Consider the following 72,089-nt stretch of genomic DNA (forward strand, 5'->3'; position numbering starts at 1 on the left):
TGTACTATATTCTGGAACATCAAGGCCCTGGAATGCTAAAATTGGTACTTATGATGGAGCAGTCAGGAATCGCTTAGAGGATACCAAGGGAAAGATGGCAAAACCCCAAAGAGCAGGAGAAAAATTATGCTCAAAAAAAATCTATCTTTATGAAAACAGGCCAGTGTCCCTCTATTCACTACAACTAGATCCACTGCTTGAAAATAGTCTCCTTATGGTGTCATCTGCGGCTTAAAAATTGCAAGATCCTATGAGTGATGTCTGCACACTGCATTCTGGTCTAGGAGACTAGTCCCAGCTAATCTTCTGCTCCATCTCAAATTCACCCGCTACTTTTTTACTGCATGTAAGGCGCTTTATCTCTAGTTTGTGCCTTCCCTTCCCAATGTCTTGGTAAACACCTTGTTAAGGATCTGTTTCATCTACTTTTATATCATGTATAATATCGGGCTCTGCCTTCCTTTGTCCCTTCCAGGAGAAATAATTTATGCCTCCCTCTCTCCCCTGACCAAAGGTTAACTCACCCTCTTCCCTAGCTAATTTTGACCAGCTGCAGCCTCCTCCTGAGTTCAGAGCTGCCAATTAAACTGTCCTAGGTTAGCCAGGTGTTGTTGTGCCAGGGATGAGTCCCAACTGTGCGGGTACCTTCAAGCCACAGAGTTTTCCTGTCCCAGAGCATTGATCTTGATTTTGCACCTGGGCTTCTGTTTTGGTTTCTTTCTTTAGTTCTCCAACGAATCACCTCGTGGCCCAGAATCACCCTGCTCCTCTCCAGCTGCCTGGAGTCACACAGGTGCCACACACCCTGCCCACCACACATTTAACCTTGTAAACTTGCTTTGACCTTGTAAGCAGGCACACTTGCCTAAACCTGCCGGAGCCGGACGCAGTGTTGCTCAGCTTCCCTGTAGCTGCCTCCTGACCCTGGGTAAGTGTCTTTGCGAGCTGCCGAACTATTTCCAGCTTCTAAAGTTTCGTTTTCCCAGGGTATTCATAGACTTTGCACCTGTGTACTGTTTAGCAGAAAGTAAAACTTTTGTCTCCCTAAGAACGTTTTAAATTCAGATTGCCTTGGAGACAGAATAGACAGAATGCCTTGAAATTTCCTGAGTGTCCATGACTTAGTGCTTTGAAGCTAAGAGAACACCTGAAGCGTGAATCCTTAGTATACTTCAAAACATGCAAAGACCACTGACGGTAAGGGGCTTGAGGATAATCTGGAAAAATCTGCTACTGCGTATTGATATCAATGTTGGAAATTTTAGGAGGAAAAACATTATTGATCACACTTAGTCTGCTAATATGGGTGAGAGAATCAATACAGAAAGAAACTCTAAGTGTTCTGAAATTCCACATAAATTGGGTATCTGCTTAAATGATATACATGTCCCAGATGACTGCATTGTTACTGCTTCATGTTTTCAAGAGGAAGGACTATAGTAGGTATCTGATGTAATTTCTATTTATTTACATTTGTTTTTATGATAATAAAAAGCGTTCTTGTGGAAGACTTGAGAATAAAGTCTATGAGCAAAATGAGAAAACCATTTCCTATAATCACATCACCTGATGAGAATTGTTATTGTCCATCTTTCTCTCACTTCTCATCTTTACACACATCATTTTATACCAAAATGCTTTTTGGTATCTCGCTTTTTCAATTGGCAAAAATCATAAACGTATTCTCCTACCAATAAATATGTATTTATTATCCCTTTAAATGACCATATGAAGTTCCTCGGATTGATTCCCCGTAATACAACTAATTTCCCATCAATGAATTTGATAGGGATTTATCTTTTTGCTGTTCTTAAAATGTTGCAAAAATATCCTTTGGTCTACATGTTTGAGCTCTTGTTCTTTAGTGTAAATATGCAAAAGTAGATGGCTAGCACAAAGAATAGGTAGTTTTCAATTTTTAAATATTTATTGCCAAATTGCCCTCAAAATGTTTTCTTCAGATCTCATTGTAGTTCTTTTGATTAGTTTCATTTCACCTTTGTCAAGGTGACAGGTGAAAAAAAATTGTGTAGTGGGTTCTTTTGTTTATTTAGTGGATATTTATTGAACATTTGCTATGTATCAGAAACTGTCTGATTAGGGTTATGGGAACAGAGTAAAACAAGGCAGAAAATTTCCTTTCTTTCATGAAAATATACTTGTGGTGGATGGTACTAATATGCAAACAAACAGAAAAATCTTAGCTGGTGAGATGTGCTAGCCTAAGAACTGGGGCAGCCAGTGATTGGGGAACTACATTGGGAAGGTGGTTGTGATTCCGAGAGGTGATATTTACACTGAGATCTGAATGAGAGAAGGGCACACAATGTTTCTACAGAGGAAGGTTCCCGGTGGACAGAATCGCTAGCATCAAAGTGCACAGGGAATTTTATAGCACCACTGTCCACAATAGTCAAGAGGTGGAAACCGCCCTAACATCCATGGATGGACGACTGGATAAACAAAAGTGGTCTATCTACACTGTGAAATATTATTCAGCATGGCAAAAAATTGAAGGCCTGATACATGCTGCCACATAGATGAAGAACCTTGGAAGCATGCCGCTAAGTGAAGGAAGCTGGGCACAAAAGTTCACTTATTGTAAGATTCCTACTTGTGTGAACTATCCTGAATAGATAGATTTATAGAGATACAGAGTAGATTAATTGTTGTGAGGGTCTGGGGGGGCTGGAGAGTGATAAATTAACTGGTGTGGAGTTTCCTTTGAGTGCAATGAAAATGTTTTGGAAGGTTTTGGTCTACAAAGGGTGGTTATTGAGGATATTGTTAATGTACTAAATACTACTAAATTGTACATTTTAAAATGGTTAATTGTATGTTTTGTGACTATTACCTTAATTTATAAGCATGTGGTAAGTATAGGCTTGCTCCTTTTAAGAACAGAAGGGCCAGGAGTGGGTATATATGGGAATGGTAGGGAGGTAGTTGAGAAAGTTCTGTACTTCCTTCAGGGTGGAAGATTTTAGCTTTTACCCCTTGTCAAATGGCTGTGAATGTTTGGTTACATCCTGTGGGTGAAAGGGCTTCCTACCCCTTTCCCGGTGGTGGACAGGTCTTCGTTGTCCTCCTGGAAAGCAATGGATGTGTGCTGGGCCCTGGGGCAGGACAGTTTGCTGCCCTCCGGTGGTAGCTATGGCATCTGCCTCATGAACAAGAAAGGTCTGGAGAAATGGGCGTGCTTGGGCTCCCCCCATCCCCTGTCAGAGAGCATTTGTGCAGTGGGGGTGGGAGCGTCTGTGTGTCTCCCCTGTCTTGCTCTAGGCTTGCTTATGCAAAAGGAACTACCTAGGGAGTGTGCACTTCTCATGAGTCTGAAGATCCCAGCTATTCTCTACTGGCACCTGACCTTTAAGAATTTCTTAAAATCTTAGCTAATTTCTTTCTACCTACTTACTTCTGGTAGCTGCTTCTTTTTCCTATGTCTGAAAAAGGTGAAACAGTTGTTATGTCTTGTATCTGTTGGACATGATTAATTCTCTTTGGGATTTAGTTCACTTGGTTTTCTGGTATGTTCAGCTCCAAAGAAGTTATGATTTTGTTGATTATCTAAATTTTATTTCTTGTTAGATTGGAAGTGCTATTTACTCAGGGCTTTCTAAGTTAAAGTAGAATTATGTACATAATATGTGATTATATTTCTTACATAGCACAATAAAGTATTATAATTACTTATATTTTATATATAGTTTGTGCATAGTCAAATAAGTCCAAATTTTTTTATGGTTTCTGCATATCACATTTTTAGGACAGAAAACATGTCATACAAATGTATGTCATATATACATTTACATACATTTCTCACAAAATGCTAAATTAATATTCACCTGTATGTTTTATAATATATATATATATATATATATTTTTAGAGACAGAGTCTCATTTTGTCACCCTTGGTAGAGTGCTGGGGAGTCACAGCTCACAGCAACCTCCAGCTCTTTGGCTTAGGCTGTTCTCTTTCCTCAGCCTCCCGATTAGCTGGGACTACAGGCGCCCCCAACAATGCCCAGCTATTTTTTGTTGTTGTTGCAGTTTGGCTAGGGCCTGGTTTGAACCCGCCACCCTTGGTATATAGGGTCGGCGCCCTACTCACTGAGCCACAGGCACCGCCCTGTTTTATAATATTTCATAGATTTTATTTTCATATTTAATCTATTTGGAATTTACAATAAGATTTAAAGTAATAATCTTATTTTCTTCCTCCAAATGATTAGATGAAAGCCTACTGTTTTCTTTTTTATTTGAAATGGTGCCTTTATTATATGTTTATTTTGGTTCATTTATATATTCCTTTGCAATCCATTGATCCAATCCAGTTTTTCTCCCCCACAATGCAACTAAGTTTTAATGACTGTAGCTTTATAAAGCGTTCTAACCAATGAGATAATTTCCCCTTCATTCCCCTTCCCCTTCATCTTTTTGATTATTTTATTTTTGTGGTTTTTTTTTTGGCCGGGGATGGGTTTGAACCCGCCACCTCAGGCATATGGGACCGGCGCCCTACTCCTTGAGCCACAGGAGCCACCCTTCATCTTTAAGAAAAAATTCTAGTTTATTCCTGCAATTTTTCTTCTAAGTAATCATCTTTCAGGTTCTTCCAGAGATCTCACTGGAATTTTTTTGAGGTTATATTAAATCTTTGAGCAGTTTGGTGAAGAAATAACCTATCTAAACAATATCTTCCCATTTGTAAAGTTTAGTAAACTTTTTATTATAACTTTCAACAGAATTTTAAGAATATTTGTGTCTATATAATTTGGGGGGGCTTATAAACAAGATCTATGCCCCTTATTTTCCAACTAATTATTGTTAGAATATAAGAAAATATTAATAAGAATTCACATACCTAACTCTGCTTATATGCCAAATATGATGGCAAACAATTTTGCATACTTATATCACATAATTCTGGCAACAATCCTATGAGTTAGGTAGAATTAGTTCTATTTTACACATAAAGAAAGAAAAGTTTAAAAAGCTCAAATTGTTTGGGGTGGCACCTGTGGCTCAAGGAGTAAGGTGCTGGCCCCATATACCAGGGGTGACGGATTCAAGCCCGGCCCTGGCCAAAACTGCAAAAAAAAAAAAAAAAAAGAAAAAGTCAAATTGTTTTATCTGATTTTAGAGACAAGTATATGACATATTTTGAATTTGAAAGAATAGTCTGATTTTAGTATGGTACTTTTAATTTCTACCTTATTTTAATATTTTAAACAATGATGATGGTTGTGATGATCATCAACTATGATGATGATCGTTTTAAATGATGATCCTGCATTTAAAAAAATATACATATCTGAAAGTAACACTAATTTAATGTGATTATTACTAATGAGATTCTTTTTACTTCTGTCTCTGATTTCATTGGCTAGTACTTTTAGCATTATATTAAGTACTAGAGGTAATAATAGGTAATCTTTGCTTTTTATTGTGAATGTTCTTGTTTTGTCACTAGCTAGTTGTTTAAGATAGGTTTTAAAAATATTAATGCTATTATTATTATTAATTCATCATGACTAGCAATAAGTCAAGAAGAGATCGTTAATGTTTGTCCCATGTCTATTAGAAAATCATATTTTTTGGTGTTTGAGTGACTATTTTTATGATTTACTAAATTTCCTAATATTGAAAAAACTATTATATTTCTAGAATAACTACCATTTAGTTATCACCAATTAAAAAATATACTGGTGAATTTAATACTTATTTTTAGCTTTGTTTCCCAATCGTTTATAAGTGATTAATTTTGTTGCACTTTTTGTTTGCTAATTTGATGGATTTAATATCAGAATAATTTTTAATTTTTTAAATATTTTTTAATGCTCTGGAACCAATTAGACACTTGATCTTAGCCAAAAAGCCAAGAAGCAATATGTTCTGGAACCAATTAACTACTATAGAAATTATCTGTCAAAAATTTTAAAGACCAAGTGAATTGTTTTTGAAGAATAGTTCTTCCTCAGCATTTTCAACTTCTTGAAAATTTATTGTTACATTTAGGTATTTTAATTCTTCTTGGCTTACATATGATAATTTATAGTTCCCAGAATATTATACATTATTAAGGTTTTTACAACATTGAAGTTTATTTACATTTTATAAAATATTTTCCAGATGATTTTAAAATCTGCAGTTCTGTTATATTTCATTTCTCATTTCTTTCTTATTCTACCTGATAAATCTTTCCAGAATTTGACTTTTTTTCTTTTTTTTTTTTGAGACAGTCTCAAGCCATTGCCCTGGGTAGAGTGCCATGGTGTCACAGCTCACAGCAACCTCCAATTCTTGGGCTTACGCAATTCTCTTGCCTTAGCCTCCCAAGTAGCTGGGACTGTAGGCACCAGCTGCAACCCCTGGCTATTTTTGTTGTTTTTGTTGTTGTAGTTGTCATTGTTGTTTGGCAGGCCTGGGCTGGATTCAAACCTACCAGCTCCAATGTAGGTGGCTAGTCACCTAGCTGCTGAGCTATAGGCACCAAGCCAGAATTTGACTTTTTCAATGTGCATTTTTCAAACATCCAGCTCTGAGATTTATTTATCAGTTCTACTGTTGTTGCTTTCCTGAGCCTCAGCTTACTCAGCTGTAAGTTGAAGGTAATAGTATTGACCTCATAGTGTTGTCTTCGGGTTTTGATGGGACTTGAAATACACAAAGCTCTTCCCATCCTATATCACATAGAAATCAAAAAATAGCCAATATGATCACTAGATTCTGCTTTTAAATATATTTATCTCCTCTTCCTCATTTCTATAGGTTTATTTACGGCTCTTATTTAAAAGCCTTGAGTTTCAGGTGAATTGAAGACACCTTTTTTTTTCTTTTTTCTTAGTGTAGATTTACTCTAACCCCGTAAGTTTATCTCTAAGGGTTGATATTAAAGTTCAAAATTGTCTATAACAAAGCATTGATTTCTTCTCATCTCAATAATTATATAGAATAATGGTTTCAAGAGATTTTTGTTTTGTTTTGTCCTATATTTTAATTTATGTATTGGGGTTTTTGTTTTTGTGTTTTGGTGTTTTTTGAGACTGGGTCTCACTCTGTTGTTGGGGCTACAGTGCAGTGATGTCATCATAGTTCAGGATAACCTCCAATTTCTGGGCTCAAGTGATCTTCCTGCCTCAGTCTTCTCAGACTATAGCTGTGTTCCACCATTCCTGGCAAAGGATTTTTTTTTTTTTTTGTAGAAATGGTGTCTTGCGATAGCCCAAGGAGGTCTTAAATCCTGTGCTCAAGCAATCTTCCTGCCTTGGCCTGCCAAATTGCCAGAATTACAGGTGTGAGCCATGGCACCTATATTAAGGAATAGGCCCTATTCTATTTTCACTACTAGGCATTTATTGAGGTTTTATTTGTAATGTTTCAAAATGAATGGAAAAAAATCTTCATTCTTTGAATGGCATCAAGTATCATATATAAGGATAGTAATAAATGATTATTATAAAATTGAATATTCTTATGCCCTTAAGTTAAAAAAAGGGGGAGGGTAAATTCTGATAGCTGAAGGAGTAACTAAGTCTGCCTGGAGTGAGGTTTGGAAAATTATTTAGAAAAATAAAGGTTTCACAGAAGAGATTTGGGTATGAACAAGGAATAGACTTGTAAATGAGATAGGATAAGATGGAAATGGACAAAAAATAATATTAACATAATATTCCCTCCCAAAGATGTAATACGTTTTTCTCTCTACATTCATAGATTTTTAATTTTTTTTATTAAATCATAGCTGTGTACATTGATATGATCTTGGGGCATCATTCACTAGCTTCACAGAGCGTTTGACACACTTTCATCACACTGGTTAACATAGCCTTCCTGGCCTTCTCTCAGTTACTGTGCCAAGACACTTACATTCCACATTTACCAAGTTTCACATATACACTTGTAAGATGCCCCGCTTGTATAATCCCACCAATCCCCTTCCCATTACCCACCTCCCCTCTCCCTCCCATTCCTTTCCCCCTTCCCCCTATTCTTAGGTTATAACTGGGTTATAGCTTTCATGTGAGAGCCCTAAATTAGTTTCATAGTAGGGCTGAGTACATTGGGTACTTTTTCTTCCATTCTTGAGATACCTTACTAAGAAGAATATGTTCCAGCTCCATCCATGTAAACATGAAAGAGGTAAAGTCTCCATCTTTCTTTAAGGCTGCATAATATTCCATGGTGTACATATACCACAATTTATTAATCCATTCGTGGATCGATGGGCACTTGGGCTTTTTCCATGACTTAGCAATTATGAATTGGGCTGCAATAAACATTCTGGTACAAATATCTTTGTTATGATGTGATTTTTGGTCTTCTGGGTATATGCCCAGCAGAGGGATTACAGGATTGAATGGCAGATATATTTTTAGATGTCTAAGTGTTCTCCATATCTCTTTCCAAAAGGAATGTATTAATTTGCATTACCACCAGCAGTGTAGAAGTGTTCCCTTTTCTCCACATCCATGCCAACATCTCTGGTCTTGGGATTTTGTGATATGGGCTAATCTTACTGGAGTTAGATGATATCTCAAAGTAGTTTTGATTTGCATTTCTCTGATGATTAAAGATGATGAGCATTTTTTCATATGTCTGTAGGCCGTGTGCCTGTCTTCTTCAGAGAAGTTTCTCTTCAAATCCCTTGCCCAGCCTGCGATGGGATCACTTGTTCTTTTCTTGCTTATACGTTTGAGTTCTCTGGGGATTCTGGTTATTAAACCTTTGTTGGAGACATAACCTGCAAATATCTTCTCCCATTCTAAGGGCTGTCTGCTTGCTTTACTTACTGTGTTCTTGGCTATGCAGAAGCTTTTTAGTTTGATCAAGTCCCAGTAGTGTATTTTTGAAGCTGCTTCAATTGCCTGGGGGGTCCTCCTCATAAAATACTCGCCCAGCCCGATTTCTTCAAGGGTTTTCCCTGCACTCTCCTCTAGTATTTTTATAGTTTCATGTCTTAAGTTTAAATCTTTGATCCAGTTAGAGTCTATCTTAGTTAATGGTGAAAGGTGTGGGTCCAGTTTCAGTCTTCTACAAGTTGCCAGCCAGTTCACCCAGCACCATTTGTTAAATAGGGAATCTTTTCCCCACTGAATGTTTTTAATTGGCTTGTCAAAGATCAAATAACGGTAAGTAGCTGGATTCATCTCTTCGTTCTCTATTCTGTTCCAGACATCCACTTCTCTGTTTTTGTGCCAGTACCATGCTGTTTTGATCACTATTGATTTATAATATAGTCTGAGGTCTGGTAGTGTGATTCCTCCTGCTTTGTTTTTATTTCTGAGTAATGTCTTGGCTATTTGAGGTTTTTTCTGATTCCATATAAAATGAAGTATTATTTTATCAAGATCTTTAAAGTATGACAGTGGAGCTTTAGTAGGGATTGCATTAAAATTGTATATTGCTTCGGGTAGTATGGACTTTTAAACAATGTTGATTCTTCCCAGCCATGATCATAGTATGTTTTTCCATTTGTTAACATTTTCAGCTATTACTTTTCTTAGAGTTTCACAGTTCCCTTTGTTAGATAAACTCCCAAGTATTTCATCTTCTTTGACACTACTGTGAATGGAATAGAGTCCTTAACTGTTTTTTCAGCTTGACTATTGTTGGTATATATAAAGGCTACCGATTTATGAATGTTGATTTTGTAACCTGAGATGCTGCTGTATTCCTTGATCACTTCTATGAGTTTTGTAGTAGAATCCCTGGTGTTTTCCAGATATACAATCATATCATCTGCAAAGAGCAAAAGTTTGATCTCTTCTGACCCTATATGGATACCCTTGATTGCCTTTTCTTCCCTAATTGTGGTGGCTTGAACTTCCATTACAATGTTAAAGAGCAGTGGAGATAATGGGCAGCCTTGTCTGGTTCCTGATCTGAGTGGAAATGATTTCCATTTAACTCCATTCAATACGATATTGGCTGTGGGTTTGCTGTAGATGGCCTCTATCAGTTTAAGATATGTCCCTTCTATACCAATTTTCTTAAGTGTTCTGATCATGAAAGGATGCTGGATATTATCAAAAGCTTTTTCTGCATCAATTGAGAGAATCATATGGCCTTTGGTTTTTAATTTGTTTATGTGCTGAATTATACGTATAGATTTACATATATTGAACCAGCCTTGAGACCCTGGGATAAAACTGACTTGGTCATGATGCATAATTTGTTTGATGTGTTGCTGGATTCTGTTTGTTAGGATCTTGTTGAATATTTTTGCATCTATATTCATTAGTGATATTGGTCTATAATTTTCTTTTCTTGTTGGTACTTTTCCTGGTTTGGGCATCAGGGTGATGTTTGCTTCATGGAACGTGTTTGGTAGTCTTCCTTCTTTTTCTACATTTTGGAACAGGTTGAGTAATATAGGTACTAATTCCTCTTTAAAGGTTTGGTAGAATGCTGATATGAAGCCATCTTGTCCCGGGCTTTTCTTTTTAGGGAGATTTTGTATGGTTGATGTTATTTGCGAACTTGATATGGGCCTGTTCAACATTTCCACTTGATTCTGGCTAAGTCTTGGAAGGTGGCGTGCTTCCAAGTATTGGTCAATTTCCTTCAGATTTCCATATTTCTGAGAATAAAGTTTCTTGTAATATTCATTAAGGATTTTTTGAATTTCTGAGGAGTCTGTTGTTATTTTGTCTTTGTCGTTTCTGATTGACGAAATTAGAGATTTTACTCTTTTTTCCTGGTTAGGTTAGCCAAAGGTTTATCTAGTTTATTGACCTTTTCAAAAAAACAACTTTTTGATTTATTAATCTATTGTATAATTCTTTTGTTTTCAATTTCATTTAATTCTGCTCTAATTTTGGTGATTTCTTTTCTTCTACTGGGTTTGGGGTTGGAATGTTCTTCCTTTTCCAGTTGCTTGAGATGTCCCATTAAGTTGTTAACTTCCTCTGCATCCGTTCTCTTGAGGAAGGCTTGCAGTGCTATAAATTTCCCTCTTAGGACTGCCTTTGCAGTGTCCCAGAGGTTCTGATAATTTGTGTCTTCATTGTCATTTTGTTCCAAAAAATTGGCAATTTCCTTCTTAATCTTATCTCTGACCCAGCTATCATTCAGCATAAGGTTATTTAACTTCCATGTTTTTGTATCAGTATGCAGATTCCTGTTGTTACTGAGTTCAACTTTTTTTCCATGGTGGTCTGAGAGGATGCAAGGAATAATTTCTATTTCTTTAAATTTACTGAGGTTAGACTTGTGACCTAGGATATGATCAATTTTGGAGTATGTTCCGTGGGCTGATGAGAAGTATGTGTATTCAGTTTTGTATGAATGTTGTAGTATGAATGCATGAAGTATGTGTATTCAGTTTTGTATGAAATGTTCTGTAGATGTCTGCTAAATCCAAATGTTGTATGATTAGGTTTAAATCTAAAATTTCTTTGCTCAGCTTCTTATTGGAGGATTGATCCAACACTGCCTAAGAAGTGTTGAAATCTCCAACTATTATGGAGCTGGAGGAAATCAAGTTGCTCATGTCTGTTAGAGTTTCTCTTATAAATTGAGGTGCATTCTGGATTGGTGCATAGATATTAATAATTGAAATCTCATCATATTGAGTATTGCCCTTAACAAATATGAAGTAACCATTTTTATCCTTCCTTACTTTTGTTGGTTTAAAGCCTATTGTATCTGCAATTAGAATTGCAACACCTGCTTTTTTCTGATTACCATTTGCCTGAAAGATGGACGACCATTCTTTCACCCTGAGTCTATATTTATCTTTTAAGGTAAGATGTGACTCTTATATGCAGCAAATATCTGGCCTGAGTTTTTGTATCCAGTCAGCTAACCTGTGCCTCTTTAGAGGACAGTTTAAGCCGTTCACATTAATGGAGAATATTGATAAGTCTGGTAAAATTTTGGGTATCGAGTTTTTTGAAAGTCCAGTGGACATTTTTAATCCTTTCACTACTGTGGAAGTTGGAGTTTGATTCACAAGTTTCCGAGTGAGTTTACTTTTGTGACACAGGATTTGGCTGGTCATTATGGAGGATAGGTCTGAGAATATCCTGAAGAGCTGGTTTGGTTATGGCAAATTTCTTTAGCATATGAATGTTATTAAAGTATTTAATTTCTCCATCATAAATGTAACTCAGCTTAGCTGGATACAGGGTCCTGGGTTGAAAATTATTTTGCTTTAGGAGATTAAAAGTCAATGACCACCCTCTTCTGGCTTGAAAAAGTTTCAGCAGAGAGATCTTCTGTCATTCTAATATTGTTTCATTTTTAGGTAATGGATTTCTTATGTCTGGCTGCTTTCACAATTTTCTCCTTCATATTAACTTTAGTGAAGTTAATTATGGTATGCCTGAGGGATATCCTATTCAGATTGAGTCATGCTGGGGTTCTGAAACTGTCTGCTATCTGAATTTCAGAATCTGTTGGCATGTCTGGAAAATTCTCTTTCATAATTTCATGGAGAAGGGCCTCTGTGCCTTGCGAGGCCACTTCATCGGTTTCAGGGATTCCAATGAGGTGGATATTAGCCTTCTTTGAATTATTCCAGAGCTCTCTGAGAGAGTGATCTGTTTTTGCTCTCCATTTTTCTTCCTCTTTGGGATCAAAGGCTTTGTCTTCAATGTCAGAAGTCCTTTCTTCTGATTGCTCCACTCTGTTACTGAGGGCTTCTACTGTATTTTTCAGATCTTTGAGGGCTGCAAATTCTTGCTTCAGTGTGTCAAAATCTTTGGTGGTTTTGTCTTTAAATTTGTTAAATTCTTGAGACAACTTTCGAATTTCTCCTCAAATTTCTAATTCCAAATTTTCCTCCATTCTCTTAATCTTGTTTGCGATCCAAATTCTGAATTTGATTTCTGACATCTCGGCCAGCTGTTTGTGAATGGGATCTTCAGTTCCATCTGCCATATCTTTCTTTGGGGGTGGGGTGATCTATTTTGGTTATTTATGTTACCAGAGTTCTTCTGCTGATTCCGCCCCATGATTGTTTTACACCGTTTGATTTTTCCCTGAGCTTTGTCAAGGACCTGTACAGTGCTATGGCCTGAGAATCTGGGGACCTGTTTGGTTTGGTGGGGCTAAGTGGTTCTGTCTTGTTTTCAGCTGGTCTCTTTTCAACCTTAGTGAAACAGTTACTCTGGGTTGAAGTTTCAGCTGTGGAGAAATACCAGCAATTAAGTCACCCTACACCCCACAGGCAACAGTTGGAAAAGGAAAATCAAACCTTCCTACAAACACACACCCAGGGCACCACCTGAATATTCCTTGGGCGATTGGCTCTGTTCAAAAAGTCAAAATCATTTGTCTCAGTCAGCACCTGTCTCAGGTGGAAGAGTTTAAAAGGTCTGTGGCAATTGGATTGCAGGGGTCTGGTGACTACTCGGCTAGGCCACTGCGCTCTGCCTCTATCTAGCAGGGGGAGGTGAGGCCCGACAACTTCGGGCACATGACGGAGGCTGGTGGGTGTTCACTCAGTTCCAATCCCACCCCTGATTGATTTTACTGACTGAATAGAACAGAACAACTTTGCAGGAATTTGTTTCTGTCCCTGCTAAATTACCCTGCAGAAGAGAAGCTGTTTTGAGTTCCCAGAGCCTGTGCCTCAGGCCCTGTCTTTGCTCCTGCAGGTTTGTATTCAGTTAGCTGTCAGTTCTAGCCACCTGTTTTCCTTTGTCTATAGGGTGATGATCCCCTGAGGGCTGGGTGTGTCTTAGGCTCAGTAAAGTGGTCCGCTGGGTCAGCCCCACCCTGGGAACTTTCCGGTTCTGCTCGTGTGTTTCTAGTCCCCGCGTTCCACCCAGGCAGGTACTGCCTCAGGCAAACCCTTTGCTCACTGTGTTTCCATCCCAGATCTGTTCCATGGTGGTTGCCACCTGAGTAGATGCCCAGCCTCCTCTGGTTGCCCAGGGAGACAGGGGGTGTGGCTTCAGAATATCTGGGAGTGAGCCCTATTGTTGCCAAAAGAGGGCTGCTGTTCTGCGCCTTGGGGCACTGCTGCTCCAGTGTGGTTCCCTCTCAGCCCTCTGTCCTCTCCTCACTCCCATTCCACAGAGTCAGCACTGACCAGCTGTATTTTAGGCCCTGTCCACATCCCTCGAGAAATCACCCAAGAATCTAGACTCCTGGGGGGCAGGCCTCCAGACCTCAGAGTGAGAGTGGAGGGGAGTGCTGGGAGCTCAGAGTTGCAGGTAGAGAATATGTTCAGTTTTATACAGTTTTATGCCTGGCAGGAAAATGCTGTGGCACCCTATTAGGGGAGGTAGGTCCAGTTTTTAGAGGGTCTCTCCCGTGGAGTGTAGTGGGAGGACCTTTGAACTCTGCTCATTTGTTTGTGGGACACTCCAAGCTGTTATCATGGGGGAGGGGACTCCCATCTGCTTGGTGATGGAATTTGTACCTTTTGCATGTATCCTTGGGGTAGCAGCTCGCCTCAGCAGGGTTGATGTGCATTCTTCAACCTTTTCTCTTAATGCAGCTCTAATCCACCAGGTTACTTCTAAATTTCTGTCCTTTAACTCTCCTTCAGTCAGCCATCTTCCACAATAGGAAATTTCAATTATGGCTGTTTTTTTATACGGGATCCTTTTGTTTTTCCCCCTCTGTGTAGCACTTTACTTGGATACATTGTTAAGAATTGCAAAGCAGGGCGGCGCCTGTGGCTCAAGGAGTAGGGCGCCAGTCCCATATGCCGGAGGTGGCGGGTTCAAACCCAGCCCCGGCCAAAAAAAAAAAAAAAAAAAAAGCAGTATCACCAATACGACACTCTGGTCTCTACCCTTTGTTTAATGGGAGTTACTGAATTTTAATAAATATTATTCGACATATTGTTTAAAAAAGGTTATGTTCAAAATGATAAATACATGCACATGTGTACTTACTCAAACACGTGGAGACTTCTTGTGAGCATTATTTTACCCAGCTTTGTTTTTGTAAGGAAAAAATGAAAGGTATGACTCATATTTTCTTTGGGGGAGAAGTTTTAGAATTAAACTTCACATGATATGCAAAATAAATGAGCTCCAACAAACTGTTCTGCAGTGGGAGTTCTGCTTTCATGATGTAAACTCATTTGTCAAAATAATAGATGCCATGTCTATGTGGATGACCTATATGGCATCTCATTAACTTGGTTTGATTAGAGAGAGAATCTATTTAGTTGAGTCTGAGGAAGATTCTCTATAAAATTGAGGGTCTCAAAGTGGGGGAGAAGCCAAAACTAAACAGTAAGATTATAAATTCATTTTTCAAACAACTTTTGATGCGCAAAGCCACAGAAGAAATCAGAATTATCTCTGGACATCTTTGTGCTATGATAACAACCACTTATCTGTGTATAAATTGCTGGAACATTGCAGTGTGCAACATGTTTAATAATACCATGTGAGAAGTTGCTCATAAGAGCTGATTATATCTGTTAATTTCCTGGTTATTTTAGGAGCCAACTTAATAAGTATTTATTGTTATAGAACAATAGGAATAAAATCAATCATTGATGTATGCCTATAAATATTTATCTGTTCTAATTATTAGGGCTAACTTGAATTGCATCTTCTCCTTGCCAAATGGCAGTTGAATTCATTGTAGAGATGTTCACATCTTTGACTCATTAAAAATGATGACAATGGGCCTGTTTTCAGTTGTCTCTATTGGTTGCCATAGTTTCCTAGGATCCAGTGATTCCCAGTTTCCATGGGCACACCACTGGGCAGGGCTGAAATGCTTCCTCTTATGATGCAAAGGTAAATCTGGGAACATCGTCTGTCTAAAATTGCATTTATGAAGGTTTCAAGATGGAGGCATTAAAAAATAAAATAAAAGCAACTTCTCTTGGTCAAACAAGGTACAAGAATAAATAAATGGTAGCTAATTGCAGGCAAGTAGCCACAGCCATAACAATAAGATTCATTTATAAAGTAAAGAGAAAATGAGGAGAATAAGAAAGGAAGAGAGACACAGGGAAGGAGAGTGTGGAGCTAAGGAGCTCCAGACGTTGTTAGGTGATTTGTATCATCGAGTTAAACATAACTTTTAAAACATGGTCTAATTAGAGGTGCTTTAACAGTTAAAGTACTGATTTTATTCTTTCATTTTATATTGACTCCAGCTTTTAGCACCACGTTACTTTTTGTTGAGTGTGTTTCAGTGAAAAATAAACTCTCCTACACAAAGAATTTTGTAATCCTGAAGGCTGTTTCCTTTATTGTTAAATCAAGCTCAGTTCTGCAAGTTCCCAAGTTAACATTTTTTGTTTTGTGTGTAGATTTCCTTTGCCTTTTCTTTTCCTGTTTCTTATTTTGTGTGCTTTTCCTTTGATTTGTTTCTAGCGCTCACCAACCTACTTTTTCCACAGTCTTTACTGCAGCTGTCTTTTTTTTCTTAAATTATTACCTGACATATGCTTTTGGTTCCTGGTTGGATGTTTTATACTTTTGTGTCCTCTTTGCTGCCTGATATGAATTGCAGAGATAATTTACTAAGCTGTTTTGATTTTTATTGGACCTGACTATTCAATGTATATATTGCTGCCCCTGAAGTTCACCAAGAAATACCTGGTTTGTTCATTACTTGCTACCGTCTGTATTGTTTGATTGAAGGAGAGATCTATCCTTCTTCTACTCATCCTATGTTCATGAAGGAGGTCCCTGTAACAAAAGACAAATTAACAAGACAGAGCATAAAATTTATTTAATATAAGTTTTGAGTGACATTGGAGCCTTCATAAGGAAATAGATAGACCTTTGTATTTTTGTGATAGATTTGATGAAGAAGTTGATAGTCTTGGAGAAATATGATGAAATTACCTAGTATTAATGTAGTGAGAATTGGTGAGGGGGCATAGCAAGCCTGTTTGTTCAGATTCTTCTCTGTGACCTTGTTGTGTTAATAATGTTTTAAACTAAATTGGTTGGCAAATCCATTGGTTTTGAATTTATTGGGGACAATTTTCAAGTAGTTAAGCAAATCTTTCAGAATGTGCATTACTCTGAAGTAAAAAAAAAAATACTCAGTTTACCAGCAAATCAAATTCAGTAGTTATATTAAAATAATAATATTCCATGAACAATTGTATGACTATAAGGCTGAGTCATATAGAAAATCTATTGGGGGAAAAAATGAAATCTATTGAAAATATAATACACTATGTTCTTGGATAAATGAAAAAAAATCATTTCAGGATTGCTAAAACAGCATTTGGCAATACTTGTCATAGATTTCAGATGACAAAAAATTAAAAAATAAAAAAATAGAAAAAATTAGAATAAAATTTTTTATTACAATTAAGAAATGTATATGTTGTATAGTTATATCAATCTGTATAATCAAAATAAATCTGATCTACAACCAAAGTCAGAAACAAGAGAACACTCACAATCACTACTATTTTTAACATGTTTATTAAGGTGTAATTTCTTTTGTAATAAAAAAACTAGATGCATTTAATGCATATGATTAGATAAATTTTGGTATATGTTTACACTGTGAAACCATTACTACATATAAAATAATGCATATATTCATCCCCCCTGAAATTTTTCTGTAGCACTTGGTAATCCTTAACATCTTCCCTGGCCCATTCCTCAACCATCACTAAAGAGAAGAGCACTACTATAGAATTCTAGAAAATGCAAACTAATCTTTGGTAGATGAGGATTATTGCCACTATTTTTCATTTTAGTTCTGGAAAACAGTAGCAAGTATTATGAAATATGAGAAAGAAACAAGGGGTAAAAATGTTTGAAATCAATAGCTTTCTTATATAGAAACATTAATTAGAACATTTAGCTGAAAGAAAAACTATTGCTAATAGCAATTAAAAATTAAAATATTTAGATATGAACAAAAATTATGAAAAACATGGGAAATTGCCTTAAACCTACAAAAAGTGCAAATTTAGTCTAAAAAATAATCTATATATTCATGCAATCACCATGAAAATATCAACAGTTTTTTCTAAAACCTAAAACAATGTTAAAATCTATTTTGAAAAATAAATAACAAGACCAACTGGAAAAATTCTGAGAAAATATAGAGAATAATTCTATAAGATGTGAAAAGATAATGACTATACTAGATATTGTGGAAGAAATATAGAGATAAAAAAATAAAATACAGAGTTTATTACTTGGGATAAGCTAGGTAGTAACAAATTAACGCTGAAATATTAGAGGTCTGGCCAGGCACGGTGGCTCCCACTTGTAATCCTAGCACTCTGGGAGGCTGAGGTGGGTAGACTACTTGAGTTCAAGAGTTAGAGACCAATCTAAGTAAGAGCAAGACCCCATGTCTAAAAAAATTGCTGGACATTGTGGTTGGTGCCTGTGTAGTCTTAGCTATGCAGTAGGCTGAGGCAAGAGGATCTCTTGAGCCTAAGAGTTTGAGGCTGCTGTGAGTTATGACTCCATAGCACTCTATCCAAGGCAACAAAAAAAAAAAAAAAAAGAAAGAAAGAAATCTTTGAGATTTAATATAATGGTGGTTGATCAATGAAATGCTGCCAGAGGCCCAAAGCTATGTAGTCACTCAGGGGCCTGATCTAATGTTGACTCCCACTCATGCTGCCACCATGAGCTCCAACCTAGAGCCTTTCCTCTGTCTTCCCAGTAGTTTAAGAGAGCTTGGAGGATCACACATGGTTATTTCCCCTGTCTCAGCCTAGAAATGTAGTACTTACCTCAAAAATGGCCTTACCTCAGCAGGGGACACTGAGAAGCACTGGCTTCTGTGTACCCAAGAAATACTAGAAATGTCTATGATGGAAAGTTCAGACACAGTCCCCTGTACACATGGGAATATAGTTTTCAGTATAAGTGCCTCTTCAGACTCATCAGGAAAGAGGACTATTACTCAATGGTCTGGTTGTAAAGTGTTACATGCTAGTGTTGAATGAGAAGCAACAGGCAAGATCCCACCCTCCCTCTTATACCAATATAAATTCCAAATGGAAAAACATTTGAGAAGAAATGAAATCCTAGAAGGAAGAAGGGATAAATCTGAAGTTTGGATGACAACAAACTTAGAGAAAAACAAGTAGTTAACTAAAAATACGAACAACCCAAAGAAAATGATGAGATGTTTCAAATTCGGAATATATAAATTTTTAAATTCTTTATTAAATAACTGTGTACATTAATGCATTTATGAGGTACAATGTGCTGAATTGATATACAATGTGGAATGCTTACCACATAACCGTCTCTAAATTTGGAATTTAAAAGCAATTTTAAAAGGCAATTTCAAATTCATTCATGAGTCATTACAAATAAAAAGTCATTTTGTTCTATCCGCAAAATGCAAAATTTATTCCACATGGTAGTATTTGGCTAGTGAGTACAGAAGACGCAGTGGAATTGGCCACGTCCCTATTGACTGCCTCCTTGAGTTGACCTAATTTTCATAGACTGGACATGCACCACATGTATGTATCAGTGCAGTAGACCGAGTTCCTTACATTGACCACCTCTCCATGTTGACCAGTTTGTTGGGTTGTCGACTTATGGAAGTTCTACTGTATTTCTTTTCAAAAAGGGAACCAAAGCTTTTCTTTTAAAAAACTGACCAAACACAAATGTTCTGCTTTTATTATAATATAAGAAAGCATCTGAGAAAACAAAAGTAAGATAAATGCACCTTAATTTTTAAAGTCTTCATTTTTGAAATCATTAAATGGTAATGTCTATGTTTTTATGTGTAGAAGTCATATGATCTTCATTGTGATGAAAAGAACTTCTTGAGTCTACATAGAATCTTATCCAGTCAAGTTTCTTTTACTTTAAACTCAATAATCTGATAGGACAAATGTTGCAGACAAATAATATCCATAAAATGGTGAAAGTAGCTGTTCACCTACACCCAAAGTCTACCCCTTCCTGGCTCTTAGGCAAATTCTGTAGGTTGAGTTTTAAGTTTCCTCTAGCATGGGGTGGAACACACATGCTACCTTGCAGGAGTTGTGAATGCTGTCAAATGTTAGAAACACATACATGAAGGGGCTTTACAAATTATGATCACTAAACATCTAAGGAGATGGTGCTGATACTCCTTTAATGTTAGTAGGATGTTGCTCCAGAGATGTGTATAGGCTATGGATATGGAGTATTAGGCATTAAAGTTTTGCCTCAACCATGCTAGTTCCAGACTTGGTTATTCTACAGGAAAAGAGATTGAACAACTACTTAGTAAGAAACCAGAAGTGCAGTGTCCTTGGAGAAGTTAGAAATCTGAGTTCAGAAGGCTCAGATGAAAGCATCCCTGGCAGCAAGGTATTCATTCACAAATCACCTCCACACCCATGAAAACTCCAGGCATGGATCCAGGGAGGAATAAAACTCCATCAGAATTTAGTTGCTATTTATTTTGTTTAACTTTTTAACCCTCTGCTATTTAATTCCAGTTTTAACTATAGCGGAGACAACAAAAACTCAAAATAAATTAAATTAAAAAAAATTCTGCATATATACATACATTTCTATTACCAACAGCGTAACAAGAAAGAGATAATGGCACTAATTACCTTTCACTGTAGTTGTCACATCATGTTTAGCTTTCTGTATTGCAATGAACTTCTGTTCAGTAACTCTGGAAAATAAAGCGATCCCATCCACTTTAACATCTTTGACATCTTTTGAGCAAATGATGAGTGATATTTTGGGTGACTGTTGGGGTAATTACAAATATAGTGATAATATATGCAAATCTCATGTAAGGGAAATTATAGGTCACTGCTGTTTGTATCATGCCATTTCTGTGGTGATAAATTGCTGTTAATTAACAGATTTTTAGTAGCCTTAATTTTGATAATTCTAGGCTATCTAAATAGTATTTTAAAACACAAATTATATTATTTAGTTTTTCCAACAAGATGGTAGCACTGGATTCCTCAGTCATAATCCTTGTAAATATTTGAGAGAATATATGTGTGTGTGTGTGCGCGCGCGTGCATTTGGCAAAATCATAACTATTATGGAGTAAACGAGATTATTCATGAGTCTTGGGAAGATGAGCGATTTCCTTTTCTCTGACCAGCATACATATTTCATTCCCTGAAAGCTTTCCTCCTGAATTCTTCTGCATAAATATTGTTCTTCTTATATGCTTCCTGTCCCCTGGGGAGAAATGAAATCAAAAACCAATGAGAGGAAGTTAAGGCATATTGAAAAACATAACAAATTCTCAAAAATTAAAACCTGACTGTATAGTCCACATAGATGCCGGTTTTCCCCCACTCATTTTCTCACTGAAAGTTGGACAATAACTTTGCAACTACTCTAGGAAGTGGATGAGACTGCCTCAGTCTCCAGCCAGCATTAAATACCCATGCATGAAGGCTTTATTACTATCAAGGGCCCTGCAACAACATGGAGTCTTCCTGTGTTGCTGCTATTTGTTTATAAAAATGAAATTCTATGTTCACTGTTTTAAGTGAGGAAGTAAAATAAATTACAGGTGGCCTTCCACATCTGTGGGTGCTCTATCCTTGGATTTGACCACTTGCATGTGAATCAAAAATATTTGGAAAAAAATAACAGCAATAAAAATACAAATTTCAGAAACAATATAGTATAACAGGTACCTATATAACATTTACATTGTATTAGGCATTGGAAGTAATCTAAAGCTGATTTAAAGTACATGAGAGGATGTGGCTATATAAATACAATGCCATTTTATATCAGGGACTAGCGCAACTATGGATTTTGGTTTCCACGGGGGTCCTGGAATGAATATCCTAGGATACCCAGGGACTGTTGCATATACCACTGATAGTTTTATTTGATTGGATGTAGCTTTTACAGTAATTATTTTATTTTTGTGGCATTTAAGTTCATATTTTTTCTTGTTTGAATATAACTATTGAAATAATTTTTAGTGTTTATGGGGGGAAAATTCTTAGTCTTCAAGCTCAATAATCGAGGTTCAATTGCTTTGTTCCTAAGCAATTAAGCCCCAAAGCAAAAATGTACAAAACTCCTTTGTAGAATAATACATGTGAAAAGGAAAGCTACCTCATATAAATATAGTCAACTGCATTTGCAATGTTACTCATCAAAAGGCATTTTAGTGCTTACGGAAGCTATATTTCAGTGAAATACTAATTTTTCAAAGTTGAAAACTTTCTGAAATCCATAAAGATGACCCAGTTGGGCTATAAACTCAATTGGTTTCAATGCTCACAGTTATTTCCTCCTTATGGCAAAGAGACTGAAGTTGTTTAGGGGAAGATTTAACTTCTGTATCATTTATCTAAAATATGATGAATGCCTTTACATTCCAAGAGTAGAGATGGAAGGGTCTCCACTAATTGTTTACCTCTGTTTTTCGACTCATGCTCGCTTATTGTGTGTGTTTTTCAATTTTGTGTACTTTTTGTTTTACAGGAGCCTAGCATACTTTCACTAATACTTTAAATAAAATATTCAAAGAAATTTGAATCTCTGGATTCACATTCTTCGGATAAACATCCTTATAGTTTCATTGATAATTTATATCTTTGAAGTCTTATCTAAATTTTAAGTAGGGATGTTGTTTCTCCCTAACTTTTCCTATTGTGAAAAAGTTTGCTAGAGAACTTCCTTTCTCCCTAAACTGAATTTGAAGTTGATTGATCCAGGCTTGAATTTTTAAAAATTTTGATTCTTTGTGCCATTGTAATTTATAGTGTAAATATAGAATGACTTAAAGTGTTTTAACTCGTGTAAGGCAAATGACTGTCTGTAAGGGAGAACGTGATGTTTACAAAACAACTGTTTTTTTTTTTCTTTCTTAAAAACTGTCTTCAAAAGAAAGAAATGTATCCTGACCTAATTGAGTGTCCTCATCCCATTTGTGAAAGCATGTCTACAAATCATGATCAGATTATTTAATGAATCATGTAATTGAAGGAAATAAATCTGGGCATCATTTTTCAGCTTTAACTAGATAGTCATTTAGAATAGCACACAAAGCAAAAGTCAAGGAAAAGTCAAGACTCTTTAAAGAATGTTTGTAGACAAATGCCTTAATGGAAAGTTGAATTTCAGGCTAGATTTTTGCTAAATAATCATACAGAGGAATATGGAAAATTTGAGTATGAATATCACAATTTAATACATTTTTGATGTAGTTCTATTTATTTTAAATATTCTTAAGATTTGTATTAGTGGGGAAATATGAATCCACAGTTCCATCTGCCTAAAAGGCTAAAGCTCTATTTACCATCAAGATTAACAGATGAGATTTGAGTACATCAATAAAAAAGGTGAAATGTAGAAGATAATGCTTCTCAAATATTAGCAACATAATCATCACTATAGTGGCTTTTCTACAATGTAGATTTCTGGGTTCCAGCCAGTGGATGTTATTCACTGGATCTAGAAACTTGGAATTTTCAATTATTTTCCCAGGTGATTCTGGTGAAGGTGACTCTTAGACTACTCTTCAGAGACACTGCTCTAAGATAAGAATAATTTGTTATTTGTATGCATAGGGCTGTCTGAAAAGTATCCAGCCACATACCAGGGAAAATAGAGACAAAGATGGCTGGATGCTTTCCAAAGAGTCTTTGTATATAATGCCTACTGAAAAAATGAATGGTGGAAGAAATAAAGAAGTTTTGCCTCTTTTATATCCTTAATGTGCTCTTTGCCTCCATCTCCAGAGCAGAGCACGTGAATTGGAATGACCACCTCTCATACCTGAGACCCTGATGCTTAGTTATCTTCTTTTTTTTTTTTTTTTTTCATTAACGACAAGGACCGTGACCTTTTTTTTTTTTTTTTTTTTTTTTTTTTTTTTTTAATTTGGCCGGGGCTGGGTTTGAACCCGCCACCTCTGGCATATGGGACCGGCGCCCTACCCGCTGAGCCACAGGCGCCGCCCAGCTTAGTTATCTTCAAGAGTAGATAAGCCCTGGCAAGCAGTGGCTATGATTCATCTCCTCAAAAGCTTTACTTCTCACTCAGTCTAGTTGGATTCTGTAGGATGGTGTCTTTAATTCAAGTCTCTTGCTATTAAAGAAAACTATGTTTTATAGGCATCTGATAGGACCTATCTTCCAACATTCGAAAATTCTGCTTATTTGAATGATGAAGGGAAATCAGAGCAGGTGCCCTGATGACTGGAGCCTTGAGGAATCAATGGTGAGCAGTATTCTGACCTCCTTTAGTCAAATGTGACCTGGATGTGAAAAGTCCTAGATACATATACATAGATTCCAGGAAGCAGCTGAATTTTTCTTAACAGTTCCATTAGGCATTAATCTGAGACATCTTGTAGTACATTGCTAAGGCAAAGCATTTCTTCTCTGAGTAGACAATTCCCATTGTGATGACCACAGAGATGTTCCCATCAGAGAATTCAGAGTGGATCATATAGTAAAAATATTCTACAGAGCCATCCTTCCTCTGTCGTGTGAACAGATGGAAGGGTTATCAGGGATGTCTTGTTTGTCCTCCTAAAGATGCAGGGAAAACAGGGTCGTCAGCTACTGTACTTTGTGAGAACCAGTTCTTTCGGGCTTTGGATTCTGTAGGACCTTGTGTCAAAGGAGGGAAGCTGAAGGAAGAGGAGAGGGCAGAAATTGTTGTTTCTGTATCAGCCAAAGCCGGGGCTCTGGCTTCGGTCCTCCACCTTGTCTTCATAAGCCTGGTCACGAGGAGATAAATGGGAAAAAAGACAACAGAACTTTATATCTACAATTCTCATAAACCTGACAGGGAAAGCACATTCTAAAGATGTACTATATCTTGTTCAAAGTTACCCATCAAGTTCACGTCAGATCCTAGAATAGAAAACTCAAAAACTTTTGCTTCTGGGACCAAGATTCCAGCTATCAAAAAGGCTCATGACCCTGTGAACTCAATGAGAGAATTCAATAGAAACTCTAGTTCTCATTCGAAAGACCATTTAGTAGAGGTATGGACTAGAGATTTTAATAGTTGAAAACTGTTGTATCTTGGATTGAAAAATTGATTTACAGTAGATTTTAATGCTTCTGGCAAAAGGTTTTTGGCATTTTATATCTTACTGTTTGTCACTCTTTCGTACTGACACGACTGTAAATCTTGATTATAGCTCCATTTCCAGTTAATACAGACTTTGTGCATGTAATCTTTCTTTTTCCTCTAAAAATTGAGAATACATTAAAACTAATCTTAAAGTTTCTATAAGGCCAAAATATCAAAAGTAATGATGATATATCCTGTGTGGCCAAGGACAAAATGGTGTTGAGAGATAACAATCAAATTTGAGGAAGGCACACTGAATATAAAGGAATATGTGGTTTCATGCAAGATTGATCTTTCATCTCTGGTTAACATGGTTCCTATATTCTTTTCCTACTCTGGAAGAAAGTACTATTTTTTATTAAATGTTTTATTTTGAGATAATTATCGTCGCATGCAATTCTAAGAAATAATAGATACTATGTGAGCTTTACCTACTTTCTCACAATGCGACATCTTGTAAAACTACAGGACTCACTGGGATATTGCCATTGATACAGCCATGGTGTGAAACGTTTCCATCACCACAAGGATGCCCTACATTACCCTTGTACAGGCACATTCATCTTCCTCTTGTCCACTCCCAGCACTTAACCACAGGAAATCACTTATCTTTTACTCATTTATGTAATTTGATCATTTCAAAAATGTTACATAAATGTGGTCATTTATCATGTAAACTGTTGAAGCTGCCTTTTTTCATGAAGCATAATTTTTGGGAAATTCATCCAAGTTGTTCTATTTATCAATAGTTTGTTTTTGAGTAGTATTCTGTGCTATAATTGTCAACCAGGATGCTCAACCATTCACCCATTGAAAGGTATCTGGGCTATGTCCAGAGTTTGGTTATTATAAATAAAGCTATTTAAGTATTTGTGTACAGGGTTTTGTTTTTTTTAATTTTTTTTTGCATAAACACAAGTTTTTATTTCTTTGCTAGTTGCATATTCAGTTTTTAAAAGAAGTACCAAACTGTTTCCCAAAGTTTTTGAATCATTTTACATTACCACCAACAATGTGTATGTGTCCAGTTTGTCTTTATTTTGAGAAGGGCCTGAGACTTCAGGCTCTGCACTAGGCTCTAGTGATATCCCCTTTGCTGGAAAGGGTGGAAAGTCATGCCTTGCTACTGCTCCCCACATGGCCTCCACTGACCACAATGGGCATGGGAAGGAGTGGGGTGGCCTGCTCACACCAGGCAGTGATCAAAGTCCTCCCTTCCCATCAGGCCTCCTCTGCTACCACCCCTGTGGTTAGGGGGACAAACAGCTCATCATTGTTGGGCAGGGCTGGAAGTCTGGACTCTCCACTCAGTGTTTTCTGATACCACCCTGGCTTCATTGTAGCACTTCATTATTGCTCAAGGAGGGAAGAATTGGCCTTTTCTGACATGAGTACAGATTGAAACACAGTTTTTGTGGTGTCTGGCTGAAATGGAACAGCGATTGTCTTGAAGTTTTCTGTCTTGTTAGATTGTCCCTTGCCTGGTTGGCCTTTTTCAGCTCCCTGACTGAGACCTATGAGACAAAAAGAAAACCCAGAGAACTCACTGCTGTCACTTTTCTTGGGTTCCTGAGATCTCTAGGCAGAGGATAGCTTCTCTTCACCTTTCAGAGTTTTCTTATGTTTGTTTTCTACACAGGGTATAAGGTTTTTAGTTGTATTTTGCCAGCAAAATAAGGAAAAAATGCATATACTCCATTTCCCTGAAGTAAAAAGTCTGCATATATTTTTAACAAACATGTTAGTTCAACTTCCTGTAAGATCATAAAGTAATTAGATTCATTCACCCAATCAACAAGCATTTTTGAGCTGCAAGTCTGTGGCAGGGACTAGACTAGGTGATAGAATGTAAGGGTAAGATGCAGTCCAGGCCTCATAAAGTTCACAGTCTAGTAGAAGAACAAGAAATACTAAAAAAGAATAAAGAAAACAAAACATAAATCAATTAAAATAACATAAGAATTAAGAATTGTAGTAACAGTGACATGCATAAGACATCATTTTTTTATGAGATTCTCTCAAAAGTCTAAACTCCCACCTTTTACCCCTTCTACCCAAGTAGTCCTGAGATAAACTGATGCATGGAGAAGGTGAGGTCAACGGCATTTTCTTAGACCTCCTTCCAGAAGATTAAATAGAAAAAATTAACATAAAAATAGCCCTTACAATTTTAAATCACATTATGGCATGTGGAAGCTAAAAATGCCCCTTCCAGGCAACATTTCAATGTCTGGAACAACCTCCAAATTACCGAGGGTGGCTGACAAGAGCTGCTGTTTAGTTTCTCTTCGGTGCTTTCTGATGCAGGTGGAAGTGGGCATCACTATTTGCCCTCTGTGAACCTCAAGCACTTATTTAATCTGTCAATTTTGTGTTTTAGAGTATTCTGAAATTGATTACTAAAATATTATTATAGTTTGCAAAGCAGAAATACTGTAGTTTTCAATCTCCAGGTTGTGGTTGTCTGCTTTTTTTGTTTGCTTGTTTTTGAATGATCATTTAATCCCAGTATGATGTCCTCCAATTCTACCCCATCCTTCAAGACCATCCCATTCCTCCTCATCCATCTCTCCCCTTTCTGCTATCTTTTGTTATCATAAACCAGGATCCACCCCTGGTGATAGTGGCCTGGTTCTTGCTTACTGTCACATACTTACTAACTTATGTGTTTCCTATTAATTTTCCTACTCCTGCACATTCTACTTTTGGTATCTCTGCAAATTGGTACCTAACTCAGCGCAATTTTTTTTTTAAATACTTGTTTTCTTTTGTTTCCGGAGTCTCTATTTCCATTCTTCAAATTCAGAAAATTTTATTTCTTTACAATTTAGAGCAGTTTATCTTCAAGTGACATTTCTGTGAGTTTGTTACAGAATGAGAGCCTCTAATTGGGTAGGTCATAATGGGCACCCTGTCCAATATCTGCCCCATTTGCTAATTCCATACATAACAACCTTGACAAATGAGATAAGGTATTATAGAAGCAATGCTTTCTCTCTGCTTTTCCCAATGTTTTGGCAGATTACAGTTTTAATGTCTCTTTTCTTTGGAAAATATGTGAGGTCTGAGTATTTTTCTGTCTCTTAACACATAACATTTATACCCAATTAAATGCGCAGCAAGCAGACACAATAAAAGGAAGAGCTGATAGCTTCAAGGGGGAGACATGAGAAGGAAAAGAGCACAAAAAGGAGTTCTGACTAGTCAATTGTCGAAGTGCATCTCTAAACTAAAGTGGCACTACTCAAGAAGAAGCTTTGGCTACTTGGAGGGTCTTCCTAGAATTTTTGTTCTCATGAAGATCACTCCAGATAAGTATAGATTTCAATAGAATGAATAACTTTGCATCTGAATGGTCACTTGATGAAAATGAATTTGTTTTGCGTATCTATTCTTATTAAGTTAACATAAAATAATACTTAGGGTATTCTGAAAACTAAGTTAGAAAGATTAAAAATCTATGTTTATGTTAAAAAGAACAGTGTGCTGTATTTTACAGTGTTTTCTTAATGTCAAAAATAGTTCAGCTCTGGATATATTAACAAATGGAAGAACATACCATGCTCATGGCTGGGAAGAATCAATATTGTTAAAATGTCTATACTTCCCAAAGTAATTTACCGATTTAATGCCATCCTTGTTAAAATACCAATGTCGTATTTTCAAGACTTGGAAAAAATAATTCTTCATTTTGTATGGAACCAGAAAAACCCCATATAGCTAAGGCAATTCTTAGTAATAAAAACAAAGCCAGGGGCATCAGCATATCATACTTCAGGCTGTACTACAAGGCCATAGTGGTCAAAACAGCATGGTACTGGCACAAAGAAATAGAGACATAGACATTTGGAATTGAACAGAAAACCAGGAAATGTTTTGACACATTGAGACAAGAGGTTGCAGCCCTCAAAGATCTAAGAAACACAGAAGAATCCCTCAGTAACAGAATGGAGCAAGCAGAAGATAGGATTTCTGACATTGAAGACAAAGCTTTCGAATGCTCCCAAACTCTCAAAGAGGAAGAGAAATGGAGAGCAAAAACAGATCACTCTCTCAGAGAGCTCTGGGATAATACGAAGAAAACCAATATTCATCTTATAGGTATCCCCGAAAGTGATGAAGTGGCTTCACAAGGCACAGAGTCTCTTCTCCATAAGATTATGAAGGAGAACTTTCCAGACATGCCAAGAGATTCTGAAATTTAGATAGTAGACGGTTTCAGAACTCCAGCACGACTCAACCCCCCAGACACATCATAATCAACTTCACTAAAGTTAATATGAAGGAGAAAATCCTGAAAGCAGTCAGATGAAAGGAAACCATCACCTACCAGGGCAAGAATATTAGAATAACTGCAGATCTCTCTGCTGAAACCTTTCAAGCTAGAAGAGGATGGTCATCAACTTTCAAACTCCTAAAACAAAATAACTTTCAACCGAGGATCCTGTACCCAGCTAAACTGAGTTTCATTTATGATGGAGAAATTAAATACTTCAATGACATTGACATGTTGAAGAAATTTGCTGTAACTAAACCAGCTCTCCAGGATATTCTCAGACCTATCCTTCATAAAGACCAGCATAATCCTCCACCACAAAAGTAAACCCACCCAGAAATTTTTGATCAAATTCTAACTTCCACAGTTGCAAAAGGATTAAAAATGTACACCGGACTCTCAAAAGGCTTATCAATATTCTCAATTAATGTGAATGGTTTAAATTGTCCTCTAAAGAGGCAAAGGTTGGCTGACTGTATACAAAAACTCAAGCCAGATATCTGCTGCATACAAGAATCACATCTTACATTAAAAAACAAATTTAGACTCAAGGTGAAGGGATGGTTATCTATACTCCAGGAAAATGGAAAGCAGAAAAAAGCAGGCATTGAAATACTATTTGCAGATGCAATAGGCTTTAAACCAACTGAAATAAGGAAGGATAAGGATGGACACTGCATATTTGTTAAAGGTAATACTCAATATGATGAGATTTCAATTATTAATATTTATGCACCCAACCAGAATGCACCTCAATTTATAAGAGAAACTCTAACAGACATGAGCAACTTGATTTCCTCCAGTTCCATAGTAGTTGGAGATTTTAACACCCCTTTAGCAGTGCTGGATAGATGCTCCAAAAAGAAGCTAAGCAAAGAAATTTTAGATTTAAACTTAACCATTCAACATTTGGACTTAAGAGACATCTATAGAACATTTCATCCCAACAAAACTGAATACACATTCTTCTCATCAGCCCATGGAACATACTCTAAAATCGACCACATCCTAGGCCACAAATATAACCTCAGCAAATTAAAAAAAATAGAAATTATTCCTTGCATCTTCTCAGATCATCATGGAATAAAAGTTGAACTCAATAACAACAGGAACCTGCATACCCATACAAAAACATGGAAGCTAAACAACCTTATGCTGAAGTATGATAGATGGGTTATAGATGAGATTAAGAAGGAAATCACCAGATTTTTGGAACAAAACAACAATCAGGACATGAATTACCAGAACCTCTGGTATACTGCAAAGGCAGTCCTAAGAGGGAAATTTACAGAACTGCAAGCCTTCCTCAAGAAAACGGAAAGAGAAGAAGTTAATAACTTAATGGGACATCTCAAGCAACTCGAGAAGGAAGAACACTCCAACTCCAAACCCAGCTGAATAAAGAAATAACAAAAATCAGAGCAGAATTAAATGAAATTGAAAACAAAAGAATTATACAACAGATCAATAAACCAAAAAGTTGGTTTTTTGAAAAGATCAATAAAATAAATAAACCTTTGCCCAACCTAACCAGGAAAAAAAAGTAAAATCTCTAATTTCATCAGTCAGAAATGGTAATGATGAAATAACAACAGACCTCTCAGAAATTCAAAAGATCCTTAATGAATACTACAAGAAACTCTACTCTCAGAAATATGAAAATCTGAAAGAAATTGACCAATACTTGGAAGTACACCACCTACCAAGACTTAGCCAGAATGAAGTGGAAATGTTGAACAGGCCTGTATCAAGTTCTGAAATAGCATCAACTATACAAAATCTCCCAAAAAGAAAAGCCCAGGATCAGATGGCTTTATGTCAGAATTCTACCAAACCTTTAAAGAAGAACTAGTGCCTATATTACTAAACCTCTTCCAAAATAGAGAAAAAGAAGGAATATTGCCCAACACATTCCATGAAGCAAACATCGCCTTGATCCCCAAACCAGAGAAAGACCAACAAGAAAAGAAAATTATAGACCAATATCACTAATGAATATTGATGCTAAAATACTCAATAAGATCCTAACAGAATCCAACAACAAATGTTTTTCATATGTTTGCTAGTTATTAGTCTGCCTTCTTTAGAGAAGGTTCTATTCATGTCTCTTGCCCATTGATATATGGGATTGTTGGCTTTTTTCATGTGGATTAATTTGAGTTCTCTAAAGAGCCTAGTTATCAAGCTTTTGCCTGGTTCAAAATATACAAATACCCTTTCCCATTGTGTAGGCTGTCTATTTGCTTTGGTTATTATCTCCTTATCTTTAAGGAAAATCCCACTTTGTTTATTTTTGTTGTTGCAATTGCCCCAGAAGTCTTCTTCATAAAGTCTTTCCCCAGGTCGATACCTTCCAGTGTTTTTCCTATGCTTTGAAGATTTTTATCATTCCACACCTAAAATTTAGGTCTTTTATCCATCTTGAATCCATTTTTGTGAGTGGCCATCAACCCACGAATAGACTCGCAAATTGTGGTACATGTATACCATGGAATATTATGCAGCCTTAAAGAAAGATGGAGACTTTACCTCTTTCATGTTTACATGGATGGAGCTGGAACATATTCTTCTTAGCAAAGTATCTCAGGAATGGAAGAAAAAGTATCCAATGTACTCAGCCCTACTATGAAGCTAAATTATAGCTTTCACATGAAGGCTATAACCCAACTATAGCACAAGACTATAGACTATGAGGAAAGGGCCAAGGAAGGGAAAGGGAGGGGGAGGTTAGGGTGGAGCAAGGGTGATGTGTGAGGCCACACCTACAGTGCATCTTAGAATGGGTACAGGTGAAACTTACTAAAGGCAGAATACAAATGTCTGCATATAATAACTAAGAAAATGCCATGAAGGCTACATTGAACAGTTTGATGAGAATATTTCAGGTTGTATGTGAAACCAGTACATTGTACCCCTTGATTGCACTAAGGTGCACAGCTATGATTTAACAATAAAAAAAAAGAAAAGAAAAAAAAGAAAACCAGGAAATGAAACTAATACCTTACAGCTACCTAATCTTCAATAAACCAAACAAGAACATACACTGGGGAAAAGACTCCCTATTCAATAAATGATGCTGGGAGAACTGGATATCCACATGTAGAAGACTGAAACTGGACCCACACCTTTCCCCACTCACAAAAATGGATTCAAGATGGATAAAAGACCTAAATTTTAGGTGTGGAATGATAAAAATCTTCAAAGCATAGGAAAAACACTGGAAGGTATCGACCTGGGGAAAGACTTTATGAAGAAGACTTCTGGGGCAATTGCAACAACAAAAATAAACAAAGTGGGATTTTCTTTAAAGATAAGCAGATAATAACCAAAGCAAATAAACAGCTTACACAATGGGAAAGGGTATTTGTATATTTTGAACCAGGCAAAAGCTTGATAACTAGGCTCTTTAGAGAACTCAAATTAATCCGCATGAAAAAAGCCAACGACCCCATATATCAATGGGCAAGAGACATGAATAGAACTTTCCCTAAGAAGGCAGACTAATAACTAGCAAACATGTGAAAAAATGGTCATTGTCCCTAATTATTAGAGAAATGCAAATCAAAACCACCCTGAGATACCATCTAACCCCAGTGAGAATGGCCCACATCACAAAATCTTACAACTGCTGATGCTGGCGTGGGTGTGGAGAGAAAGGAACACTTTTACACTGCTGGTGGTACTGCAAACTCCTACAACCTTTCTGGAAGGAAGGTATGGAGAAACCTCAAAGAACTCAAGCTAGACCCCATTTGATCCTGCAATCCCGTTACTGGGCATCTACCCACAAGGAAAAAAATCCTTTTACCACAAGGGCACTTGCACTAGACTGTTTATTGCAGCTCAATTTACAATTGCCAAATTGTGGAAACAGCCTAAATGCCCACAACCCAGGAACAGATTAACACGCTGTGGTGTATGTATGCCATGGAATACTGTTTAGCCATTAAAAGATGGAGATTTTAATCCTTTGTATTAACTTGGATGGAAGTGGAACACATTATTCTTAGTAAAGCATCACAAGAATGAAGAAGCATGAATCCTATGTACTCAATTTTGATATGAGGACAATTAATGACCTAGTACATGGTGGGGGGAGTGGGAGAAGGAATTGCTGAGAGAGGAAAGGGGTGTGGAGGTGGGGATCTCAGTCTGTGACATTCCTTTTGCGGGCAAGACACAATTATAAGAGGGACTTTACCTAACAAGTACAATCAGTGTAACCTGGTTTCTTGTACCCTCAAAGAATCCGTGACAATTAAAAAAAAAAGTAGTTCAGCTCTGCAATGAGGCACTATGATCACATTTGCTTTAACATGACATGTAAGCTAAAGAAATGGAGTCCTCAGTATTGTTGCTAACAGAATGATGGGTCTTCTAGTCTGAGCCCTTAGTTTATTGTATCTTTTCTATTTTGTGATGGCTTCCATTTTGATTTGAGTTTTTAGGTCTGTTCCAGTTATTTTTCTAATTTCTTTATCCCTACTATTATTCCTCCTTAGGTCTTTAAAAAAATATAAAGCCTAAAAATATAAAAGCCTAATGGTTCATATGCAACAGAAGTGGAATTCTTGCTCATTTCCCAAGTAGGAGTTAATGGTTAGTAGGTGGCTTTTATTTCAAATGGTGATTTAGGAATCTGGGCTTCCTTCTAGGTTTTGGCACTTTCATTGGCTAGAAACTGGTTAAAAATGGCAGCTAGCTAAGAGTTATGTATCCATTCTTAAAGCCACTGCCCCAAAATGATGCACATAATTCATACTTGCATCTTGAGATAACTAAGTCACTTGACCCTGCCTGACTACAAAAGAAACTTGGAAATAAATCCCAGCTATGTGTCTCACACATTATCCAACTACAGTAGAAAGAGGAAACATTGGTCTTTGCCACATTACTGTACATTTTTTCTTTTTAAAACATAACCAACCCTGCCTCTGGGATTAGTCTTTCAGGCATATTCCTCTAGTAGAAGGTCGCTAGGATTTTCTCTCCCCAAACTTTAGTGCAAATCAGAGATCTTGCTTGGTAAATCATCTGATTCCTTTCAGAACTATGGTTTCATTTTATCTCTCGATAAAAATGCCCAAGGGGATGTTATATCAAAGATGTCTAGTTTTACTTTTATCACATTTTTTGAGACTCCTCTGAACATTTTGTTTGAGAAGTGCCTGTGGAATCACACTCATGAAGGATTTGAAAATTAGTTGTATAACACAAAGTCAATTTTTGTTGCTCATGGAACTGATTCTGTCAATAATTAATAGTTTCTTAATAAAAATAATAGTTATGTACCTCATACTGTATAAGGTGCTAACGAAAATATAAAGGCTTCTTATCAAATCCTCTGAAAATTCTTGGTACTTAGTCAGAATATGTGAAAATATTGGAAGAAAAAACAAAAACATACAGAAAGTGATTCCATCAATAGGCCTAGCATGAAAATTTCTTTCAGACTTATTAAGGCAACACACTCACTGACCTCGTGTTACATATCGGGTGTTAAGACTCACAAGTATGTCACAGGAATATGTCAGCTCTGGGAGGTGTAGCCTTGGAATAATAAGGCTGTGAAAAGATTTGACTCTACTCAGTTGACTGAAAATGCCTCAAGAGTCAAATAGCAGCACAGTCAACACAGTAAAAGTGATTCTCAAATGCTGACCTTACAAACAGCCTCCACGATTGACAGTAAATATTTGCAGATAAATGTTTTAGACATTTGTTATATTCAAAACTTCAAACTGGGATACAGACATCTTGAGTGACAACATTTTAGGTAAATACCTATTTCCTAAAAAACTTTTAAAGGTGACTCAGTATACCCTTAGTCACCAAAAAAGACTACCTCATGAGATGACTAAAAGAGGTTTAATTCTTAGTGACCTAACAGTGAACTCATCTCCATTATTATAATTTGAAAAATTATTTATTAATGTAGTATAGTAATATAGAAAAGAAGAACCAGTGTTGTTATAGGTTCTTTTGTTCTGTAATAAAGTGGAATTCACATGACAAATCATTAACCATTGAACGTATACAGTTCAGTGGCATTCGGTACATTAACAGTGTTGTACAACTGCCACCTCTCTCTGGTTTCAAAAACTTCATTGCCTCAGAAGAACATCGTATAACCATCATATAATCAATCCTCATATTTCTCTTCCCTAGGCCCCTTCAGCCACCAGTCCGCCTTCCTGCTCGATGGATTTACCTATTCTAGACATTTCATATCGAAGGAAGCATACACTATGCAATCATTTGTGCCTAGTTTTTCTCAGTATGTTTTCAAAGTTCCTACGAATTATAGCATGTGTCAGTACTTCCATTCATTTTTGTGGCTAAGTGATATTCCATTATATATATAAATACACCACAATTTGTTTATCCATTCACCTGTTTATGGTATGGTTTTATTATTGAGGCTTTGTTGAGTCCATACAGCATGATCCTTAAATACTTATTCTGTGCAGAGCAATCTAATTTTACTTTATAAGTGCACATATACATACAGAAGAGAGAAGAAGGAATGAAGAAGAGAGAGAAGAAGAACAGGAGAGAGAGAAAGTGAGAGGAAAATATCTTCAAATGATATATTTCAAATTTCTGAAATTAATAATCACATATTAATTTTATATTTGAAATAATTATCCATAAGTACATTACAATGTCAACTCTACAATGGAAGCCTCTTATTGCCTAGGTGCAGGTTTCCAGGCTTTAGTGTGGGAAAGTGAAATCAATCAGAGCCTTATCTCTGTCTCACTGAGTTGAGGAGACAAAGACCAGACCAGAGGACAGAGAAGCTGTTGCAGCTACAATTTGTACAGCAGAATGCCAAAGTGAAAGGATCTACAAGGAAGGAGATCTCTGCAGATTGGCAGACAGACAACCAGGAGTCTTTGGCTGAATACTGATCTACACAATGTGACAAAGAATGAGCTGACAACAAGGGAAAAACAAAACACTAGAAAGGACTGGCTAGGACAATTTCTAAAACTCACAAAGATGTGAAAATTGTGTGCATCCTCAGTAACAGAGTGAAATAAGTTCATAAACCATGAGGCATCAAGTAGTGACATCATCAAAAAAATGTTGCCTTAGAAGTCAGAGTATGTTAGCCCTAAGCTAAAGATTGTTCCAGATCCCCACTCAAATGAAGAATAAATGAAAGCCTGCAAAAGAGCCAACAGATTTCAAGGACCAAAACCAAAACAAAACAAACAACAACATCAGCAAAACCCTCAACAGAATTTAAAGTAACATTATACAGCCAACAAAAATGTAAAATTAACACTGGATAACATCCAGTGTTAAATAATTTTTTGTGGTTTTCTTTGTGTTTATTTTGCTTTGGGTTTGCCTACTGGCATCTTTGGATTAATTTTTAGAAACTAATATTTGAGAATATTTTAACTATTATATCTTTACTTTTTCTGAGTATTTTCTCTTCATCCCTGCATGTATGTTAGATAAACTGATATTGTTTTTTATGTCACTGAGACTATTCAGCTTATTTGAGACTTTTTTTCCTGCACTTAAATTTGCATTGAAAAATTGATTCACCTTCAATTTCACTGATACTTTTTCTTTTGGTGTCTTTAACTGTGCTTAATACGTTTTTCACTTTAGATGATTTATTTTTCAGTTTTATAATTTTTGTATTTTAAATATAATTTCTAGTTCAATGTTGAGATCCCTCATCTGTTCACTTTGCATGTTCATCTTTTCGTTTAAATCCTTGAACATATCCATAAAAGTTTTTTTAAATGCCTTTGTTTACTAATTCCAATAATGGAGTTATCTCTAATTTTTTTTTCTATTGACTAATATTTTCTCTCTACTTTTAGGTCACATTTTCAGTCTCTTTGTTGTCTCATTTTTAAAATTAATATCAGCTGTATCCTGTGCAAGCTACATTGTTGAGACTCATCATGTTATCGTCATTTAATAGTGTTGAGTCTCCTTCTGGATGTCAGTAAATTTATTGGGGAGTCACTTTGAACTTGTGAAGGTATGCTTAAGGTTTTTTTTTTTTATTGTTGGGGATTCATTGCGGGTACAATAAGCCAGTTACGCTGATTGCAATTGTTAGGTAAAGTCCCTCTTGCAATCATGTCTTGCCCCCATAAAGTGTGACACACACTAAGGCCCCACCCCCCTCCCTCCATCCCTCTTTCTGCTTCCACCCCCATAACTTTAATTGTCATTAATTGTCCTTGCTTAAGGTTTTTTTAGGGCAGTTCTAGGGTAGCATTTCCTCTAAGGTTAAAGGAGCTCTATTTATAAGCTGTATTCTTATTTGTATGTTAATTGAATGCTGGGGATGTTCACCAAGGTTTCTCTACTATGGCTGGTCTGAATTCCACATCTCACAGCATTATGAAAGCTCTAGAATCTGTTTTCAGCTCCTCAATCACAATAGTTGTTTGAGCCTTACCTCATGCAGTACTGTCTGCATGTACATGCATAGCTTAATATTTGGTCTAGACTCGGGGAGACCCTTTTTCAGATTTCTGTGCAATTGCTTTCCCTTCAATTTTCTGTCTAACAAATTCCAGCCTTCTCATCCCAGCTGAGCTCTGAATTCTATATCCTCTGCCTAGTTAGACCTTTCTTTTATATTGGAACTCTCTTTCTCTGTGTTATGATTTTGAGAGTACCCTGAGGCAGAAAGCTAGGATGAATATTGTGCTCAACCCACAAGTTTTCCTGTTCTCAGAGATCACAACCAGGTATCATCCATTGTGCAGCTGCTGAAAATAGTCGCTTTTCATAGTTTTGTCAAGTTTTGCAAAAACTCACAGTTTTAGATATGATACCCTTGACTATTATAGCCAAAATTGGAGTTTTTAGGACATGCTGCATATTTGTCTTAAATGTCAATACAGAAAAAATTGGAAATAACTTTCATTACAAATAAACCTCAGAAGGTAGGAATATGCTGTAAGATTAGAGTATAAAGAGAAATAGTCCCTTTAAGTTTCTAGACGATAATTTTCCTTGTAGATTTTTTAATTGAGAAATATTCTTTTTAGGATAGTAAAATGAAAGAGTCTGTAAACTAGTGCTTTAAAAATATACAACCTCAGGCATAATTTTTGCTTTATTCGATGTACTGAATGCCTTGGAGATCAATGAGTGCTTTTGTAGCATCTGTTGAAAAATGGTATGTTATGCTCGAGTCATACCGAAGACATTGGAGCAGTATTTTTAGTATTCTTCCACAACTTGATGAGAAACAATAACAACAACAATATAATATGCATGTTAGGATAGATGGATGGTTTAAAGAGTTTGAAAATATTGACATAAGCTGTCTTTGAATGTGTTTAGCGAAGCAAGGTCTTCTAAAAGTTTTAAAGTTAGAACACTGAGCTGGTGTATAGATTCTCCTCACAGTGTGCTGAGCCAAGACCAGATGTGCTTATGGAACAAGTTTCCTTAATGTGCATTGCATGGAAAATAATTCTCAGAATGTAGGTCTTTGTTTCATGAAGCACCCATTGCAATTACTGTAATTAATATAAAATCAGAGCCAGATTTGGCAATATGATAACAAATCAGATTCGATAAACTCTGCTTTTGGCTGGGACCTACCCCAAGTGCATGACAATTGGAGCTTTATAAGAACTTTACATTTTTTTCTCTATCATCTGTTCGTTTCTTTAACCCAGTATTTGTTCCTTTTCCTGATGCTTCATCTCCAGGGGAACAATTTTATGTCATTTTAATAGATACAAATCTCATTAGAAAGGCTGAAAATATATGCATGTGACATGTAAAAGACTAATAGGAGATTTTGACTTTAGATTTCCTTCAGTCACACTGAGAAATACCTTCAAGCTCATTTATTTGTCATGAGGTGACAGTTTTGTATTTGAGGAAATTGGGTCATGCCTTTCAGTACATCATCAACATAAAGCCGCTACCTAATAAATATTCTCTAGTTCCTGATAACTGACAAAACATATCTACATGACTTTCACGGTGGGAGGATGAAGAGTCCTTTGTGCCCTGCCAGTTTTCTCAGGCAATTTCTTCTTCTACATCATAAAATTGTTCAGTGAAAACAATGTCCCCTGGTTGAGAAGCATGCGCAGAGCTATTAATCAGCCTTTTAGTTTTTCTTTACTTACTTTTGTTGATTAATTTCATGTAAGATGATGTTCTGTGAGGTCTCACTCAGAACTTACTTCGGAGCAAGGATTATGCAGAAGTGGGGTTATTGGTCATGTGGGTTTGCAGGAGAACAGCATTTCAGGCTGAGGAAGCAGCAAGTGTGAAGGCCGTGAACCTTGCAATCAAATAAATATTATTGGTCTTTGATGATGCATCATTCAGTCATTCCTTTTTTCTTTCTCTTATACATTCACTTGTTTAACAACTCTTAAGCACTTACTATTTGTAAGGCGTTGTGTGAAGCATAAGGAGAAACTAAGATGAGCCTGCATACAACCATTTTATATAATCTTTTAGACTCAAAAATAAGTAAAACATAGCTAAAAAATATTTACAATATGAATAGGTCACTTGTTTATTCTGCTCCAACCACACAGACTCTTTGCTATTCCAGGAACCCACCATGCACAATTGTACTTCATGCCTGTACTTATTCCCTCTGTCCAAAATGTTTTTTTTTCCAGAATGTCACACGGTTATTACCTTGACTATCTTCAGGATGTCATTAAAAAAAAAAAAATCTTCTCAGTAAAGCCTTTGTTGGTCACCCTGTCTGAAATATCACCCCCACAATATATATTCTGAAAATTTTCTGCTTTATTACTATTATTTTATAATCAGCACTTATCTAATGTACTATAATTTATATTTATTTTGTTTTTTGTCCATCTTCTTCACTAGAAGTTAAGCTTTATGAGGGTAGAATTATTATTATTATTATTAGGTCTTTTCGGTTTATTTCTGTTTCTCCAATGCCTAGAACAATTCCTGAACATACGATAGAGACTCTATAAGTACTTAAGGTCAAATACATAAATGTATTAAGTGAAAAGGGCAAAATGAAGGACAAGGGGTACCATACTCCATGATTATGTGAAACAGGAAAAATAAGCATGTATGAGCTTGTGTGTACATAAAACATCTCTGAAAGGGATCACGAGGAAACAAATTATTGGTTAAATAAAGTCCAAGGAGCAGGGTGGCTGGGGAGGGAGATTGTTCATCGTATGTTTTAAAACACATTTAACTTTGAACCGTGTGAATTAATCATCCCTTCCAAATATCAGTTAAAAAATCAAAATAATTTCAAAAAGTGTAAGGTAGAAAGAAACAAGTTCAAAGAAAGAAGCAGATGAAGTGTTAAGTGACTTCAGTAGAAGGAAACACAACAGTGGAGTTGGCCTTGAGGGATGGGTGGTATATGGGCTAGTGGGTGACACTGAAGGAGGCACATGGGGTGAGAGCAGCAGTCATCATCCAGGTGCAGAGCACACACAGCACCACAGTGGCCCAGACAGGGCTCAACTGGAATCAAGCACATGTTGACAGATCGCTTAGAACAGAGTTATGGAGGCCTCAGCTGCCGGGTTACAAAATTTAGGCTTGAAATTGTCAAATAATTTGACTCTTAATAATGGTAAAATGATGGAAATCCTGGAATTCTACAATATTATTAAGCAAAAGATGAATGAAAGTAAATATAAATTACCTTAAAGACAGAGCTAGGTAAGGGATAGTGAGAGGAGAGGAGAAAAGAGCCAAAATCAGATACTTAATACACATCGTTTGTCCCGATTTGTATTTTTCTGACAAAAATTATGATAGCTATTCATTGTGAAAGTATTCAAACAATATGGTATAAAATATAGCAAAATTAAAGTCTTTATTGCTAGTCAGCTTCTCAGAGGTAGAGGTATCCTTATTAAGTATGTGTTCAGATTTTTTTCCTGAATTTTTTTGAATAAATACAGAAGGTGCCAAAAAATGTATACACATTTTAAGAAAGAAAAAAAAAACTGTGTTCAAATTATAATACTCAATATATAGTAATAGCAAAAGACGAATACAGGTTACCTTTAACTTCTGCACTTACAAGAGGTGCTCAGAGTGGTGGCCATCCACATCCAGACTTCTCATTTGGCCAACTCCTGCTTGAGCAACGTTGACCAGTGTACACCTGTATTGCTGCACGTGCTGTTTCAATTTTTTTCCTGAAGTGCAGCAGTGTAGCTGGTTTTCTGTAGTTCACCAGATCCTTTAAAGTTCCCGTAGATGGAAGTCAAGGGGGATTGAGTGAAGAGTATGGGGGTGAGGGGGCGGGCAACTGCAATTCTTCATCCTATTCCTTGTCCTGGCAAATTCTCCTCCAGGTAAGCTGTCTCATCTCTGTGCCTGCAATAATCTTGGGATGGAAACTTTGTTTTGCTATTTTAAGAATGCATCATATGCTTATTCTGCTAACTCATGTCTCACGGGCACAGTGTTTGGTGGACTCTGTGACCAGCGTGTAGCTGAAGAAGCGGGACTTGCTGCTGTGTGATGCCTCCGGGATCTTCCCTTCTGCACGTCCCACACAGCACTGGGCGTCTGAACCTTATCACCAACGCATGCAGTTGTGGGTGTGTTGGAGGTTCTGTTGCATATCATACCTCAATAGTCGTTGTACTTCCACAATTTTCTTGAATTTCAAGTACCACTTCAACATGAGCTTGTGCTTTTTGAATGACAATCGTTCTTCTGCCATTTTCTTTGACTGACTTGTTGCCTGGTGACACGCGCATCCATCTGAATACCATCTTTTGAGCGAATATCACACTGCACGGTGATACTGTAATTCAATTCAACTTTGAAAAGTAAGATATATAATATCACTTAAAACACGTATATGTGTTTTTGGCACCCCCAGTTCATAATCTTTTAAAAACCAGGATCTATACTGTGCAAACTGATTTGCAATTTAATTCATTACATTAGCATCATTTTGTATCAATTCGTATAGGGCTATGGCATGTCTTTTACAGTGTATAATGTTCAATTTTGCAGGGCATATGATTATTTTAATCAGTTCAGTGTAAGTGGATGTTAAGATTTTTTTTTTCTGTATTTTTGTTAAAGACAGCAATTATTTTCAAGCAAGTATTTTCAACTTATAAGATTAAGTTGAAATTGGTGGGATTACACCTACGGTGCATCTTACAAGGGTACATGTGAAACTTAGTAAATGTAGAATATAAATGTCTTAACACAATAACTAAGAAAATGTACATGTGAAACTTAGTAAATGTAGAATATAAATGTCTTAACACAATAACTAAGGAAATGCCAGGAAGGCTATGTTAACCAGTGTGATGAAAATACGTCAAATGGTCTATAAAACCAGTGTATGGTGCCCCATGATCGCATTAATGTACACAGCTATGATTTAATAAAAAAAAAGATTAAGTTGAAATTATTTTTTTTGCTATTGCCTTTGAAGTCTTTTTTTCTTTCATAAAGGTGATAAATGAGTTAGTATTTAAAAGGTATCCTTTATTACTAATTATCCAATTTAGAAATTCTAACCATGTTAGAGAAAAATTAAAAAGCAAATTATGTATTTTATCTATTGTGGCATATTAGCAAAACCAACAATTTGCTATTTCTTGTTCTGTGTGTTAACTGAGTATCTGTGAGATGTTCTCACTTGGGATCCTTAAGCTGTTGTGGGCACATGGTTCCTGGGGTTGGGTCCTCTGAAGGCTCTATTGAGCTTGTGTCTATGACGACTTCTTCATTTACCATTGGGTCCTCAGGGGCTTTTAAGCTATTGATTTTCTTTCCTGTGGTTTGGCTTCCTAGAGAATGATGGTCTAGTAGTTGTACCTCATAGACTACTAGCGAGGTCCGAGAAGCAAGAAACAGAAGTCACCAGGCTAGTTAAGGGTTATGCCAAGAATTATCATGGCATCAGATCTCACAGGGCCCACACAAATTCGACCAGGTAGAGAGCCTAATTCTTGATGGAAGAATAGCAAAATTATATTACAAAAGAAGACATGGGATGGGAGATCTTGCAGTGACATTTGGGAAAACACTATCTGCCATAGTATGTTATGTGTGTTCTCTAAGGAGTCAAGTTTCTACCCCACCCTTTGATAGAAAGCCATCTAGGTTACCCAGTTGTATTATACCCAGTTGTATCATGGCACTAATTGTTTAACCGGTCACTACATTGTTTGTGCTCAAGTTTCTCTACAATTTCTCTCTCTAGATCACATATACAAGGTGTATAAATGTAATAATTCTTTCAATTAGTATTTATTAAGCACCTACTATGAATGTAGTTCTTGGGTCTGCAGAGATGAATATCACATCTTCAGGATGTCTAACTAATGAAGTAGGGGAAACAAATGCATTGGGGTGTTAAAGACACAAGAGGGGAAGTCATTTCAGGTGGGTTGGGGTAAAAATGGGTGAGTGGTCATCAGAGAATTCATAGTGGAGATGACAGAAGATGAGGTTTGGAGATAAATTAGAGTTATCTAATAGTTAATGTGTGACAGAGAGAGAAGTCATGGAGATATGAAACAGATGGACAGAGGGGACATGAACAGCTTTGCATTTTAGCAAAACAAAATGTTGTGGCAGTGATAATGAGAATGGATTAGGGGAGTATGAGATTAGAGACGACAGATCATATTAGAGTCTATTTCTTGGAGAGAGATAATGGCCTACATTAAGAATAAAAAGGCACAGGAAGGACAATGCAAGGTCATATATAGAAAAGAAGACAAGATGTATAAGATTTGTTGACTGACTGCTCCGGCATGAGGCTGAGAAAGAGAGGGGAATCTAGAATGCCTGTTAAGTGTTTGGCTAGGGCACATGGTGGCTGGAAGCACTATTCACAAAGAAAGGCATAGAGGGGAAGGAGCAGGATTGGAACAAGCTGGGTTTGAAGCAGCCATGGGAAGTCAAGGTGATGTCCTTTATCCCATTCAAGGATCTGACGTTGGACGTATAGGCTTGGGACTCATTGGTACGTAGGCAGCAACCGAACCCAGGAGCTCAGTTGTTAATGACTGACACGGAGGGGAAAGATACTGAAGGAGACCAAGCAGTGAAGGTCAGAGCCAGGAAGAGAAGAGGCAGGAGTGGGACAGGGAATCCAGTGCACAAAGCGGCAAGGTGAGAGCAGCAGCGGGAATGTTCTAGAGAGTTGGGCAAGTTAGGTCAGGAAAGAGTCTGTTCCTTTCGGACATTAAGGGACCACTCCCTAGAACCTCTGCAGGTTCAGTATAGTTACGGCAGCTAAAGGCGGTCAGGTCTGTGTCAGAAGGGTGAGTGAAAGGTGGAACAGGAGAAATTATTTTTAAGTGATATCATTGTTTTCAATACAGTCATGCAACACACAACAACTTTTTGGGCAATGGAAACCAAATATACAAAGGTGGTCTCACAAGATCATAAAGGAGCTGAAATTTCCTATCGCTTAGTGATGTTGCAGCCGCGGTGACATCCTAGTGCGATGTATTATTCATGCGCTTGTGGTGAGGTGGATGTAGACAGACCTACTGGGCTGTGGTCATATGAAATACAGCATGTACAATTGTGTAATGTACATAATACATGATAATGAAGTTGTGTTACTGGTTCATGAGTTTACTATATTTTTATTATTTTAGAGTGTACTTCTCCTTATAAAAAACAAAAGTTAACTTTAAAACAGCCTCAGGCAAGTCCTTCAGGAGCTATCCCAGAAGAAGATATTGTCATCATGAGAGATGACAGCTCCATGTGTGTTATTGTCCCTGAAGACCTTCCAACAGGACAAGATGTGAAGTCGAAAGATAGTGATGTTAGTGATCCTGACCTTGGGTAGGCCCAGGCTTATGTGTGTGTTTCTTAGTTTTTAACAAAAAAAGTTTAAAAAGTGAAACAAAAATTTACATTGAAAACACCTTACTGAAAAAAGGATAAGAAGAAAGAAAATATTTCTGTATACCTGTACAACATTTGTGTTTTGAACTAAGTGTTCTTCTAAAAGAGTCAAAAAGTTAAGAAAATGAAAAAGTTTACAAGGTAAAAATATTATAGTAAGTTAGGGTTAATTATTTTAAAATTTTATAAAATTTGGCATAGCTTAAGTTTTCAGTGTATATAAAGTTGAACTAGATGAGTAGAACCAAAGAAAGATATATGTTTTCCCCAGAAATCTCCAGATACCTCCTGGTATTGTTCTGATAGGTCCGTTTTAGTCATATGCTCATCCCTGAACTAGTCCCTAAAATGGTGGGAGTGTGGTGTTCTTGTTGGCTGGGCTTGAGTTGGCTTCTCATCTTGCAAGCCTTAGCCTCACCCAAACTTCTGCTATTGGAGAAGGTGTTTCTCCAGGAAAATCAGGATGCTATCCGAAAAGAAGGGGGGCAGAATCCTAGAAAGTCACAAACAGATGTGCACTACTCATGTTCACATTATTATCCCTGGGCCTTCTGCTCTCGTCAGTAATACAGACATGGTTATGAAATAGTTTTCTCATTTCAACATTCCCGCCTGCTATTTCCTTTGCACTTTTTATTCCATTCCACCAATCCTTTCAAAGACTTTCTGTCAAGTTTTCTCACCTTTACTCTGCATTCTGGAAGCATCAAGAGAGCTCATCTCCTGTGGGTAAATGTTGTGGCTTTTTTATATGTGTATATATATTACGTCTGCTGTATAACCTATAACAGGAACTACCTTTCATTTTTATGTAAGTATTAAAACCCAGGAGTCAGGAACCTACACACAAACTGGGCTATAATTTAGTTGGGAGACAATCATCCTAACCTTTCCACCGGGTCACCCAGTGAAAGTAAAAGGCTAACTTTGGGGAATGCCATTTAGTAAAATGATTATATTGGAATAAAACAATTTGAACTCATCAAGAAGGACATGCATACAGCTCCCTGTAGGAAGACCTAGTGCCCCCATGTTTCCCCCCTGATACCACGAAGGTATTCATCTAGTCATTCATTTATTCATTCATTTAGACTACGTTGGGCTAAAGATTTTTTAGCCTATGCCTTGGCAGGTTTCATCTTCCTAACTGATCAGTGAAGTGCAGCTGCCCAAGTTTGGATCTTTCCTCCGTCTTCTCCTGGACTCAGTCTCTCTTCTTTTCCTTCCCTATGTCCTCATCCTTCCTCCTTTTCCTTCTTCTGCCCCCCCCCTTTTTGTAATCACTTCAGGACTCCTTTTCCTTTCTAGCATTTCTTCTGTAGTTCTTGACTTAGTATTGTAATTAAAAATTTTTTTTGGCTACATAGTTTTTAACCAATCCTTAAGAGATAAATAGGAACACAAATTATTGAAATATCTTTGTTCTTCCTTTGTCCCACATATATTATGATCACCCTGAGTGAGTGAAGAATAGACATCACTAGGCTCTTTCTAGAAATAGAATGGAAACAAAACAAACAAATTAGTGTAAAAATTCCCGTGAGCATCTACTTAATGGTTATTTATCTTGTAGTAAATATGACAAAATTTTTCTTTCTGTAAGAGATTTTCAGGGGTAGTGTATTTTTATAGCATAAAAAAAAAATACCCTTTGTAAAATCTCCACTCCAGGCAAAATGTTCTACTAAGTAGTTTTAAAATCTCATGGATTTTAGTAGACTTTATAAAAATTGATTAGTATAAATTATTTATTTGCTAATGCCAAATAAAATTAAGCATTGTTGTATTAGGGTAGAGCTAAATAAAATTGAATGGCATGGCTTTTTTTTTGTAATCTGTTCAAATATTTATTAATCTGGCAAAAGGATAAATCCAACGTTCTTTCTCAATCAACTTTGGGCCTAACATATTTTTTTTTTTTTTTTTGAGATAGTCTCCCTATGTCACTCTTGATGGAGTGCTGTAGCATCACAGCTCACAGCAACCCCCAAATCTTGGGCTTAAGTGAGTCTCTTGCCTCAGCCTACCAAGTAGCTGGGACTACAGGTGCCTGCTACAAGGCCTGGCTATTTTTTTTGTTGTAGTTGTTGTTTGACAGGCCTGGGCTGGGTTCGAACCGGCCAGGTCTGGTGTATGTCGCTGGTGCCCTAGCCGCTGAGCTACAGGTGCCGAGCCCATTTTTTTTCTTGTTTAATGTCCATAAAGCAATTGATTCATTGTATAAAGAAGAATGAGAAAATTATTTTCTCTTTAAATTTACATCTTTGTTTCCAATAAAAAATTGGATTTTTATTGTTTTACTACTTTATTATTTAATTAAATTATTATACTTATTTCATTATTATTGCTTTTCATTATTTTATTGTTTTTTCATTGACTTTTAAAATTGTTTCATTTTAATATGCCTCAGCACAGGGCATGGAAAAGGTATATCTGTTTTAAATAAAAGAAAAAAATGAATACGTTATGAAAGGTAAGTTCTGGAACAAATCTCAAGTACAAATAATTTTCCTATTCTTTCCAAAATAAGAAAGAGAAAAATAGAAATTGAACCAGGTAACTCTCCTGCGATGCTGTGGTGATGACCATTCAACATTTTTGGTGGTGAATGGAAAGCAATTCATTCTGTGTACAGGATACTTATTCTTTCTGACAGTATGAAATACTTCATAAAGAGATTATCTTATATCTAGTCTCTTACGTCTCACACTCTAACATCATAGACAGGCAAGTCTGTGCAGGGCATAGTGACAGAGACGAGAAGGAACAGACCTGTTGGACAGAGTCTCTCATCTGCAGTATTTATAAATGACCTTTCATTTTTGACTTATTTTTTAACCTTGACCTGACAAAATCTCAGCTAGACACATGCAAAATCAAGGCAAAAAAAGACAAAATTCCATCCTGGTTTTTTGTGTGTTTGAGAAAAAATGAATATTAAAAAATATATATTTTTATCTTTTCTTAATATTGCATTAGTATAATTATCACTCAGTTCTTTTTTTTTTTTTTTTGAGACAGAGTCTCACTACGTTGCCCTTAGTAGAGTGCTGTGGTATCACAGCTCACAGCAAACTCAAACTCTTAGGCTTAAGAGATTCTCTTGCCTCAGCCTCCCAAGTAGCTGGGACTACAGACATCTGCCACAACACCCAGCTATTTTTTGTTGCAGTTGTTGTTGTTTTGCTGGCCCTGGGCCGGGTTTGAACCCGCCACACTCAGTGTATGTGGCTGGTGCTGTAACCACTGTGCTGTGCCTTAACACTCAGTTCTTTGCGAAGTTTTAATCTTCCATAGTTGAGACTGATGATTAAAAAGATAAATACAATCAACATAATGTGGCCTAGAAGCTGATAATCATATTATGTCAAAGCAATAGTAACATGCATATTTTTTACATATTGAAAAGTCTCTGGTCTTGTATTATCTGTGCTGAGACCAGGAATAATTCACACGTGAAAACTGGTCAGAACATGCAGTCACATATGCACAATTCTCTGATAAGAAGGTCACTGCCAAGACGACTTTCTTTTCTTTGTATCAGGCATTTACCAACGATGGCTCAAAATCCTGTGAGGTCAGTGGTCATGCAGCCATAGCTAAAGTTGCCCAGAGGCTTCCTGGATTTCTGCTTGGCCCGTGGAAGACAGGAGGCGGAAAGCCCTGGAGACCCTTTGAAAAGTACAAGGACAGGCTCAGAGCAGTACAAGGCAGAACCCTCACAAAGGACAAGCAATTTTTCAGACATACACTATTACAGATTTTTGCTGAGAGTGGTGTGAATTTTTACTTAGTTTTAGAGACTTTCTAAATTCCTTTCAAGGAATTTTTCAGCAACTTTTCATTATTACACGATTATTTTTTAAACTAACGAAAGACTTTCCCCACATTCCAGTGATACTTTTATGTAGTTTAAAATTTTTATTTAAAAAGTTTAAGTGTATGCACATGAAATCAATGTAAACATCAACTTATAAAACCAGTTCAGTGAACCATTTAAAAACTTTCAAATGCGAAAAGTCTGTAATTCACATCCCACAAATTTATTTTACCACCAGATTTGAGGTAAATCTGCATTGCCGATAACATCTGTTCTGCCTTCATGCTCCCAATTTCCCTTAGTGGCCTAAAAAAATGAAAGCAAACCTTCCTAGAGAGTCTGCCTATGACAGGGGACTTAGGCAGGCAGAATCATTCTGAATCTCTAGTAATTAATTATCATCAGTTGTCTCAATGACAGCTGGGGGCCACATTTAGCCAACCAGCTGCCCTGTGTTGTACAATGCTATGTTTGTTCTAAGCCCCCTGGGTGATTCTTGCTGTATGTAAAATAGCAGCAGTTATAGTACCATTTGCTTCCACATAGATGCTTTATGATTTGTGTGTCAAGACTATGGCAACCCTTCAGGACCAGTGAATGCCCAGCAAATGCCATGAGATGACTCCTTGGATGTGAGCAGAGAGAACAGGAAGTTATTAAACTACAGCTGGAAATAAAATAGAGCACCCAATAAAATGGAATTAAAGTGTGAAGTTGGTTCAAGACTTATTTAATTATTTTGCTTATTAGGATTTTGATGTAGAGCTTTTAAGCTGAAGTTCAAACCCTCAGTAAGGACCTCTGCGAATGTTTGTGCTTAGCTATAGAAAATAGTTTGATGTAAAACACGTCTTATCAGGCTGTGACAAACATAATTAGTAGAGTCTACCCTGTTACTAAATCTCAGTGATCTATGAGCTAACAGATCATATTCTGCATGCAATATCCGGTGCCCTTATCTGTTTCTTTAAATATCAGCAACATACTCTTTTGTAATACATCAAAATAAATCTGAAGTTTGGAAGGAAAACAGGAGAGTAAAAAAATCCTGCATTTGGTCTGTTACCCACATGAAAGTTCTCAGACATAAGATGCTAAGGTCAAATAGATTCATAAATCTTAAAGGGAGTTCAGGAAACTGCATGTTGCCTTTGTCCTATGTTTCCTTTTGGTGTTTTTAACACAAGCCTATGAAGTGATTTTGAATATTTTGCATGCTTAGCAGAGACTATTTTTCTATTCCTAGAATGCCCTTCAGATAACCTTCTTGTTTATCTCTTTGCCTGGCTCCTATCTTCCTGGGAGTTGTTCCTTATGAATTTAATATTAATTCAAATGAATGCAGGGCTGGAGGTGGGAAGAAGAAGGGGTCAATTCTGAGTTCACATCAGCTCTATCATGTTCACATTTTTTTTTTTTACTTGATTTATCAGAGACCAGATTTAGCAGTGTTTGTTCTGAGACTGACTAGTTGCTGCTAGTTTCTTCCTGGAATGATTGCTAGCATGGATTTCAAGATTTATTAAAGCTCAATGCAAGATAACTTTGTAGTTAACATTTAAACATTTTTTTTTTGAAATCCAATAATAGTAGTATATGGAAGAATCTGTAATTATGATCTATTTGTGTGGATGTGCACATACATAAGTTTAGAAATGGTGTGACTATAAACTGTGGTTCAAGCTCTGTCCATAAATTTATGGTTGAAGACCTCTGTGAACTGTCAGTCACTTAGGATTTTAGTTGCAAAAAGCCATCGCCGCATTAAACAAATCCTTGTCAATATTGCAATTTTGCTCATCTTTCAGTATTTCTTTTCCTGGTTTCAATTTGACATTCTTCTGACATGAATTTGGAAAGTATATCTCAGCTTTATAAAATTCACATCAACATCTGTTCACCATTATAAAAGTTTATAGTTACGTGGAAATGTGAAATGTAAATCAGATATCATTTTGTTACAACTTTCAATTAAAAAGAAATAGCTAGATTTTTAAGGGAATCAGTATTAGCAGAACTATTCTCATGTAAATACTTTTTTACCTAGAATCTAAATCCATGCTAGCTGATGCCATTTTCTCTTTGGTGTCATTTTGTGTCATACAGTGAGAAACCTGGACCTTCTCCAAAAGACTTCTGCTGATAGGATAATGAAAAACTTCGTAAAATCAGGCCAGCTATCATCTTAGTCAGTTTTTTTTAGGGATTATATTGGTGTTTCCAAAGAAACTTGGAAACTGGCTCTTCTACATTCAAGCTTGTTTAAAATTTCTCTGTGGAAAGAGAGTATTCTTAGGATCTAGAATAAGGTAGATTTCAATAGTGGTGACAGTGTTAATGAAAAGGCTTTACACACTCTGAAGTGCCCCACAAAGCTACCTGGCAAATTATAGAAACTCAGTAATGGTTTTGGAATGAGTGAGGGACAGAAGGAAAATTACACAATAAAAGCAGCAGACAATTCATATCCTTGTTACAAACATTGTAGCTTTTCGTCCAATGGCACTGTATTTCCATCTCCTGCTAATTACAAGTTATTATCTCCTCTATTCCTCTTAATAAATGAAATGTTTTGGGAAAGTTAGTGTTCCAACCACATGGTACACTTAGTGAAATTAGAACTTTAGGAATAATTCTTTAGTATCCCAAATGCTGTAATGTTCAGAATTTTAAAAGTATGCTAAAATTTATGGCTTTTAAAGTTGAGTGTCTATAATAAATAAAAGTGTCAAAAAAATCTTTCATTTGCAGTTTTTATAATTCAACTTCTTTTAAAACTTATTTTTTCTTTGTCAATGGTTAACCTAGATATCCCTGTATGGTCAGTTAATGGGTGGAAATGCTCCTTTATCACATTTTAACTCTTATCAGTAAGATACACTGATGGGCTTTGGTGTCCGAGAACCTAGCTCTGCAGTTACTGTCAACAGTGGAAATGTCTCCTCATCGGACTATGGCCGTAAGGATGTTCACTTTAAGGGTTGGTAAGTATTAAGACATGCAGGTGATAACACAGCGAGTGAAAGTTATTTCAGCCCACTGTCTGCACAAGAATGGTGGCTATTATCAAAAAAACTTTCAGTGGTCCTATCTGGTCGGAGTGACCATGTAATTTATCATCCTAGCCAGAGAGCTTTTGTGAATGAAAGCAGAAATTATTCATAATTTTACTACAATACCAAGCATAAGCCAGGCCTATATAAGCAAGCTGAGAACCGCAGTCACACTGCTCCTGACACATCCGTCCTACAGTATGGTGGACTTGTGGGCATCAAAGAGAAAAAATACATAAACCTTTCTTTTAAATGTGATGAAAACTGCAATCTGAAGTTTTTTTCTTCACTTTATAGTTCGTGTTAATAGTTTAAAAAAAGGGTGTGTGTGTGTGTGTGTGTGTGATTTAGAATAGAGAAGCTCTGCTATAGGGCAATAGGACAGACCTGCCTTAGATTAAAAAAGTAATCTTAAATATGGATTAACTTCCTTATTTTACAAATTAAGAAGCCAATTTTTTTTTTTTTTAAGACATTCTCATTCTGTTGCCCTTGGTAGTGTGCAATAGTGTCATGGAATCATCATTGCTCACAGCAACCTCAAACTCCAGATTCAAGGGATCCTCCTACCTCAGCCTGTTAAGTAGCTGGGACTACAGGTGCCCACCATGACACCTTGCTAATGTTCCTACTTTTAGTAGTGACGGGTCTCACTTTTGCTGAGGCTGGTCTTGAACCCAGAGTTGAAGGGATCCTCCCACCTCAGTCTCCCAAAGTGCTAGGATTATAGGTGTGAGCCACTGTATCAGGCCAAGAAACCAAGTTCTGAGAGAGGTTAAATACCTCAATTAAGTCTACAAAATTGGCTAGTTGAGGTGGCTTACACCTGTAATTCTAGCTAGCACTTGAGAGGTCAAGGCAGGTGGATTGCTTGAGCTCAGCAGTTTAAGACTAGCCTGAACAAGAACGAGACCCCATTTCTTTTTTTTTTTTTTTTTTTTGCAGTTTGGCCAGGGCTGGGCTTGAACTCGCCACCTTCGGCATATGGGGCCGGCACCCTACTCACTGAGCCACAGGCGCCGCCCACGAGACCCCATTTCTATTAAAAATAAAAAAACTAGCTAGGAATTGTGGTGGGTGCCTGTAGTCCCAGCTACTGAGGAAGCTGACGCAAGAGGTTCACTTGAGTTTGAGTTTGCTGTGAGCTATAACACTACAGCATTCTACCCAGGGTGATAGAGTGAGACCTTGTCTCAAAAAAATGAAATGATATAAAGTAAAATAAGTAAATCCACAAAATTAACAAGAGAGAAGTTGGAGATACAGTGTGAGTTCACCTGTTGTCTGCTTTTGATCTCATGACGGAAATGGAGTGCCCGTCTCTGCACATCTAAACATGGACTATGGCCTATGATCGACCTTTGAATGTGATCTGTGCATATTGACCAGGGGAAAATCTATGTTAATTAGTACTGCGTCCTATTACCGAGATTCAAAATAATTCAAAGCACGACTCAGATGTGTGAGAGGTTGGTTATTTTCCCCATAAATATATTTGTATTTGTCCCTGAGGAATTTATGCTCAGGATAAGTCTGATATGCAATGGTTTAAAATGAAAGTTATATGTATTTTTAGATATACAGAGACAAGTGAAAAGAAGAGTGTCACAAATTAACTTGGGCGTTGTAATGAGGATCTTGGACTATGGGAAAGTGTATGGCTCAGACAACTCAGTGAGGAAAAAGGAAGCCATGGAATCAGGAGAGCACAGCACACACTTCAGGATAACAAGAGCTGACATTTATTGACTGCTCGGCATATGCCAGGCACCATTCCGCTTCATATGCATTATTTAATCCTTGAGGTTCATGTGATATAAGTAATGTCATTCATCCAACATTAAAAATTAGAAAACACTTTAAAGATAAGGAAACATCAAATAGATGTCCTCAAATTTAATTATGCAAACCATTATTTCACCGTTTCACTTTGTTCATGTGTACCTTAGCCTACCTCAAACAACAGCAGCAACCTTTAAGCTGGCTTAGAAAGACAGATAAAATACAGCATTCTAGAATACATTTAAAGGGAAGAAGATGAGGCAAAGTGATGATACACGGGGAAAACAGGAGGAGCCAGAGACAGGAGGAGCACAAAATAAGCACGTTTACTAAAGATGGGCCACTGTCAACCCAACATAAAGAGGAAATAAAGTAAACTACAGGACTCACAGGCGCCACAAAGTGAAACTAAAGCAACTTTTGAAAAAATTACTTCTACTGACACTGAGACCAGAGAAAAATTTCTGCAAGGGACCTCACAAATGATGATCATATTAATCACTAACATCTAATCCAGCACTTTGCTTCCATTGTTCCATTTAATTTTTATAGGAAACTAGTGTGAATCCTAATTTTGAAGATGGGAAAACTGCAGCACAGAGAGATTCAATAAACTGCGTCAAGTCACACAGCTGGTAAGTGGAAGAACTGGGATTCCAATCCAGATCTTTCTGGGTCCCCAGCCAGTGTAAGTCACACAGATTCTGGGGAGATTTTATGCAGTGTACACTGGAATGCATTGAAAAAGGATTTTTCTCTTTCCCACTACTCCCCTCAACAGAACACAATGGAATCGTTTCAGGCAGAATTGTGCAACGGCAGGACTTGTAGCAGCCAATCTGAGCAGAAGTCAAGAATGTATGTCTTATGTTTAATTCTTCTCAGTCCACAGCCTTGGAACCGAGCTTCACAGTTTGCTGGCCAGTCTTTTATGTTGTGAATAGATAACAGGGACGGGGTGAGGGTCACCTAACTGAACAAATACTTTTGTTGGTGGAGCAGGTGCCCTTCTAAGGGGCAGCGTGATGACTAGCAAACTGTAAATGAGAGCTTTATTTAAAAGAATTGTGAATCTTGGATTTGAAATTCATTTCAACATTACATGCAATGATGAAAGAGCAAGAGCTGTTAGCTTCTTGAACTAAAAATGCCAACTGTTGTAAATTTTTGAATGGATGTGAAAAATAGCCCTAGATAGTTTTTCTTTTTGTTAACAGCATTGTTGAGGTGTAATTGACATGCAATCCACGGCATTTATTTAAAGTCTACAATTTTATAAGTTTGACATATGAATATACCTGCTAAACCATCACCACAGTGAAAAGAGTGAACATCTGGATACCCCTCCCAAAGGCTCCCCTTGAATCTTTCCTTTCCACCCCCTTCCTGCTTCTCTCTGTCCTCCTGACCAGCCATTATCTGCTTTTTGTCACTATAGACCAGGTTACATTTTTCTAGGGGAGGATAGAACAAGCTACATGGCCTGTGGGCCAGCTGGTCGTCTTGTAAACACATTTTTTTTCCTGGTATACAGCCATTTTCATTCACTTATATGTTGTCTGTGGTTGTTTGGGGGCTACCATGCCAATCATATAGTTGCAAAAGGCCAAGGTGGGAGGATTGCTTGAGCTAAGGAGTTCAAGATCAGCCTGAGTGAGAACAAGAGCTGGTTTCTACCCCTGTCCACCCCTCCCCCCCAAAAAAAGAAAGAAAAAGAAAAATTACCTGGGCATGGTGGTGGGTGCCTGTGATCCCAGCTACTTGGGAGGCTGAGGTAGGAGGATTGCTTCAACCCTGGAGTTTGAGGTTGCTGTGAACTGGAGTGATGCCACGGTATTCTAGCCTTGGCCAGGGAGACTCTGCCTCAAAAATTCCCCCAAAGAGTGTCAGCTCAGCCTTCTGCTATGCCACACTGCCTGTGTTGGATCTGGTTCATCATGTCCTTGTGAACTTCTTCTATCCTTGCCTTAAACCAATGATTCTGGTACAGAAGAAAAGGGGCCAGTGGGTGACCTTGAGGCCAGTGAAGGCCATGGAGTCTGTTTGTGGCTCCCAGGGCTGGGACTTTATGTAGGAGCCACTTCATAAACATTCTTTTTACATACACACAGACACCAAAAAGAAAAAAAAAAAAGGCGGGGGGCGGGGGAAGTGCTGTGTGGTCTCTAAATGTTTATCATAGGGCCTTTACAAAAAATGTTTGTTAACTCCTCTTCTAGAGGTCATATAAATATAGAAACAAAATTAAGTGGTATGTGTTCTTTTTTTTTTTTTTTTGTTCTGGCTTCTTTCATTCAGTATAATTATTTTGAGATTCATGCATATATCATAGCTCTTTTTAATTATCATCTTTTATTTTACTTATTTTTTATTACTGAATGATAATCCATTGTATGACTATATCAAGACTTGTTTATTCATGCACCTCTGTATGTACATTTGAATTGTTTTGGTTGGGAGTTATAGTAAATAAAGCTGCTGTGAACTTTCCTGTTCCAGACTTAGTATGGCCATACACTTACTTTATTTTTAGATAAATTCCCTGGAGAGGAATGATTGGCTTATGTAGTAGGTGTTTATTTAACGTAATGAGAAACTATAAACTATTTTCCATGTGGTGGACCTATTTTTTTCCATTTCCACCAGCAGCATATGAGAGTCAGTTCCTCTACATTTTTACCAACTTGGTATAGACACTTTTTTAAATTTTCACAGTTCTATACATTATCTTGTACAGTGATATCTCATGATAGTTTTAATATACGTGTTGTCCACTGTTAATAGTACCGAACATGTTTTCACATGTGTACTTTTTTTTTTTTTTTTTTTTTTTTGGTAAAGTGTCTATTCAAATCTTTGCTTATTTTCCTTTGGCTGTTGTTTTCTTATTATTGGGTTTTGAGAGTTCTTTACAGACTCTAAACAGAAGTCGTTAGTGAAATACATGATTTCCAAATATTTTCTTCTCATCTGTAGCCTGTCTTATCTTTCTCTTAAGAATGCCTTTGGAAAACAGGAGTTTTATACTTCGATGAAGTCCAATTTACTAATGTATTCTTTATAAATTGTAGTTCACATGTTATATTTAAGAAATCCCTACAAAGCCCAAGGGATTTCCACATGCTTTCTTCTAGAAGTTTTATGATTTTGTATTTTAAACTTAGACCTGTAATCTATTTTACATTAATTTTATATGTGGTATGAAGTATGCATATTCTTTTTCTTTATTCTTTATTTTTTTCTTATACATTTCCTTTCTGTTTGTTTTGTTTTGGGTTTTTTTTTTTTTCTTTTTTGCCTGTGAAAATCAGCTAGGCAAAAAGAATGTCTATTGAAATAACTTTTCCACTTTATCAGTTGACCATACACATATGCATGGAGCTATTTGTGAATGTTTTGTTCCAAATATAAATATAAATATTTATATTTATTTTTACATCAGTATCACACTTTTGATTACTCTACCCCAGAAGTGTAAAATCAGGAAACATTAGTCCTCTGCCTTGCCTCTTTTTCAACGTTATTGTGGATGTATTATGTCTTTTGCATTTCCATGTGAATTTTAAAATTCGCTTGTCAATTTTTTAAAAATAGTTTGCTGGCTCTTGACTGAAATTTCATTGAATCTTTAGATCACCTTAGGGAGAACCAGCATCTAACGTATTGGCTCTTTTGATACATTATTTCATTTACAATAGATCTGGAATGTTTCTCAGTATTGTTTTGTAGTTTGCAGTGCATAGATCTTTCGTATTTTGTTTTAGATTCCTTCCTAAGCATGTCATATTTTCTGATGCTGTACTTTATTTTAAAATTTTAATTTCTGTTTGCTTATTCCTAATATCTACAAATACAATGAGTTTTTATATATGATCTTGTGTCTTGTTAAAGTCATCTTTTATCCTGGTGGTATTTTGTAGGTGCCACCTGACTTTCTACATAGATGACAATGTCATCTGTGAACTAAAACAGTTTTATTTCCACCTGTTCAATCTGGATGTTTTGAAATTTATTTTTATTGCCTGATTCTATTGGCCTCAAACTTTAGTATAATGTTGAATAGAAGTGGTGAGAGGGAACATTCTTGCCTTTTTCCTGATCATGGGAGGAAATCATTCAGCTTTTCACAATTGAGTATGGTATTAGCTGTCGTGGGGTTTTGTTTGTTTTGTTTTTTGTAGATGCCCTTTATCTGGGTAAGGAAAGTCTCTTCTATTTCTTGTAGGCTCAGAGTTTTTATCAGAAGTGAGTGCTAGATTTTGTCAAATACTTTTTCTACATATGCAGTATTGATATAATATATTTTAATTTTCTTTTCTCATTTTTTAATATGGTAAAATACAGTGATTATTAATGTTACTTGCATTTCTGGTATAAAGCTCACTTTGTCATTATGTATTATGGTTTTCATGTATGGTTGAATTTTTTTGCTAAAATTTTGTTTAGAATGTTTGCATTGGTGTTTATGCAATATATTGATCTATGATTTTCCATTTTTAATATCTTAGTCTGATATTGGTAATTCCATTGTAGTTATAGAACATATTTTATGTGACTGTTCTTTTAAATTTATTAAGTTTTTTCAATCTAGATTATAGTATGTTTTACTAAATGTCTCGTGCACCCTTAAGAACGATGTGTATTTTACTCTTCTGCGGAGTAGTATTTACGAATACTATTTATGAATACTATTTAGGAATAGTATTTACATCGAACAATTTGATAAGGCTGTGCTCATTGATGTTCTGTCTACCTTTCCTACCAGTTATTGAAAATGGAATATAAAAATCTTTTACTATAATTATCAAATATATATACATATATTTCTTCTTTAGTAGTGTGTAGTTCAATCGGTTTTTGTCCATCAAATTTGAATATTTGACATTAGGTACATAAACATTTAGGACTTTTGTATATTCTTGTTGAATTTATCCCTTCATCATTTTAAAGTTACATTCTTTGTCCTTGATAATATTCTTCGCAATAAAATCTACTTGGATGTTAATATACCCTCTTTAATTTTATTTAATATTAATATAGCTTTTCACTAGTGTTAACATGGTAAATATATAAGCCCATTCTTTTTCTTTAAACCCAGTTGTTTCTTTATATTTAAAGTAAATTTAATGTAGGCAACACATGGTGGTCTTATTTTTTGATTTAACTGATAATCACTGACTTTAAATGAGGTATTTACATCATTTACGTTTATTATGATTATTGATATGCCAGGGTTTAAATCTATCATCTTGGTTTTGCTTCTTGTTTGTCCTGTCCCTTCTATTGTTTCTTTTTTCTTGCCTTTTTTAAATTAAAAATTTTTTTTAAGCAGAGTCTCACTTTATTGCCCTTGGTAGAGTCAACCTCCAACTCCTGTGCTTAGGCAATTTCTCTTGCCTCAGCCTCCCAAGTAGCTGGGATTACAGGTGCCTGCCATAATGCCCGGCTATTTTTTGTTGCAGTTTGGACAGGGCCAGGTTCACACCCGCCACCCTCGATATATGGGGCCAGCGCCCTACTCTCTGAGCCACAGGCTCTGCCTCCTTCTATTCTTTCTTCTCTTTTTTCTTTCCTGCTTTATTTTAGATCAAATAAATTTTACATATTAATTTATCAGCTTTGGGGGGCTATTAGCCATAAATACAGTCATTTCTCAGTACCCTGCAGATACCAAAATCATAAGTGCACAAGTCTCTGTTATAAAATGGTGTAGCATTTGCATATAACCTATGAACATCCTCCTATGTACTTCAGTCATAATAATTGTTATACTGTATTGTTTAGCAGAAAATGATAGTCTGCACCTGTTCAGAACAATTTTTTTTTTTTTTTGCCTAAAAATTTTCAATCCATGATTGGTTAAATCCGTAGGTAAGGAACCCACAGAAAATGGAAGGCTGACTGTACTTGTTAGGTCATTTTAGTCATTCCTTTTGGGTTTAAAGGAATACAAATTTATCTTACCTCAGCCTACCTTCAAGCAATGTTATATGACTCCTGTATTATATAAAAATTTTATAATAGCCTAATTCCATCTCCTATCCTGAACTTTAAATAGTCAATTATCTTTTAAATTGATTAATATAATAAGATACAATATATATGTTTACCAATATAGTTATCACTGGCAGTGCTCTTTTTTTTTTTTTAGATTTACAGTCCATCTGGTATTATTTTCCTTCTACCTGAAGAATTTCCATCAGCATTACACGAGGTAAGGGTGATGATTCTTTCAGCTTTTCTGGCTTCGTCTGTTTGTGCTGTTATAACAAGGTGTCTGAGAAAATGTGGCTTATAAAGAATAGAAATTTATTTTTCACAATTCTAGAGGCTAGAAAGGCCAAGATCGAGGTGCCAGCAGGTTTGTTTCCTGGTGAGGATCTGGGCTGTTTCTAAGACAACACCCTAATGCTATGTCGTCTAGGGAGGAGGAACACTGTGTACTCACATGACAAAGAGGAGACACCAAACCCTGCATGATGCCTGTTTTATAAGGGCCTTACCTCCATTCACAAAAGAACGGCTCTCATGTCCTAATCACCTCTGGAAGGCTTCACCTTTTAATATTACAATGGCAACATCTGAATTTTGAAGGAGAGGCATTCAAACCAGGACACTGTCTGAAAATGCCCTTAACTTGGATTTGCTTTTGAAAGACATTTTTGCTGAATATAGAATTCTATGTTGACAGATTTTTTTCAGTCCTGAAAGAACAAGTTCCATGTTTTCACTTGCTTTCTTTGTGATGAGATACCTACCTTCGTGCTGTGTATTGAACATGTTTTCTCTGGGTGTTTTTAAGGGTCTTTCTTCAAAATTGCTTTTAACCAATTTGATCATGTTGTTTTCAGTGTCATTTTCCCCCACAATTTTTGTGATTGGAGTTGCTTGAGGGTCTTGTATCAATTTGTGTAGTTTTGGCCAAATTTAAAAACTATTAGGTTATTATTTCTTCAAAAAAATTTTCTGTCTACCACTTCTCTTCTCTGTTTTGGGAACGTTAACTACATTGTGTATCAGGCAGCTTGAAATTTCTCCATATTTTACTGATGTTCTTTTCGATTATTAATTGGGTTTTTCTCTTTGTGTTTTATTTTGAATAGTTTCTATTTCATACTTCACTAATCTTTTCTTCTATAATGTCCAATTTGCCACTAATCACACTCAGCATATTTTTATTTTCAGACTTTGTGGCTTTTATCTCTAGATGTTTGAGTTGAGTGTTCTTTATATCCCCCATGTGTCTATTTAATTTTCTGCAGATATGTGGAAAACAATTATAATAACCATTTTAATGTCCTTGTCAACAAACTCTATCTAATGTGTGTTAGGTATATTTTCATTGATTATTCTCATTTTGAGGTTATGTTTTTTTCTTCTTTCTATGACTGATAATCTCTTTTATTGCATATATTTAAAATGTACCAAATGATATTTGATATACATATACATGATGGAATTATTACTATAGTCAAGCAAATTAACATACCCATTATCTTCCATAACTATCTTTTTTTTGTACAGTAAGAGCTCCTAAAATGTATTCTCTTAGCAAATTTCCAGTATGGAATATAATACTATTAACTATAAGTCCTTATGCTATATATTATATCTCTAGATTTATTTATCCTATATGACTGCAACTTTGTACCTATTGACCTAAATTTTCTGCTCCCCTCCCCTGCTGTATCACCACCATTCCATTTTTTTTTTTTTTTAAGTTTTCAACATTAGTTTAGATTTCACACAGAACTGTGCTCATGGACTATTTTTTCCATATTTTTGACTTATATTATTTAATATAATATCCTCCAGGTTTACCTAAATTGTCATAAATTTCAGGATCTTCTTTTTTTTTTTTTTATAAGGTTAAATAACATTCCTGTATGTGTGTGAGTGACATTATTTGAGTGAGGGTGTAAACAGCACAATTTCTTCAACCTTTTATCTGTGATAGATACTTAGGTTATTAATCATATCTGTCAACTGTGAATAATGCTGCAGTGAGCATGGGAGTACTGATAAATTTATAGGGTCCTGATTTTATTTTCTTTGAGAATATACCCTGTAGCAGATTTCTTGGTCATATGGTAGTTCTATTTTCGCTAAGAATACTTTATACTGTTTTTCATAATGACTCCACCAATTTACATTTCTACTGTAAGGATTTCTTTTTTTTTTTTTTATCCTTGCCAATGCTTGTTTTCATAACAGCCCATTCTGACAGGTGTGAGTACACAGTGAACTCCTTTTTATGTACCTGTTGGCCATTTGTTTGTCTTTTTAAAATAAATGTCCATTCAGCTTCTTTGCTTATTCTTTAATTGGGTTATTTGCTTTCCTACTCATGATTGTGTGAGTCCTTTATATATTTTGTATATCAATTCTCTCATTAGATATGTGGCTTGCATATATTTTCTCCCAATCTATAGTCTGCCTTTTTTATTTTATTGATTATATTCTTTGCTGTTCAAAACCTCTTTATTTTGGTATAATTCCACTTCTTTATTTTTCCTTTTGTTGTCTGAAGTTTTGGTATGATAACCAAAGAATCATTGCCAAAAGCCAATGGCAAGGGGCATTTCCCCTGTTTTCTTCTAGTAGTTTTATAGTTTCAGGCTTACCTTTAGGCCTTAAATCCATTTTGAATTTATTTTTGTATACAGCAGAAAGGTGTTCTTTATTCTTTTATATCACCATCACCATTTATTAAAGAGAGCATTCTTTCCCTATTGTGTTTTCTTAGTGTCTTTGTCTAAAATTGGTAGGTCGCTTATGTCAGGCTCTCTGTTCTTGGTTGGTGTGTCTGTTTTTATGCTAGTAGCATACTATTTTGGTTACTAAAGTGATGTAATATTAACATAATTTGAAATCAGGAAGTGTGATGCTTCCAACATTTTCTTAAGATTTTTTTTGCCATTTTGGGTCCTATATTATGACACTATAATTTAGAGCCTATTATTATGTGGCTCTGTATTAATTATAGGATTTTTTTTCTGTTTCTGTGAAAAATGCCATTGGAATTTTGATAGGATTTATATTGAATATCACTTTAGGTGGTATGGATATTTCAATTATGTTAATTCTTCCAGTTCATGAACACAAGATATCTTTTCTTATAATTGTACATTTTCAATTTTTTAAATCAATATTCTGTAGCTTTTTATGTACAGGTATTTTACCTTCTTGGTTAATTTATTCCTAAATATTTTATTTTATTGTAGCTATTTTAAATGGATTTGTTTTCATTATTTCTTCTTTTTTTTTTTTTTTTTTTTGTAGAGACAGAGTCTCACTTTATGGCCCTCAGTAGAGTGCCGTGGCCTCACACAGCTCACAGCAACCTCCAACTCCTGGGCTTCAGCGATTCTCTTGCCTCAGCCTCCCAAGTAGCTGGGACTACAGGCGCCCGCCACAACGCCCGGCTATTTTTTGGTTGCAGTTAAGCCGGGGCCGGGTTTGAACCCGCCACCCTCGGTATATGGGGCCGGCGCCTTACCGACTGAGCCACAGGCGCCGCCCTGTTTTCATTATTTCTTTTTGCATAAGTCATTATTGGTGTAAAGAAATGCACATGACTTTTACATATTGGTTTTATATCTTGTAACCTTAAAGAATTCATTTATCGGCTCTAACAGGGTGTAGATTATCACTAATTGGATAACAGATCTTATAAATTTCGCCTTATATTTTATATGCTGAATATTATTTTTTATAAAAAATGTTACTGCACTTTGTTCTGGGAAGTAGTTTAATTATATTGAGGGTTGATTTTATGACTTCTTGTGTGGGTCCAGAACAGTGTTTAGTTTGAGGTTAATTGTTCCCTACTTCTGGGTAAAGACCCTCCTTATCACTCTACCAAATGCCCTATGAATAGTTTTCTCTTATTCTTTTAGATAGTTTTCCCCCTGGCTTTTGGTAATTTTCTCATATACAAACATTGATAATACTTTACTGAATACTTGTGGGGGACAAGTGCTACACTTGTGTGTAGACTAAGGCTTCTCTCTCTGGTATTCTCCTGTAGCTGCTTTGATCTCCCTGGATTCTCACCTCCATTTCTTCAACTATGGGAGGGAGTCCTCTGAGTTTGGCATGGGTTTTCCCTATCAATGCCCCTCCAGAAATTCTTTCATGACTATAGACTGGGGTAATCATAGGGCTCATCTCATCTTTTTCTGTCTCTTGGGTACATGTATCACTACACTTTGTTGCTTGATGTCTAATATCTTGGATATCATTTGTCTGTATATTTCATGTAGATTTATTGTTTGTTTCAAGTAGTAAGGTAAATCTTGTCCCTGCTACTTCATCTTCGTTTGGATTAACAGTTTTTGTTGTCTGTTGTGCAAAGTTTCTTATTGATTGTGACTCTAAAGATTTTGAATACATTATTATTAAAAAATCTTGATCAAGTATTGCATTTAGCCATTTCAAGCATTAAACTTGAAAAGTTATATGTGAAAGCAAGCTAAGGATTCTCATTAAGTGTGTGAAAGTATTTTATTCAGACATATTTATACTTAAGATTTTCTTTAATACTTTGCAGTTCATGCTTATAATTATATAAAAAAGTAATGAATTTTAAAATGAAATTCCCAATTAAATTCCTTTAAATCCTTCTAGTTTTCCCCAATGTACTGCACCAGTGCTATAATTTTTCCTTTATACCATGACATGAAAAATGTTTGGAAACGACTCACAAAATCTTTCAAAAGGAGCAAGCTGTCTTTCCTGAAAAATGCCTATAAAAATGCAATTTTACATATAATTTGGAGACATGTTAGGACTTCCTAAAAACTGTTCACAGAATCCTTCAGTTATGGCTTTCTGTTCTAGTGAATGAAAGGGCCGAAGGCCAGCCTGGACCAACATTGTTTCTCTCAGCTGAACATTTGAAATGTGTTTAGTAGAACTGAATCAACAGTAAGAGTAAAAATGTATTTTAAGCAAAAGCTGGGTTCTGCAGTTAGTACTTACAGCTAAAATAATGTATAGTTAAATTTACTTTTGAAAATTTCTTAATTCTCCTGTAATGTAAAATATCCATGCTTGTGTATATGACCTAATGTTGTAATTCTTAAACATACTGAAATTTGAGAAACCCTACACTTCGGTGGAAGAAAAGAAATGTGTATCCATGTATAGTAGTTTTTTCTGCCTAAATTTTTCAATTTCTCGGTTAAATAGGGTAAAGGTGGAAATGCCTATTGTGGGCCTGAAGTTATAAGACTTAGTTGATCTCCTTTTGTGCAAACATCTATAACTTAAATACACATAGACGACTTTGTTCTTGTGGGGCCTGAAGTTATAAAACTTAGTTGATCTCCTTTTGTGCAAACATCTATAACTTAAATACACATAGACGACTTTGTTCTTGTGAGGATTAAATAAAATAGTAGAGACTTACCTTATGAAGACTGGTAAAGTGGAAGTGATTTGTGTTCTAACATTATGGTAGGTTTTTGTTTTTGTGTTTGTCGTGGTTTTGATTTTTTTTTTTTTTAATGAGGAAAATGATCCCAAATAAAGCAATTTGAGAGCTCCCAATATCAATCTATATCATTGTAAATATCTGTAATATTTGGTCCAAAATATGAAATAAAGCATGCTATCATAAATTTCAATAGTCTTTAAAGTTCAACAGAATTTTTTCATATTTTAGGTTACAATGAAGTCCAAATGCATTGACAGTTAAATAGACCTATGTCTGTAGCTTAAAAGATAAAACCTAATCAAATGATTAATAGTGGAAAGAGTTACAAACTATTCTCGAGAGAATTCCATCATATCTCTAAGGTCCAACCCTTTTAAAGTTTTGCAAACTATACGTGGAATACAAATAAGATTTCAATAGTCAGTAGAAGATCTCCCTAGGTGGGAAAATGATAAGAATTGAATAGCCATAGTTACTGGGGTCCTCCTTCATGAGAATGCATCTTATAATTATGGAATAATTTAGACTTATGTACAAACAATGAAAAGCAATTGCACAAAGCCCCCAAAGAGAATTTTTTCTTTTTTTTTTTTTTGCAGTTTTTTGCTGGGGCCAGGTTTGAACCCACCATCTCCGGTATATGGGGCTGGCACCCTACTCCTTGAGCCACAAGCGCCACCACAAAAGAAAAAAAAATAAACAATGTCTTTTTTAGGGATATATACATGTATGCTAAATATTATAAACATAAAAATAGGCAAGGGCATGATAAACTAAATAATATTGAATAGCGATGGTACTTGGTTATATCTGGCCCAAAGCAGAATGACAGGCTAGGGGTGGCACTTACAGGTAGCCCTAGTGTAGATCTCACTGTGTTACACTGTTAAGTTCAGGTGCTGGGTTCACAGTTTTTATTTTTATGACTATGAAATCACAATAGTGAGAATAAGACTGAGTCAGTCACACTAGGGCGGAATGACACAGCTGGTCTGGTCATTTTAGGTCCTACATGACCTTTATCTTCTGTTTCTTATTTTTATTGTTTGGTAAATGTAGCTCACACTCTAAAAATGCTCATCTTGAATAGTTTAGGAAGATTGATTTGGAAAATTGATTTTTGAATTGGAAATGTTATAATAGGTCACTGAGTTATGCTGATTATTATTTAAAATAAGGGTTAATGTGGTCTTTGCTTTTGGAAGATTGATTTAGGAAATTAACTTTTGAATTGGAAATGTTGTAATAGATAGTCACCGAGTTGTGTTGTTATTTAAAATAAGAGTTAATTTGGTCTTTGCTTTGAACCTTTACATATAAAACTGTGATTTTGGAAATGGACGAAAAGAGTAGTCTTAGAGAGGCTACTCTTACTGGTCCTCAGAATAGTGGCTTTCTGACAAATAAAATTTGGTGGACCTATCCTCATCTTGGCTGACAGTGACAGGTGGCCAGACCCTCTTTGTCCGGTAACAACTATGCTTTACAAGTAATATATTTATTACATCTATTCTGTTGAAATAGTAAATAGTAGGTTTAAAATAATAATGAAGAATGTTATAGACAGAGCATGGTCGTTCACCCCTGTAATCCCAGTACTCTGCTGGCTGAGGCTGATGGATTTCTTGAGGTCAGGAGTTCCAGACTCGTCTGAGCAAGAGTGAGTGCCCATCTTTACAAAAATAGAAAAACTAGCTAGGCATTGTGATGTGTGTCTGTAACCCCAGCTACTCAGGAGGCTGAGGCAGGAGGATTGCTTGAGCCGAATAGTTTGAGGTTGCTGTGAACTATTATGATGCAATGGTACTCTACCTAGGGTGACAGGGTGAGAATCTGTCTCAGAAACAAACAAACAAAAAATCCCAGTGTAACAAATTAAAGAAAATAAAAATCATAGCATTAATATTGTTTGTTAAAAATGTTATATTATTACTACTTTTAGTAGTTACAAATATGTTAAGAAAATATGCCATAAGGTTGGCAACCCCTATAAGCCTAATGGAAAATGTATGATAAAAATTGATTCAGTCTTATGATTTTAATAATTTTCACCAAGTGAATAAACAGTGTTACAATATTATTAATATTATTAGAGTCATCATAGTTATATACTTCATTATGTTTAAAGAGTTACTTAAATTGATAATTTATATTTATTAAGTTAGCAGAAAGAACTTTAAGACAGAAATAAAAGTTACAAGTTTAATAAACACTGATTAACAGTTTCAGTCTTCTATAGGTCGCCAACCAGTTCACCCACCACCATTTGTTAAATAGGGAATCTTTTCTCCACTGAATGTTTTTAATTGGCTTGTCAAAGATCAAATAACGGTAAGTAGCTGGATTCATCTCTTGGTTCTCTATTCTGTTCCATACATCTACCTCTCTGTTTTTGTGCCAGTACTATGTTGTTTTGATCACTATTGATTTTTAGTATAGTCCGAGATCTGGTAGTGTGATTCCTCTTGCTTTGTTTTTATTTGCGAGTAATGTCTTGGCTATTCAAGATTTTTTCTGATTCCATATAAAATGAAGTATTAGTTTTTAGAGATATTTAAAGTATAACAGTGGAGCTTTAATAGGGATTGCATTAAAATTGTATATTGCTTTGGGTAGTATGGACATTTTAACAATGTTGATTCTTCCCAGCCATGAGCATGGTATGTTTTTCCATTTGTTAACATCTTTAGCTATTTCTTTTCTTAGGGTTTCATAGTTCTCTTTACAGAGATCTTTCATGTCCTTTTAAAAGTAAAATCCCAAATATTTCATCTTCTTTGGCACTACTGTGAATGGAATAGAGTCCTTGACTGTTTTTTCAACTTGACTATTGTTGGTATAAATAAATGCTAGCGATTTATGAATGCCGATTTTGTAAACTGAGATGCTGCTGTATTCCTTGATTACTTCTAAGAGTTTTGTAGTAGAATCCCTGGTGTTTTCCAGATATACAATCATATCATCTGCGAAGAGTGAAAGTTTGGTCTCCCCTGACCCTATATGGATACCCTTGATCACCTTTTCTTGCCTAATTGCGAAGGCTAAGACTTCCATTACAATGTTGAAAAGCAGTGGAGACAATGGGCAACCTTGCCTGGTTCCTGGTCTGAGTGGTAATGATTTCAATTTAACTCTATTCAAAATGATATTGGCTGTGGGTTTGCTGAAATGTCCCTTCTATATGAATTTTCTTAAGTGTTCTGATCATGAATGGATGCTGGATATTATCAAAAGCTTTTTCTGCATCAATTGAGAGAATCATATGGTTGTTGTTTTTTATTTTGTTTATGTAATGAATTATATTTATAGATTTATGGATATTGACACAGCCTTGATACCCTGGGATAAAATCTACTTGGTCATGGTGTGTAATTCGTTTAATGTGTTGCTGGATTCTTTTTGCTAGGATCTTGTTGAATATTTTTGCATCAATATTCATTAGTGATATTGGTCTATAATTTTCTTTTCTTGTTGGGTCTTTTCCTGGTTTGGGGATCAAGGTGATGTTTGATTCATAGAACGTGTTGGGTAGTATTCCTTTTTTTTCTATATATTGGAAACAGTTGAGTAGTATAGGTACTAGTTCCTCTTTAGAGGTTTGGTAGACTTCTGATGTGAAGTTATCTGGTCCTGGGCTTTTTCTTTTTAGAGAGATTTTGTATAGTTGATGCTATTTCAGAACTTGACATAGGCCTATTGAACATTTCCACTTTATTCTGGCTAAGTCTAGGAAAATGGCGTGCTTCCAAGTATTGTTCTATTTCCTTCAGATTTTCGTATTTCTGAGAATAGAGTTTCTTGTAATATTCATTAAAGATTTTTTGAATTTCTGAGGAATCTTTTGTTATTTCGTCTTTGTCATTTCTGATTTATGAAATTAGAGACTTTACTCTTTTTCCTGGTTAAATTAGCCAAAGATGTATCTATTTTATTGACTTTTTCAAAAAAACAACTTTTTGATTTATTGATCTGTTGTATAATCCTTTTATTTTTAATTTCATTTAATTTTGCTCTAATTTTGGTTATTTCTTTTCTTCTGCTTGGTTTTGAGCTGGAATGTTCTTCCTTTTCCAGTTGCTGAGATATCCCATTAAGTTGTTAAGTTCCTCTCTTTCCATTCTCTTGTGGAAGGCTTGCAGTGCTATAAATTTCCATCTTAGGACTGCCTTTGCAGTATCCCTGAGGTTCTGGTAATTCTTCTCTTTATTATCATTTTGTTCCAAAAATTGGGTAATTTCCTTCTTAATCTTGTCTATGACCCAGCTATCATTCAGCATAAGGTTATTTACCTTCCATGTTTTTGTATGAATATGCAGATTCCTGTTGTTACTGAGTTCAACTTTTTTTCCATGATGGTTCGAGAACATGCAAGGAATAATTTCTATTCTTTTAAATTTGCTGAGGTTAGACCTGTGACCTAAGATGTGACCAATTTTGGAGGATGTTCCATGGGCTAATGAGAAGAACGTGTACTCAGTTTGTTGGGATGAAATGTTCTGTAGATGTCTGTTATATCCAATTATTGAATGGTTAAGTTTAAATCTAAAATTTCTTTGCTTACCTTCTTTTTGGAGGATCTATCCAACACTGCCGTAGGAGTGTTAAAATCTCCGACTATTATGGAGCTGGAGGAAATCAAGTTGCTCATGTCTGTTAGAGTCTCTCTTATAAATTGAGGTGCATTCTGGTTGGGTGTATAAATGTTAATAATTGAAATCTCATCAAGTTGAGTGTTACCCTTAACAAATATGAAGTGACCATCCTTATCTTTCCTTACTTTTGTTGATTTAAAGCCTATTGTATCTGCAAATAGAATTGCAACACCTGCTTTTTTCTGATTTCCATTTGCCTGAAATATAGATGACCATCCCTTCACCCTGTGTGTATATTTATCTTTTTAGGTAAGATGTGATTCTTGTATGCAGTAGATGTCTGGCCTGAGTTTTTGTATCCAGTCACCCAGCCTGTGCCTCTTTAGAGGACAGTTTAAGCTGTTCACATTAATTGAGAATATTGATAAGCCTGGTAGAATTTTGGGTATTGAGTTTTTCGAAAGTCCAGTGGACATTCTTAATCCTTTCACCACTGGGGATTTGGAATTTGATCAAAAATTTCTGAGCAAGTTTACTTTGGTGGTAGAGGATTGTACTGGTCATTATGGAGCATAGCTCTGAGAATATCCTGGACAGCTGGTTTAGTTATGGCAAATTTCTTCAACTTATATATGTCATTAAAGTATTTAATTTCTCCATCATAAATGAAACTCAGTTTAGCTGGATACAGTATCCTGGGTTGAAAATTATTTTGTTTTAGGAGGTTTTAGGAGATTAAAAGTCAATGACCACCCTCTCTGGCTTGAAAGGTTTCAGCAGAGACATCTGCAGTAATTCTAATATTCTTCCTCTTATAAGTTAATGTTTTTTTACATGTGGCTGCCTGCAGAATTTTCTCCTTCATATTAATTTTGGCAAAGTTAATTATCATGTGTCTGGGATATATCTTATTTGGGTTGAGTCATGCTGGGATTCTGAAACTGTCTGCTATCTGAATTTCAGATCTCTTGGCATGTCTGGGAAGTTGTCTTTGATTATCTGATGGAGTAGAGCATCTGTGCATTGCAAAGCCATCTCGTCACCTTCAGGAATTCCTATAAGGCAAATATTAGTTTTCTTTGAATTATCCCAGAGCTCTCTGAGAGAATGGTCCATTTTTGCTCTCCACTCTCTTCCTCTTTGAGAATTTAGGAGCATTCAAAAGCTTTGTCTTCAATGTCAGAAATCCTTTTTTCTGCCTGCTCCATTCTGTTACTGAGGGATTCTACTGTATTTCTCAGATCTTTGAGGGCTGCAAGTTCTAGTCTCACTGTGTCAAAATCTTTGGTGATTTTTTTCTTTGAGTTCATTGAAATGCTCCTTGAATTTCTAATTCCAACTTTACCTCCATTCTGTTAATCTTATTTGTAATCCAAATTCTGAATTCAATTTCTGACATCTCAGCCATTTGTTTATGTTTTTTTTTTTTTTTATTTTATTTGTTTAAGCCATTTGTTTATGAATGGAATCTTCTGGTGTGTTCATCATGTAATTCCTTTCGGGAGCTCATCTACGCCGATTATTCATGTTGCTGGAGTTTTTCCACTGATTCTGCACCATGATTATTTTACACCATTGACTAGATGAGCAGATAAGGTGAATTTGGGTTGGGGGCTCCTGGAGTAGGGATTAACCAGGCATTTCCCAAGAGCTAGGACTGGTCTCTGTACCTTTTCCCTTAGAGCTTTGTAAAGGATCTGTATAGTGCTACGGACTGAGAGACTGAGAGACACGGTTGGTGTGGTTGGGCTAAGTGGCTCTGTCTTGTTTTCAGCTGATCTTTGTCCAATTTTAGTGAATCAGTAAATCTGGGTTGAAGTCTCAGCTGTGGAGAAATACCAGCAACTGAGTCACCGCAACCCCCATGGGCAATACGTGGAAAAGGAAAATCAATCCTTCCCACAACCACACACCCAGGGTACCACTTTGGATAGTCCTCAGGTGATTGGCCCAGGTCAAGAGTTCCAAATCAATTGTCCCATCAGTACCCAGCCTCAAGTGGGAGAGTTCAAAAGGTCTCAAGCAACTAGATAGTAAGTGTTTGCTAGCAGCTGGAGTATAACTCACTCCTGTGCTCCGTGGAGTCAGAAGGACCCACCCAGCAAATGAATTAGTCCAGGAAGGTTGATGCCTCCTTCCCTACCTTGCACCTCTGTCACACCCAGTCACTGGTAACCCCACAGGACTGTGACCCAGTTCCCTCCAATGAGCAGATACTCTAGGGGTTTGCACTTGCCTTAGTCACAGGGAGACCTATGTCTCCTCTGTCAGACCATAGCACTCTGCCA

General features: G+C 36.2%; 1 long non-coding RNA gene across 1 annotated transcript; it reads left to right on the top strand.

The window, feature by feature from the left end:
* The first annotated feature begins 760 nt into the window (after positions 1–760).
* On the top strand, positions 761–59,974 carry LOC128569291 (uncharacterized). Its single transcript, XR_008375303.1, has 3 exons — positions 761–928; positions 54,322–54,404; positions 59,921–59,974. It is a non-coding gene; the product is annotated as an uncharacterized LOC128569291 (long non-coding RNA).
* Positions 59,975–72,089: the final 12,115 nt, after the last annotated feature.

This window comes from Nycticebus coucang, chromosome 17 (genome assembly GCF_027406575.1).
Source record: "Nycticebus coucang isolate mNycCou1 chromosome 17, mNycCou1.pri, whole genome shotgun sequence".
NCBI lineage: Eukaryota > Metazoa > Chordata > Mammalia > Primates > Lorisidae > Nycticebus > Nycticebus coucang.